The sequence below is a fragment of the Trichosurus vulpecula genome, chromosome 1 (genome assembly GCF_011100635.1).
Source record: "Trichosurus vulpecula isolate mTriVul1 chromosome 1, mTriVul1.pri, whole genome shotgun sequence".
Lineage (NCBI taxonomy): Eukaryota > Metazoa > Chordata > Mammalia > Diprotodontia > Phalangeridae > Trichosurus > Trichosurus vulpecula.
Window position 1 is genome coordinate 307,163,270 of NC_050573.1, and position 64,998 is coordinate 307,228,267.

The 64,998-nt window shown below is 39.7% G+C and overlaps 1 protein-coding gene across 3 annotated transcripts; it reads right to left on the minus strand.

Moving 5' to 3' along the window:
- Positions 1-13,712: 13,712 nt before the first annotated feature.
- On the minus strand, positions 13,713-49,551 carry LOC118847565 (serpin B6-like). Of its 3 annotated transcripts, XM_036756115.1 has the most exons (8): positions 46,104-46,258; positions 45,182-45,414; positions 24,622-24,799; positions 23,889-24,026; positions 23,056-23,173; positions 18,361-18,503; positions 15,905-16,060; positions 13,713-14,269 (listed from the first exon to the last, which is right to left on the minus strand). In XM_036756115.1, the coding sequence occupies exons 3-8, from the start codon at positions 24,790-24,792 to the stop codon at positions 13,865-13,867; spliced, it is 1,131 nt and encodes a 376-aa protein (XP_036612010.1). In that variant the 5' UTR covers positions 24,793-24,799; positions 45,182-45,414; positions 46,104-46,258; the 3' UTR covers positions 13,713-13,864. The 3 variants fall into 3 exon arrangements, with proteins under 3 accessions (XP_036612010.1, XP_036611995.1, XP_036612002.1); XM_036756100.1 differs by lacking the exons at positions 45,182-45,414; positions 46,104-46,258 and adding an exon at positions 49,534-49,551; XM_036756107.1 differs by lacking the exon at positions 45,182-45,414 and having other exon boundaries at positions 46,104-46,268.
- Between the last annotated feature and the right edge of the window lie 15,447 nt (positions 49,552-64,998).

Genomic DNA, 64,998 nt, shown 5'->3' on the forward strand with positions numbered 1-64,998 from the left:
AAGCATCCTACACCATTTCATCCACCCCAATATATACAGTATTCTATGTGAATCACTGAGACACAAGGAACTATTATCATACATTTGATGTGAGTGAAAATGAAGGAAACCACTCAACACACTAGTCAGTACTTATTTAGTTGGTGTCCTTTGAGGTCAAAAGTATCACTCTTACTAATGATCAGTGTGAAAATAGCCATGCATTTTATCAAACAAAATCACTCACCATATCTTTATGGACAAGATGGACAAATATGGATTGGGTGAGAGTGCAGATATGTAGATTTATAACCAGTTTGGTTAATGCCACCCTGAAGAGATGGATAGCGACTTCCTACAAGGTTCTATACTAGACTTTGTTGTGTTAAACATTTCTAGCAGTGACCTACATGAAGGTTTAGGATGGTAGTCAGATTATCATATTTATAGAGGATATTGACCTGGTAGTGATCTGGCTGAAAAATTAGAATACAAAAACTTCCAATTGGTTGGAACAATGGGCCAAATCTAGCAAGCTGTAAAGAAACAAGAGTATATGTGTGATTACACATATATAAGCCAGGGCACGCCTGCTCAACCTGCAGCCCGTGGGCTGCTTACAGCTCATCAAAGGATTTCCTCTACATACAAAGGATGTTTTCCTCTACATTTTTCTAGGGCTGCCTGAAATCCTTTGGTGGGCCACAGGTTGTAATGGCCTGAGCTAGTGACTAACCTATTTCATTGATACAGAGAACTTCCAGATAAGGAAACCCCTTCCTTTAATGCTGATTGTTACCTTCTCTACAGCTTCAAGTTTGAGAGAACTGCCTGGAGTAGTCAGAGGTTGAATGACATTAGTTTCATTGCCAGTATGTGTCAGAGGCAGGACTTGAATTCAGGTCCTCCTGATTGCAAGGATAGCTTCTAGTCCTTATCCTACACTTCTCTAGGGTAGAGATAAATCTGGGAATCATCACCTTAAAAATAATAATTGAATCGATGGGAGTTGATGAAGCCACTGTGAGAAGTGTGGAAAGAGAAGAGCTTTAGAGAAATTCTTTTGCTTAGTGGGTATGGATGATACTCCAGCAAAGAAGACTGAGGAGCAATTGGAGAAGGGGAGAACAAGAACATTGTCATGGAAGCCAAGTAAAGACAGAATGACTAGGAGAAAGGGGATAGTTAAAGGTTGAAAACCATGGAGAGGTTATTAGGTTGAGGACTGAGAGAAAGCCATTGGACTATGAAGTTAAAAGACCATTGGCAACTTTTGAGAGAAGAATTTTTATTTTTTTTTGTTTTTGTAACATTCATTTAAAAATTTTTTGAGTTCCAAATTCTCTCCCTCCCAATTGCCCCTTCCTTATCCATTGAGAGAGCATACATCCACTGAGAAGCTATATGATATCAATTATATGTATGAAATCATGCAAAATATATTTTCATATTAATGTTGGAAAAAAGGCAAGAAAGTGGAAAAAGTGTGCTTTAATCTGTACTCTCTTCCTCTAGAAGTGGAGAGCATTTTTCAATCATGGATCCTTTGGAGTAGTCTTGGATTGTTGCCTTGATCACAATAGTTAAGTCTTTCACAGTTGATCATTGTTACAAAATTTATGCTACTGTGTACAATGTTCTTCTGGTCTGTTCACTTCACTTTGCATCAGTTCATGTAAATCTTCTTAGGGCTTTCTGAAATCAGCCTGCTCATCATTTCGTCTAACACAACAGTATTCCATTATAATCATATACCACAACTTGTTCAGCTATTCCCCAATTGATGTGCATCTTATCAATTTCCAATTCTTTTTCACTATAAAAAATGTTGCTATAAATATTTTTTTACAAATGAGTCCTTCCTCCACCCCCCCCCTTTAAAAAAATCTCTTTGGGTTAGAGAACTAGTAGCAGTATTGCTAGATCAAAGGGTATGTACAGTTTGATTGCCCTTTGGGCATAGTTTTAAATTGCTCTCCAGAACGGTTGGATCAGTTCAGTAAGTATCCCAACTTTCCCACATCCCCTTCAACATTCCTCATTTTCCTTTTCTGTTATATTAACAAATATGATAAGTGTGAGATGGTATCATAAAGTTGTTTTAATTTGCATTTCTTTAATCAATAGTGATTTAGAGCATTTCGTAGAACTATAGGTAAGTTTGATTTCTTCATCTGAAAAGTGCCTGTTTGACCATTTATCAGTTGGAGAATGACTCATATTCTTATAAATTTTAAAAAGTTCTCTATATATTTGAGATATAAAGTCATTATCTGAAAAAAATGCAAATTTCCCCCCCCTGACAATTTTCTGCTTTCCTTTTAATCTTGGCTACATTGGTTTTATTTGTACAAAACCTTTTTAATTTAACGTAATAAAATTAGCCGTTTTATGTCTCCCAATGCCCTCTATCTCTTGTTTATTCATAAAGTCTTCTCCTATCTACAATTCTAATAAGTAATATGTTCCATGTTTTTCTAATTGAATGATACCTTCCTTTGTATTCATGTCAAGTATCCATTTTGACCTTATCTTGGTAAATGGTGTAAGATATTGGTCTATACCCAATTTCTGCCAGTCTGCTTTCTAGTTTTTCCAACAATTTCTTTTATCAAATAGTGAATTCTTAGCCCAAAAGCTTAAATCTTTACATTTGTCAAACACAAGGTTACAATAATCATTTACTACTGTGTATTATATGTCTACTTTCTTTGACCAACACACCTTTCTATTTCTTAGCCAGTACCAGATAATTTTGATAGTTATTGTCTAATAGTATTCAAACTCTACTGTAGAGAGTACAACTCTAATGGGCTGATTTCATTGCTTGAATACCAAATATATGCTTACCAAAAAGACAATTTTATGAAGAACTCACATAGGTCAAGCACTCACACGGTGGTCAGAAGAAGTGAAATAAGGATACTCTTAAGGTCTCTATTAAAAACTTTGGAATTGATAGACTGACAGGGGAGACAAGAGCACAAAACCACCCAGCATGGTGTGCCCTTATCAGAGAAGGTGCTGTGCTCTCCGAGCAAAGCAGAATTGAAGGAGCTCCAAAAAAAATAAAATGCAAGAGGAGTCCACATGTTCGTAGGGACTATTTGTGCCTGATCTGCGGTAGAGCATTCTGAGCTCATATTGGTCTCATTAGCCACAGTCAGACAGACTGTAACTTGACTTTAGCATAGCGAAGTAATTTTGGTCCTCTTCAAAAACAAAGGACTACAACGACAGCCACAACAATATACTTTAAGATCTCCTTCCTTTACATTTTTTTATTAATTCCCTTGATATTCTTGACCTTTAGCTCTTCCAAATGAATTTTGTTATACTTGTCATTTCTTTTAGCACGATAGTATTCCATCACAATTACATACCACAACTTGTTGAGTCAAGAATTGTTATAAATATTTTTGTACACATAAGTCCTTTTCCTTTTCCTTCGTCCCCTTTGGGATACAGATCTAGTAGTGGTATTGGTGGACCAAAGGTTATGCAATTTTATAGCCCTTTGGACATAGTTCCAAATTGCTCTCTAGAATACTTGGATCAGTTCATAATTCCATCAACAGTATATTTGTGTCCCGGTTTGTCCACATTCTCTTCAATGGGTTGTCATTTTTCTTTTCTATCATATTAATTTAATAGGTGTGAGGTGGTGCCTCAGAATTATTTTAGTCTGCATTTCTCCAATCAGCTGTGATTTAGAGCATTTTTTCACATAACTGTAGGTAGCTTTGATTTCTTCTTCTGAAAACAGCCTATTCATATCCTTTGATCATTTATCAACTGGTGAATGTCTCTTCTTTTTATAAATTTGGCTCAGGTCCTTATACTTTGGAGAAATGAGGCCTTTACCAGAGAAACGCTGTAAATTTTTTTTCTCTCCAGTTTCCTCCTTTTCTTCTAATTTTGAATGCATTGGTTTTGTTTGTGCAAAACCTTTTTTATTTCATATCATCAAGATTATTCATTTTGGTTCCTGTGATCCTCTCTATCGCTTATTTGGTCATAAACTCTTCCCTCATGCATAGACCTGACAGGTACTTTATCCTATGCTCTCCCAATTTACTTCTGATGTCACCTTTTATGTCTAAATCATTTATTGATTTTGACCTTATTTTGGCATATGGTATGAGATGTTTGTCCATGTCTGATTTCTGCTTAACTCTTTTAAAATTTCCCATCAATTTTTGGCAGATGGTAAGTTCTTGCCCCCACAGCTTGGCTTTTGGAATCTATTAAGCAATAGATTACCATGGTCATTTACTATTATGAATTGTGTACCTGATCTATTCCACTGATCCACTCTATTTTTCAGTTAGTACCAGGCTGTTTTCCTGATTATTGCTTTGTAATATAGTTTGAAACCCAGTGCTGCTAGGCCCCTTTGTTAATATTTTTTATCAATGATTTCCTTGATATTCTTGACCTTTTGTTCTCATTATTTTTTCTAGTTCAATAAAATAATTCTTTAGTAGTTTGCTCAGAATGACACTGAATAAGTAAATTAATTTGGATAGAATTGGTCCTTAGGTTTGTCTTGGCTGATAGATTCATAAGTATTTTATATTATCTCCAGTTATTTTAAATGGAATTTCCTTTTTGTAAAATCTCTTCTGCTGGGTTTTGTTGGTAATATATAGAAATGTTGATGATTTATATGGAGGGTTTTTTTTGTTATTGTCCCCATTTTAGTTTTAATTTTTTAAATTTATTTTTAGTTTTCAACATTTTTTTCCACAAGATTTTTGAGTTAAAAATTTTCTCCCCATCTCTCCCCTCCCCCCACCAGATGGCATGTATTCTGATTGCCTCTTTTGCCAGTCTGCCCTCCCATCACTCCATTCCCCCCTGCCATTATCTGCTTTCCACTTACCTTCTTGTAGGGCAAGATAGATTTCTATACCCCATTGGCTATATATATTTTTTTCCCAGTTGCATGTAAAAATAGTTTTTAACATTTGTTTTTAGAACTTTGAGGTCCAAATTCTCTTCCTTCTTCCCTCCCTACCCCACCTCCTCAAGAAGGCAAGCAATTCAATATAGCTTATACATGGATCATTATGAAAAACACTTCCATAATAGTCATGTTGTGAAAGACTAACTAAATTTCCTTCCCATACTATCCCATCCCTCATTTATTCAATTTTCTCCTTTGACTCTATCCCTTTTCAAAAAGTGTTTGCTTCTGACTACCCCCTCCCCAAAGAGGTTTTTTTTTTTATCCTGCAACTTTGCTAAAGATTGTAATTGCTACAATCAATTTTTTAGCTGATTTGGTAGGGTTCCCTAAATGTACCATCATTTATTTGCAAAGAATTATAGTTTTGTCTCCTCATTGCCTATTTTTTTTAAATTTCTTTTTCTTGTCTTATTGAGATAGCCACCATTTCTAATGCAATACTGAATAATAGTAGTGATAATGTATATACTTGTTCACCCCTGATCTTATTGAAAAGGCTTCTAGTTTATCATCATTACATACGATGCTTTCTTTTTTTCTTTCGTTTTGTTTGAGGTCGAGACTACTTATCATTTTGAGAAAAGCTCCATTGATTCCTATGATTTCTAGTGTTTTTAATAAGAATAGATGTTTTATTTTGTCAAAATATGTTTCTACATCTATCGAGATAATCATTTGATTTTTTTGTTTGTTTTTGTCATTGATAAATTGACAGCTTTCCTAATATTGAACCAGCTCTTCGTTCCTGGTGTAAATCCTGGTATAAATATATTGCTCTAATTTTTATGTCAATATTCATTAGAGATATTGGCCTATAGTTTTCTTTTCTGTTTTTGCTCTCCCTGGATTAGGTATCAAAACCATATTTATGTCATAAAAGGAATTTGGTAAGGCTCCTTCTGTACCTATTCTTTCAAAGACTTTAAAAAATATTGGGATTAATTGTTCCATAAGTATTTGGGTGAATTCACTTGCAAATCCAACAAGTTCTAGGGATGGCTTATTCAGTTCTTTTTGTAATATAGAGTTATTTAAATATTCTATTTCTCTTCTGTTAATATATTAATGTATATATGTGTCTGTATATACATATATGTTTATATATGTATGTGTGTATATATATGTGTGTGTGTATAAAGTCACCTATTTCCCTAAGATTGTTGGCTTTACTGGCATATAATTGGTCAAAGTAACTCCTAATAATTGGTTTAATTTCATCTTTATTTATAACACATTCACCCTTTTAATTTTTGATACTGGTTATCTGGTCTTACTTCTTTTAAATCAAATTTACCAATTTCTTCTCTATTTTTTTTTTTATTATAAAACTAGCTCTAGTTTTATTTGTTTAATGCGTTGTTTTTTTTTTTTAGTTTCAATTCTATTAATCTCTCTTTTCATTTTAAGGATTGCCATTTTGGTGTTTAATTGGGGATTTTAAATTTGTTCATTTTCTAGGGTTTTTTTATCACATGCCCAATGTGGGAAACGGGACAATAAAGAGTTAAGAGTCTGAACCCCAAATCAGAAAAGGCATTTATTATTCTTTCCCATGAGAAAGGACACCACCGAAGCAAGAGAAGACAGGGGTGCACCAAGGGAAGGAAAAAGCCTATACTTATAATTCTAATGCAAGTCCCTCCCCCTCCCCAATTCTTCTGCTTCCTCCCATTGGCTGGGATACAGGGGGCACAATTTAAGCGCAGGGGAAACTTTGCCTAGAGACAAGAGAGCAAACACTCCCCTTGCTGCCTAGAGATAAAGGGTCAGAAAGAACTTTTTACAGATGTTTGTGCAAATTCTTAATATTTAATTTATTTAATATATTTAGTTTTCAGCAATGAATTTTACAAGTTTGAATTACAAATTTTCTCCCCATTTCTACCCTCCTGCCCACTCCAAGATGGCGTATATACTGATTGCCCCATTCCCCAGTCAGCCCTCCCATCTGTCACCCCACTCCCCTCCCATCCCCCTTTCCCTTCTTCTCTTGTAGGGCAAGATAAATTTCTACACCCCATTGCCTGTGTATCTTATTTCCTAGTTGCATGCAAAAACTTTTTTTTGCTGTTGTTTTTGAACGTCTGTTTTTAAAACTTTGAGTTCCAAATTCTCTCCCCTCTTCCCTCCCCACCCACCCTCCCTAAGAAGGCAAGCAATTGAACATAGGCCACATGCGTATCATTATGTAAAACCCTTCCATAATACTGATGTTGTGAAAGATTAACTATGTTTTGCTCCTTCCTAACCTATCCCCCTTTATTGAATTTTCTCCCTTAACCCTGTCCCTTTTTGAAAGTGTTTGTTTTTGATTATCTCCTCCCCCTCTCTGCCCTCCCTTCTGTTGTCCCCTCTTTTTTATCTTCTTCCTCCTTCTTTCCTGTGGGGTAAGATATTGAATTGAGTGTGTATGGTATTCCCTCCTCAGGTCAAATCCAATGAGAGCAAGATTTACTCATTCCTCCTCACCTGCTCCCTCTTCCCTTCCTAGAGAACCACTTTTTCTTGCCACTTTTATGCGAGATAATTTAGCCCATTCTACCTTTCCCTTTCTCCCTCTCTCAATATATTCCTCTCTTATCCCTTAATTTGATTTTATTTTTTTAGATATCATCCCTTCATATTCAACTCACCCTTTGCCCTCTGTCTATATACATACACATATATATACATATATATACCCACATATATACTTATATATATATATCTACACATATATACACATAGACACACACATATGTGTATACATGCATATACATACATATATGCATATTCCTTTCAGCTACTATAATACTGAGGTCTCATGAATCATATACATCATCTTTCCATGTAAGAATGTAAACAAAACAGTTCAACTTTAGTAAGTCCCTTATGATTTCTCTTTCTTGTTTACCTTTCCATGCTTCTCTTGATTCTTGTGTTTGAAAGTCAAATTTTCTATTCAGCTCTGGTCTTTTCACTGAGAAAGCTTGAAAGTCCTCTATTTTATTTAAAATCCATATTTTGTCTTGGAACATGGTACTCAATTTTGCTGGGTAGGTGATTCTCGGTTTTAATCCTAGCTCCATTGACCTCCTGAATATCATATTCCAAGCCCTTCGGTCCCTTAATATGGAAGCTGCTAGATCCTGTATTATCCTGATTATTTTTCCACAATACTCAAATTGTTTCTTTCTGGCTGCTTGCAGTATTTTCTCCTTGACCTGGGAGCTCTGGAATTTGGCGATAATGTTCCTAGGAGTTTCTTTTTGGGATATTTTTGAGGAAGTGATCTGTGGATTATTTCAATTTCTATTTTACCTTCTGGCTCTAGAATATCAGGGCAGTTCTCCTTGATAATTTCTTGAAAGATGATATCTAGGCTCTTTTTTTGATCATGGCTTTCAGGTAGTCCAATAATTTTTAAATTATCTCTCCTGGATCTATTTTCCAGGTCAGTGGTTTGTCCAATGAGATATTTCATATTGTCTTCCACTTTTTCATTCCTTTGGTTCTGTTTTATAATACCTTGTTTTCTCATGAAGTCACTAGCTTCCACTTGCTTCAATCTAATTTTTAAGGTAGTATTTTCTTCAGTGATCTTTTGGACCTCCTTTTCCATTTGGTTAATTCTGCCTTTCAAGGCATTCTTCTCCTCATTGGCTTTTTGGAGCTCTTTTGCTATTTGAGATAGTCTATTTTTTAAGGTGTTGTTTTCTTCAATATTTTTTTCAGTATTTTTTTGGGTCTCCTTTAGCAAGTCATTGACTTGTTTTTCATGGTTTTCTCGCATCCTTCTCATTTCTCATCCCAATTTTTCCTCTACTTCTCTAACTTGCTTTTCCAAATCCTTTTTTAGCTCTTCCATGGCCTGAGACCAGTTCATGTTTTTGTTGAAGGCTCTTTGACTTTGTTGACTTCTTCTGGTTGTATGTTTTGGTCTTCTTTGTCACCAAAGAAAGATTCCAAAGTCTGAGACTGAATCTGAGTGCGTTTTCGCTGCCTGGCCATGTTCCCAGCCAACTTACTTGACCTTTGAGTTTTTCGACAGGGTATGACAGGGTAGGGCAGAGAGTACTTTGTTCCAAGCTTGAGGGGATGCGCCATTGATATCAGAGCTATTTCTATACAGCCAGCTCTGCCACACCAGCACTCCTCCTTCCCCAAGAACCGCCAACCAGGACCTGACGCAAATCTTAAGCAGGCTCTGCACTCCTGCTCTGATCTGCCACTTAATTCCTCCCACCAGGTGGGCCTGGGGCAGGAAGTAACTGCAGCTGTAGTTCTGTAGCTGCACCACCCCCCGCTGCCCTGGGGTGGTGTCTGAACCGTGAACTCTTTTCCCTCTGTCCCAGCAGCTTTTCCCACTAACCTTCTCTGTTGTCTTTGGTGTTTGTAGGTTGAGAAGTCTGGTAACTGCCCCAGCTCACTGATTCAGAGTGCTAGGGCCTGTTCTGCCTGGCTCCTGGTCTGGTTGCCCCTGCCACCACCCACACTGGGCTCCCCTCTGGGCTCCACTCCCCTCAGCTCTGTGCACGATAGACCTCATCCAGTGACCATCCAGGCTGTCCTGGGCTGGATCCCTGCTTCCCTCTGATATTTTGTGGGTTCTGCAGTTCTAGAATTTGTTCAGAGCCATTTTTATAGGTTTTTGGAGGGACCTGGCGGGGAGCTCACGCAAGTCCCTGCTTTCCAGCCACCATCTTGGCTCTGCCCCCCTGTTTGTGCAAATTCATTAAAGGACAAAGGTCTTCCTCAAAAACAGGATATCTGTGGTCAAACTGGTCAGGTGTACCTGAAGGTCATGTAGCAATGTTTCCACCCTAGTGCTGGTCTCCTAATCTAACTGTTAGAAACTGATGAGGTAGCTATTAGCCCTTGAGGAGACTTCACTCACTATCCATCTTATACACCCAATTCATTAATCTGCTCTTTCTTCTTTTTACTGATATATGTGTTCAGAGATAGAAATTTTCTCTTAAATATTGCCTTGGCAGTACCCCACAAATTTTGGTATGTTTTCTCATTGTTGTCATTCTCTTTAATGAAATTGTTGATTGTTTCTATGATTTGTTCTTCGATCCACCACCCTTTAGGATTAGATTATTTAGTTTCCAATTAGTTTTTAATCTATTCTTCCACGGTACTTTATTATCTATAATTTTATTGTATTGTTGTCTAAAAAGGATTAATTTAATATTTCTGCTCTTCTGCATTTGGTGTGAGGTTTTTAATACATGGTCACTTTTTGCAAAGGTGCCATGTACAGCTGAGAAAAAGGTATATTTCTTTCAATTGCCATTTAATTTTATACATTGGTAAATCATATCTAATTTTTCTGAAATTCTATTCATCTCCTGAACTTTTCTCATTTATTTTATGGTTAATCTATCTCTGTGAAGGGGAAGTTGAGGTTCCCCCACTAGAAATGTTTTACTGTCTCTTTCCTTCTGTATCTCATTTAGCTTTTCCTTTAAGAATTTGGCTGCTCTGCCACTTGGCACATGTATGTTTAGTGTTGATATTACTTCATTGTCTATGGTGCCTTTTAGAAAGATGTAGTTTACCTCCTTATCACTTTTCATCAAATCTGTTGGTCAACCATTGGGTCAACATTGTGGATGGAGGAAAGTGATGTCAGAACACAAGTGACAGATGTGATAGTGAAGGAAGAAAGATCAATCAACCAACAAGCATTTATCAAGTACCTACTATATGCAAGACATTGAATTAAGCACTAGGGATTCAAATACAAAGAATGAAACAATTTCTACTCTAATTGGGGTAATAAGAACGTATAAAAACATGTACAGAATAAATGTAAACTTAATATATATATAAATATCAACAAAATAGATGTTAGAGGGTAGTTTAGAAGGGAGAGCATTCTTAACGGGAGGGGAAGAGGAATCAGGAAATGATTCATACAGAAGTTAGTGCTTGAGCTGTACCTTAACAGAAGAGAGGAAACCTAGGAGGCAGAAGTAAGGAGAGATTGCGATTGAGGCACACACTACAGCTAATGCAACGGTATGGAGATTGGAGAGGGAGTGTTGTATGTGAGGAACAGAATCTGAGTCAGAGTACCATGGAGAATAATGTCAAAACAGACTAGAAAGAAAGTTTGGGGACAGGTTTTGAAGAGTTTTAAAAGCTAAATAGAGGAGTTTGTATTTAACCCCAGAGGCAACAGGAAGCCACTGGAGTTAATTACGAGAGAAATAATCATGTATTAATAACTAATTATTGAATTAGGACCAAGGTTTCTCCCCTTTTCTGTTGTTTCAGAAATCAGACCCTGTAGGTTATTTAGGCAGCTTTTGATGTTCAGGGCTAATACTGAGATACTTCAGATCTATTAAAAAGGTAAAGAAATTTTAGTTTAGGTGAATTTATGGATTCTGACCCATTGTGTTTTATTCAGATAGGTCTGGGAAAAAAAGGATTCTATCTTCTGTCAGATGAAAAATAGGGATACAGATAATTCTCTTTGGCCAAAACTGAGCCATCAGTCATGTCCCCAAGCCCCCCATGAGAAAAAAGCCCACCTTTCCTTGTAATATTCATTCTTCTGACTACTTTTTAACCAGAGTTGATTTCTACCCTTTTCCAAAGGCTTTATAAACATTGAAGGTTTCACAGTTTAGGTCTTTTTGCTCATTGAGAGGACAAATGAGCCCTTTTTGTTAACCTACTTGCTAGCAGTGTTTGATAAAACTGATTATAATTTACCCAGAAACTCTTATCTCTTAAAAATTTTTACTCAGGACAAGTACAAGAGTCACTTGGTCAGACCTACTTTTAAGGAAAATTATTTTGGCAACACTATGTAGGATGGACTGGAATGGGGAGATACTTGATGCAGAGAAGAGGCTGTTACAATAATCTTGGCAAGAGGTGATGAGGGCATGGACTAAGGTGGTAACTGGGAGAAAAGAGGAAGGGGCCAAATATAAGATGTTGTTAAGATAGAAAAAGCAAGATTTTGCAACTGATTGTACATGTGGGGTGATGGAGCATGAAGATAATGCCAAGTTTATGAACCTGGGGGACTAGAAGGGCAGTGGTGCCTTTGACAGAAATAGGGAGGCTGAGAAGTGAGAGAGGGAATTTGTAATGAACACAAAGGACTGATTCAGAAGAACTTAGGCCGAATTAGATGGAAAGGTAGGAATTTTTAGCGTTCAATATTATATGAGGTGCATCTTTGAGTGATGGTGAAATCTCCAATGTAATCATCCTGGAGGGTAGCTGAAGTGAAGTTACAATGCTGATCATAGGAGTTAAGGAAGTCAATGAACTGAGATGACAAGGAACTCGGTACAAAAGGACATCAGCACAGGGGTTTAATTTTCCAACTATCAGTCCAGAAACAGGGATGTGGAGGAAGATCCTTCTAGGCATTTGAAGTTCCTGAGATAGAAGGATCTATGCCACAGAGACTGGTTTATAACAGAAAATAGGGTGGATTGGTGGAGGGGAAGGGAATGTAGATGGATAGTGTGAACCTCAGAGGAGGAGAGGTTTCATAGAGAATGAGAAGAGGAGAGGAGAAGAGGAGAGCAGTGGAAAGGAGAGGAGAGAGGCTTGCCCAGTGGGACAGCCCTTATCACTCAGGTTTTTGCTTGTACTTCTTTCTCACAAAGGACCATGGCATTGGGAAGGTGAAGCCATAACATGCAAGTGAATTGGATTTAAGTGAGGGAGGGCTGTGCAAATTCACCATCCTCACTTTCTCCTCTGCAGCCCCTCTCCCAATAGAAGACACTAAAACCTTGTTTAGAATTGCTTCCTGGAATGTAGGATATTTGTGCACTTGGATTAATCTGCAGATTATTTAAAGTTTTGTATGTTTTGCAGATATGTGATACAATAGATTAAAAAGCCAGACCTGGTGTCAGGAACAACTAAGTTCAAATCCAGCCTCAGATGCTTACTAGCTCTGTGGGAACCTGGGCAAGTCACTCAACCCTATTCTGCTTGAGTTTCCTTATCTGTAAAGTAGAGGTAATAATAGCAAATGCCTCTCAGGGTTGTTGTAAGGATGAAATTAGTTATCTGTAAAGCACTTTGCAAACCTAAAGCTCTATAGAACTGCCAAGTAGTAGTGATTATATGTTCTATGTCATGACCAGATTACTACATGGGCCATAGCAACAAGTAGAGACTAATCCATAGGAGAAAAAAAGATTCATTTCTCCTTTCAAATGAGTTACTCTATGAGCTTAAATTCAACTGGAACTTTCAGCATTTGGGCTTTGTTTTGTGAAGCTCCAAAAGGTATTGTTCCCAAAGACCTCCTTCATGAATTAATACCTGTTCCCCAGACTCCTACCATTCCATCTGAATTTCCACCTCTTCCTCTGAAAGAAACAAAAATGGGACCTGGTGACTTCCCTATTGACAAAGGAATATGAAATAGTAATATTGAGTTTTCTTTGTGTATCCGGAAGAAGAAAGAGGCTGGGGACACGGTGTCACAGGGAAGATGAGGTGATATATTGGTATCAGGAGCTAAGCACTAAGCTTGGCAACAGACGAATTAATAGATAATACCTTTTGGAATGGGGGTGTGTGCAGAAGAGTGAGGCATAATTATGGGGAAAGGCGGGCTCCATTAGTAGCCAATGCTTTCATTAACAAAAACTGATCACGATGCACTAGGGAACATTGGCTTCTAACCCTAACTTTGCTCTTCATGCCCTCAAATGAGGGTCCCAGGCACAAACTTTGAAAATTACATTAAAAGGACTAAGAAGCACAAAAGCATACACAGGCAATCCCAGGTAGAGAATTTCCCAACCAAGAATTTTATTTTTGGATTATTATCACCATGTTGATAAGGACCCTTTGGATTATAGGTACATCTGAGTCTGGGTAAAACAGATGTAAACAGCATGAAGATATGGACTCCATCACAAATAAACGATCTCTTTATGGAGAGATCACTTTGCCCAAAAACAAAATGTTTTTTGAGCTGTTATCTCGAATGAGAAAAAGGAAAGGACGGTCAACTATGAATTGTGGAGTAAATCTTGCACATCGCAACATCATGATTGCTGCAGTGGCAGAAGCTGCTTCTGTGCCTTCTTCACTAACTTCCACAAAAGCTTTGTGTATAACCTTGGATAGACAGAGGTTATTCCTGGCTGACATCCCAGAAAAGTCAGCCACAGATTGATTAAAGGCATCTGACATCCCCAATTTTCGAAGAATGAATTCCATGTCTAAGTCCTCCTCCAATTTAAATCTGGGAAGGAAAACTTCCACCTCCATTTCATCCATCATCTCTGGATTTAACCAATCTGCTAATTTCTCAGAAGTAAGTCCTTTTCCCAACTAGAAATAAAAAGAGTTGTATATTGTAAGAACCACAGGATTTAATTAAATAGAAAATACTCTTTCACTATGAACTATATTCAAGGTTACTGTGCTAGGTTCTCTCTCTTTCTCTCCCTCTCTCTCTCTCTGTCTCTGTCTCTGTCCCTGTCTCTCCCTTACTCACACACACACACACACACACACACACACACCATTCAACTAGAATCTAATACCTCTCTTTTCTGTACTTGCCTTCAGAGGACCTTAGATTCAGAGCTGAAAGGGACCTTACAGACCAACCAGTATAACCCTCCATTTTACAGATAAGAAAACTGAGGTTGCTTCAGGTCCCACAGGTGGTAAGAGGCTGAGCCAGAATTCCAACCAAGGTCTTGGACCCCGCCTCCAAAAACAACCTTCCTTTCCCCTGCCTTCCCCATCCCACAACCTTCTCGCTTAAAAGAATACACAGTATCTTCGTTTAGTTCAGAAAACAGGTTTCATTCTCTTACTGCCCCCTTTCATGATTCAAGATTAGAAAATCTTAAACTTCTCTAGCATTTTGTAGCATTCAAAGTACTTTCACACGTTATCCCATTCACTCTTCACTCCTTAAAACAACCCTTGAATTATTTCAGGCAGAGATTATCCTCATTCTACCAAGGGGAAACCGGCTCAATGAAGTTCCCTGATTTCCTGGGCAGGCAAAATACTGACTTTTCAATTAGTAAAGCTGTACTCAACATGACTTAATGCTGGGCTAGCCTCAGGTGGGTGCTGCTGCTATAACTTTCCATTGTCAGTCCCTATTTCTAGTGAATTGATTCCTTGAATACCAAGGGTTCTACCCCCCTCCCACCACCCCTACCATACTCTACCTCCTATATCAGTAAGGCAGAATTCATGACTTCAAAGATAACCATGAATATGCCTGAATGGTCCAGAATCGCAGGATATAAGGAATTCTCTAAGTAGAAGGCAGAGGAGTTAAAGCATTTATTGAAACTCAAAAGTTGCAGACCCACAGACCAGTGTCCCCAATTCTAAATCCTGGCAAAAACCTTCCAAAACCAGTATGCCCATCTCACAATAGTGACCAGGAGGCCACATAAAAACATTATGGCAGCAAGCCAAGCCATACTGGTGATTCCCCCCCAATGCCAGGGCCCTCCAGCAAGAAGACCACTCACTGGCCTCAAGCCCCTGCTCAGCCCTCTCCCATCTCCACGAGGGTCAGTCCTGTTTTTTTGTAGTGCCTGCCCATCGTGGCTGCCTCCACCGCAATCTCCAAGCTGTGTTCCAGCTAGCTGACTGCTTCCTCTCTCCTTCAGCTCTCAACTGCTCCAGTCCTAGCCACTCCCCCACCCAGGACTCTAAGAGCCCCGCCCCCAAAGCCCAGTGAATGGGCAGGAAAGATCTTCCCTTTACTGATTGCCTTTACACCTCCTTAAGAAACTCCTTAATAATGCATACTAAGATATCAGTGTAACCTCTAGTCATTGATCTAGACATCTAGGACAAAGTGATTCATTTTAAAGGACTTGGTACTCTTAAAACCTTGGTAGCCAAAATTCTGAACTAGTGCCTACAGCTTTGAATCAATTTTTAAAAAAATTTTCTGAAAGTAGGTATCAACAAAAATACTTCTCTCACCGTTTTTAGATCTGTTTTCTCATCTGGAAGCAAAATGACCATGTCCATTTGTCCTCCAACATAAGGAAGAACTAGGATCTTGGTAAACATTTCTCCTATGTAGGTCATGCTAAATGTGGATTTCTGAAACATCATTTGTACTGGTTTCTTCTTCTCCTAAAAGGAGATAAATAAACATGAAACTGAATCCAGAGCAATTAAAGGGGGCAGATAAAATCAATGCAACTTACTAAAAAAAAAAAAGGAAGACCATAAGCCCTCTGAGAGTATAAATCAAGTGTTTACAGAGTGATGCCTTAATCCCCTGGGGCTTGTTTCTTCATGAGGAAATGTGCTACATTTATCTATAGAAAAATACACCTTTTATCCCTTCATGTGAAATAGAGCTTCCATTGGCAGACACATATGAACAAAAATATCTCTCATACCAAAGCAGTGTTTCCAAGGGTCTCTAAGCTTCTTTTATCTTTCTTTGGGACTTCTCTTAAATAAGACACTTAGTGCTCTCCTGTCTTCTTCATTTCTTTCCTCCTAGAGAACCAGGAAGGCTCAAAATTCAGCTAATTCCACGACCAAATATTCAGCTAACCTTCAGCGCAAATGAGTTTCACTCAAATTGCATTAAGAGTTTATGTCTTATCTGACAGTGTAATGAAAAACCTTACCCCCAGTCAAAGGAATTTCACGTGTGACAAAACCCTGTGAGCCATCATTTAAGAAAACAAAAACCCTTAGGAACCTTTTATCCCATTCAAAATACACTATTTCTGCTCACAAGACTTACTTACCTAGTACATTTTTTAAAAGGCATAACTATTAGAGGAAGTAGAAAGAAGAGATTAGAGCTCATCTTTCTCTGTTCCCAAACCCTCATATTTTCTGGAACATTTCACAGTATTCAAATAAGTGGGTAGGGGTTTTTTGGATTGTAGAATATTTTTTCTTTTAAATAGTATTTTTCCCCAATTATATTTAAAGACCATTTTAAACATTTTTTTAAAATAAAATTTTGAGCTGCAAATTTTCTCCTTCTCTCCTTTCCCTCCCTTCTCCCTAAGAGAGTAAGCAATTTGATATAGTTTCTGTGGAAGTACCCCGGAGATTAATAATGTCTGTCTGCTGTGAGTTAATCTGGGTCCAATGCATTTGCCTATTAAGGTAATTCGTAGAAAACAGACATCTTAATCTCAGGGGCATTTCCACATTTCTAATTAGTGTTTAGTGATACTCTGTATCATATCTCATCTTCAACTGATGTTCTAAAATTCACCAACTCATATATGACTTTATACTATTAACAACGAAGTTTTTGACATAAGAGTACATTGATAGAAAAGATTTTCTTTGTTCATAGAACTTTATTCCCCACAACATGAGCTATTTAACAGTGTGCAATAGTTAAAAGCAAAGCATTCAGATGGATAATGCCTTCTCTGTGTTTCTGTGTATGTCTGTATACATACCTATACTTATACACAAACACACACATACATATATAGCAACCTCCTACAAAGTCTACCCTTTATTACATCTTTTATTACTCGATGATATTAACTCACATCGATCTCTCTCCTCGTATTCTTTTTGTACTTATGGTCTGTCCTATAAAATGGGAAGATTAAATGCCTTTCTAGTCTCTGAGCTGAATGAGGTAAATTCTTTATTGTATCAGAACATATATAGACAAGATTGATGGACAGCCCTAGTAGGGGATAAAGAGGATGGAGAGAAGAAGAATAGTTAAGTAAAGGAAAAGAGTTAAGTTGAGAGTCCAATAGAAAAGAAAGCAGATTTATTAAGTCACTGATACATTATGCCAAGCTTAGACCAAAAGATTGAAGGGGAGTATGTTATCTTTTTAAGGAAGCCAGAAAAAGGTTCCTACAGAAAGAATAGTCTGGACAACAGATCAGATAGAGATACCCAAACTGAGGAAAACAACAACTCTCTCCAAAGAGGGTCTTTTCACTTCTCTTGGGTTCCCCTTGCTTATAAATACTTTCCCACAAGTCCTCAGTGCCCAGGGCAAAAGTTATTGCCAAACTGAAAAACACAAGTTTAAGAGCATGCTCTCTTCTTCCATGATTTACCATGACAAAGTTCACAAGAAAACAACCATATAGAAAAAGAGAGGAAGCTGTCTTCCAGAGACTATTGTAATAAGAGAGTTTCTAAGGTCTTGAGGTGAGGAAACTGACTGGGCTAACAGGTGAAATGAAGAAACACTGAGCTTTAGGATTGAATACTTTATTATATCAGAATATAGAGAGAAAAGATGGAAGGAGAGTTCTCCTAGGGGAAGACAAGGATGGAGGGAAGAAGAGTAGTTAAGTAAAGAAAAGGAAGCTGTTGTTAGCCCTTCATCTATGTCTTAAGAAACAAAGAGAATATACTGATTATTTCCCATTGTCCCAAATGCCCATGAGCTCCCAGGACATTGCAAAATTGCCACTTACTTTGCTGATTTTGAACATCTTTTCTGTTGTCTTGCCTTCATCAAATTGTTTCTCCCATTTTCCTTTGAAATAGATGGCATTCACGAGTACCAGAGAGGTCAGTGAATCGATGGAATCATTAGCTAGCAGTTCTGTAATCTTACCTGTCAAAGAACATTAGAGATTAAACCTAGCATAGATGTAGAAATAATCACATCTAAAACAAATGAGATAACATCTATAAAGCATTTCACAAACCCTAAAGAGTTCTAGTTAGCCTTCTCATCATCATCATCATTATCATAGCAGTGATTATATAATCTGTCAGGAAATACACCAGGCAGGATTTCAATCCTTACAAATTAGTCAAAAACAATCACTCACCTTCACGTAGCACTGTCTAGCAATGATATAATCTGTCCATTCAATGTTGCCCCAAAAATATATAAGCTAAATTTTTTTCTGTGTTTTGGTGTAGTAGCAAAAATGCCTCTGAACACCATGATCAGCTTGCAAGAAAGAACCACTTCTACCTACACAGCATCCCTTCTTTCACTGAGTATCTTAAGGAAAAATTCTCTTTACAATTCCAAAATGTGTTAACATCTAGGATCTCATGTAAACTCACAAAAACTCTATGAGGTTTTTTGATATGTTATGATAATGCTCCATGCATAAATAGAGAAACTGAGGCTTAGAAAAGTGAGAAGACTTGTTCAAGGTCACAGAGCTAGTAAGTGGCAGATCTTGGATTTGGGTTTTCTGACTTCAAGACTTTCCATTTTTTTGTTGTTGTACTTCTTTTCCTTTGTATATCTTTATTTATTTCAGTAAATACTTCACAATTACAATTATATTCATTTTTAAAAATTTTGAATTCCAAATTCTCTCTCTCCCTCCTCTTCTACCTGCCCCCTCCTTGAAAAGATAAGCAATTTGATGTTCATTATACATGTGAAGCTGTGCAAAATATATTTCCTTATTGCCATGTTACAAAAGAAAACATAAAACAAGGAAAATAAATCAAATTTTTAAAAAGATCCTCCAATCTGAATCCAAGTTCCTAATTTCTTCCTTGAGAGATGGATAGCATTTTTCATCATGGGTCCTTTGGAATTGTCTTGGATCACTGTCTTGAACAGGGTACCTAATTTCACAATTGATCATTGTTATAATATTGTTGTCACTCTGTAAAATATTCTCGTGCTTCTGGTTCCTTGGCTTTGTAAGAGTTTACATCAGTTTTTTCAGGCTTTTCTGAAATCATCCCACTAATCATTAATTATAGCACAAGAGTGCTCCATCACAATCATATACCACAACATGTCCAACCCTTGCTGAATTAATGGGCAATCCCTCAGTTTCCAATTCTCTGCTACTAGAAAAAGAACTGGTATAAATATTTTTGTACATACATATAATTTAGCCCTTTCTTTGATTCCTTTGTGATTCAGACCTAGAAGTGGTATTGCTGGGTCCAGGATATGCACATTTTTATAGCTCTTTGGGCATAGTTCCAAAGTGCTCTCCAGAATGGATGGGTCAGTTCATAATTCTCCAAACAGTGCACTAGTGTCCCTATTTTCCCACATTTCCTCCAACATTTGCTATTTTCCTTTTCTATCACATTAGCCAGTCTGACACATTTAATGTCATATCTCAAAGTTGTTTTGATGTTTATTTCTCTAATAAATAGCAATTTAGAGCATTTTTAAAAACGTGACTATGGATAGCTTTGATTTCTTCTGAAAACTGCCACTTCATATCCATTGACTATTTATCAACTGACTCTAATTTTTATAAATTGAGCTCAGTCCCCTATACATTTGAAAAATGAGGCTTTTATCAGAGAAACCATTGTAAAAAAATGTCCCCAGTTTTCCACTTTCCTTCTAAGTTTATATACATTAGGGTGTGTGTGTGTGTGTGTGTGTGTGTGTGTGTCTGTGTCTGTGTGTCTGTGTCTGTGTGGGTGTGGGTGTGTGGGTTGGTGTGTCTGTGAGTGTGTGTGTGTGTCTGTGTCTGTGTGGGTGTGGGTGTGGGTGTGTGGGTGTGGGTGTGGGAGTGGGTGTGTTCGCACCAAAGCTTTTTAACTACATGGAATCAAAATCATCCATTTTGCTTGCCATAATCCTTTTAATCTCTTGTTTGCTCACGACCTTTTCTCTTAAGCATAGATCTGACAGGTACATTTTTCCATGTTACTCTAATTTGCTCATGATATCACCCTTGAGGTCCAAACCATTTATCCATTTTCACCTTATCTTGATATACATTATGAGGTATTGTTCTATGCCTAGTTTCTTCCAAACTGTTTTCCAGTTTCCCCAGCAATTTTTGTCAAATGGTTAGTTTTTACCCCAAAAGCTTGCATCTTTGGGTTTATCAAACAAGATTACTATGGTCTTTTACTACTGTCTATTGGGTATCTTATCTTCTCCACTGATCCATCATTCTATTTCCTATCCAGTACCAGACTGTTTTCATGATCATTGCTTTATAATACAGTTTGAAATCACATACTGGTAGGCCTCCTTCCTTCACATTTTTTTTCATTGATTCCTTTAATATTTGTGACCTTTTGCTCATCCACATGAATTTTGTTATTGTTTTTTCTAACTCTATAAAATAATTCTTTGATAGTTCATTTGGGATGATATTGAATAACTAAATTAACTTAGGTAGAATTGTCATTTTTACTATATTCACTCAGCCTACCCATGAGCAATTTGTAATTCTCCAGTTATTTAGAATTGCCTTTGAGTTGAGTGTTTTATAACTGCATTCATATGCTGCCTGAGTTTGTCTTGGCAGATACTCCCAAATATTTGATGTTGTCGGTATTTGTTTTCTTTTTTTTTTTTTTTTGAGGGGGGAAGGCAAGGCAGTTGGGGTTAAGTGACTTGCCCAAGGTCACACAGCTAGTAATTGTGTCAAGTGTCTGAGGTCAAATTTGAACTGAGGTCCTCCTGACTCCAGGGGTGGTGCTCTACTCACTGTGCCACCTACCTGCCCTGCCTGTAGTTATTTTCAACAGAATTTCTCTTTGAATCTCTTTGAGCTGGATTTTGTTGGGAGGATACAGAAATGCTTGCTCTTCGTTTTAGACAGATAGTATTTGTCATTCGAAGAAAGGCTCCATTGATTTCCCATGTTTTCTAGTGTTTTGGACAGGAATGGGTGCTGAATTTTGTCAAAAGCCTTTTCTGTATCCATTGAGGTAATTACATGATTTTTGCTGGTTTCGTTATTGATATGATGAATTATATAGTTTTCCTAATATCAAACCAGACCTGCATTCCTGATATAAATCTTATCTGGTCACAGTACAGGAACTTTGCAATGTAAATTGCTAAAATCTCCTTGATAGTATTTTATTTAAAGTTTTTGCATCAATATCCATTAGGAAAATCAGTTGGAGGGGCAGCTAGGTGGCGCAGTGAGTAGAGCACCAGCCCTTGAGTCAGGAGGACCTGGGCTCAAATCCGGCCTCAGACACTTGACACACATACTAGCTGTGTGATCTTGGGCAAGTCACTTAACCCCAATTGCCCTGCCAAAAAGAAAAAAAGCAACAAGGAAAATCAGTCAGTATTTTTTGGTGCATCATTTACCAACCTGTCATCTTTTCATGATTATATTCCTTTGCTTTCATTTCTTTACCTAATTTTTCCTCTATCACCCTTATTTGATTTTCCAAATCATTCATTAGCTTTTCCAGGGATTATTATTGGGATTGTATCCTATTCCTTTTTTTTTTTAATCTTTGCTCCTAGCTGTTTGGACTTCACTTTCTTCTGAATTTGTCTTGATTTTCCTTATTACCATAGTAGCCTTATATAATCACGTTCTTTTTTGGTTTTTTCTTACTTTCCACTCTACTTCTTGATTTTAAATTGTATGTTAAAGTTCAACTCTGTTGCCAGCATGATAGGAAGGGGCATTGTCTCAAGGTTCAGGCTTTTTTGTACTGCTGTTTTCAGAGCAAGCTCTGCGGGTTTGAAAGTTTTCATGCTTCCAGGGTGGTATGGTCTGGGGAGAAGTGTGGTTACTTCTCCTCTGATTTGCACTCTGGTCTGTACCAGCAAGGGCTCCTGATTTCTTGGGACTGCAATCAATACTGCCCTTCAGGACCCCTGATCTCTTGGGACCAGAAACAATAGTGTTCCTCAGGGTCCCTGATCCCTTGGAACCAGAAGTGATACTGCTTCTCAGGACTCCTGCTCCCTCTTGACTGAAAGTGCTCCCCTTCACCCTTGAGCTATGACCCAGAAGTGGGTACAGGCAATGCAGTTGTTCAAACAGCAACAGGCCCTGCATCTAGTGCTATCACGGGGTCCCCTGTAATCTCTTTCTGACCAGTTGCCAAGTCCCCTTACCATCTCAGGCTTGAGAGCTCCTGAAGCTGCTGATGCTTCAGTCACCATCACCTAGTCCACCACTAAGTTGTGGGCTCTGAGCCAGCCTCCATCCCCATGTCACAATCTCTCTTCTTGAGTTATTCTGGGCTGGAAGAATGGCTCACCCTTACCATTTTTTGGCTCTGCCACTCCAGAGTTTGATTTGAGGCATTATTTTAAAGTTGTTATAAGGAAATTCTGGGAGGGCCAAGCTGAAGGCTTTCTCTATTCCGCTATCTTGGCTCCACCCCCAGATTAGCCAAATCATTAGCCACCATCTCTCAAATAGCAAAAAAGAAATTCCATGATTTCTTACCTTCTGTCTTTTCTTCTACCCACTTATTTATATGCTTTCTTGCTTCCTCAGGAGCATTTGCAAAGTCAAGTTCTTCCATATCTGAATGGTAGAATCTCTGACAGGATTCCTTAAAAGACTAAACAATAGGATAAACAATATAAGTAAGTGTCACAAGTCCAAAACTAAATGTCACCAATGCACAGCCAGGAAATTTTGGACCCCTTCTTCATAACAGTCATAAACATGTTACAGATCACCACATATTGACCCCAAATCTTTGTGTTAGACTTAGATGAACTTAAGTCTTTAACCTAACCGAAGCTAATGACTTAAAAATTAGACATCAGGACTTGTTGGATCCCTTTAAGTTTTATTAGCACAAAAAGATCACTTAATTAGTAATGATTATGGTTAGGAAACAGAAGGGAAAACTACTGATCTGCCAACTTCCTCCAATAAGTCAATAAATTTTTATTTTAAGGTCTATAGTCAGAATAAGACGATTAATCCAGGCACTCATTTTCTATAGCATCACAGATTTAGAACTAGAAGACTTTAGTAGGCATCTGGTCTGACCCTTCCAATTTTATGGAAGGGAAAACTAAGGCCCAGTGAGGTGACTTCTCCTGATAGAAAATGGCAGAGGTAAGATTTCAACTCTGTTTGTGCTGTGCCCACTGAGCTAAGAGGTTAATCCTTAAAAATTATGGAAATAATGTGTTCTCGGGGTGACCAACTTTTTCAAATAACATAAATTGAATTTTCATTAACATGGCAACAGATGGGATTCTCTTCCCACAGAAGGTCTTCATCTCTCTTTGACACAGGGAGAAATAATAGACAAGACTTACTGAGACAAAATCATGAGTCTTTTCTCCAAAGAGCCGGTTGGCAATTCTCAGCAGGCATTGACTACCAGATTTATTAGCTTCTGCAAGAAAAGACTGGAAACTTTGGTGGACATCTGTACCTTTGTTTAAAGAAAGAACCTGTTTAGAAAAAAAAAAAAAAGGACAGTTTCACTATTGACTTAATACTGACTGACAACTTCTTGAAGAACAAAAACAAAAACAAAATCCTCAAAGGAAAATCAATTGAAAGTTCTACAGAGACTGAGGGCATTTGAAAATAAGATTCGTGGATGTCACTCACCTATTCTATAAGTTTCAGCAACCCCCTATTGCCTTGAGGAACAAATACAAGTCTTCTCACAATCCTTCTTTAAAGCCCTTCACAACCTGGTTCCAACCTACCTTTCCAGACTCCCTATACATTATTGCATTTGTCAACTCCCCCTGCTCCCCTGCCACCTAAACTATTATTCCTCCTAGCGAGGTAAGAAGGTAAGATTATTCTGCTTTAGGAACCTCAGACATTTCTACCCAGAATGCCTACCGTGCATAGCACATAGTGATTAGACCATCAACATGTTCTACTTCACTTTCCTCTCACTCTCTATGGCTGCTCTATTGACAAAGCTCTCTTTTTGTGATCAGCTCTTCTCGGGTGCTTCATGTGTTTTTGGTTTGTCTTTTTTGTTTTTCATTTTGGTTTGTTTGTTTGTTTTCTCTTAGTCCCAAGTACCTGTTGTATCTGTGCAGCAGTATTTCCTTTGGCCCCATCTAAAACCATAGCCAGGGCACAGTAGAGACTCAGGGGAGAATAAAACACATTCCGTGAGGTATCTTCTTCACTGATTTTTTTAAAAACATCCAAGGTAAAGGTGTTGGTTGCTTCAGAGAGAGTAGCCATCATGGCACACCTAGAATAAGAAGACAAAGAAATATACCACACGAATATGAGATACTTCTGTGTGCATTCATCACTCCATTTTGAATCTAGATTGTCTCCAATGGTGCTTCTTCAGTAACAATAGTAGAGTGCATTTACATAGTGCTTTCATGTCTGCAAGGTAGGTGCTATTGTTATCTTCATTTTACAGATTAGGAAACTGAGGCAAACAGAGGAGAACTAACTTTCCCAGGGTCACACAGCTAGTAAGGATCTAAGGCTAGATTTGAACTCAAGTCTTCCTGACTCCAACTCCAGTACTCTATCCACTGCACCACCTAGCTGCCTCCCTAAATCAACAAAATGATAAACAATGGCACTGGAGAAAAGCAGATAAACTCAGCTTTGCTGATTATTATTATCATTATAATGCATATCTAGAAAGGGCTTTGATATTTACAAGAGACTTTTCTATCAATTTCTTGTTCCCCAAATGGAAATATGACTAATTAATAAGATTTCTTTCTGGCCTCCTAAATAAGGTATATGCTTCCTTGTGTCCATGCATGTGCTCCTAATGTTTGGACCTGCTTCCTAGAATGCCCTTCATGCTACCTACATATATCCTACCTTTCTGTCAAAGCTCATTTCAAAAGCTATCTCCACCACAAAGCTTCCCTAATCACCTTAGTCAATGATGGCCTGGGCATGAATTCCTACAACTATTACCTGGACTACTACCTATAATAATTGCCTTCATCAGTCTCTTGGCTCTTATCCCAGAATCCCTTGGTCTAGTCTTTACTAGGGTAAGTAAGGCTTATCTAAGATCTCTTCTGAAAGACAAGGGCTGTTTCTTATCTGGCAAGGGAAGCAATGGGATTATTTGTGGAACAGGGCTAAGGACCAAGTACCATGCGAATTGGGTAGATATTTTAGATTGGGTCAGCATATGGGAGAGTAGCAAAAGGAAAGACAGAATGGAAAGAATTTAGAATGTTCTGTTGATTTGGCAGAAAGAAGGCAAGCTCAGAAAGTCATATACTATAAGGGCGAACAAGCAAGAACCACAGATCTAGGCAGGTATATGGCGGAGACCAGGCAAATCTAAAGCAGGGAAACAGGATTAAGGGCAGTAGGCAAGGTTGAAGACCAGAGTATCAGACAGTCTGTAGGAGTCTCACTAGTCAACAGGATTAGTGAATTCTGAAGCTACTTGCTTCCAATACTATTATACACTGAAAGCTAGGCATGTGTGGCCCTGGGCTATATTAGGTGTAGATAAGGAAGCCAAAGCCAGTGGGGGAACCCTGTCCCTTTTCAGAATCAGTGTAATTTCTGGGATAAGTCACACCTTCTACAGCATCTAAGTCAGCACTAAACCAAGGTTTCCAGTCAAAGAATCACAGAAGATACAAGCTAGAAGAGACTTTTAAAGCCATCCGGTCAAACCCATATCTAAAAAGTAGTAATTTCACGGGAGCAAATGCATTACCTCTCAGGGCAAACCATTCTAATTTTAGATAGTTGTTAGGAACTTTTTTTCTACATCAAGCCCAAGTCTGCTTCTCTATAACCTCTACCCTTTGCTCTGAGTTCTGCCCTCTGAGGCCAAGCAAAATCTAATCATTCCTCCACATCCTAGTCTTTCAAATACTTGAAGAGAGCTATCCTCTGCCTAACTTCTCTCTACCAAGGTTAACATCCCTAGTTTCTTCAAGTTTATTATTATACTTTGTGTAATATACCTTGTAATTACACTTTGTGCATTGTATGTATTTCTTTTGCCATCCAGTTCACCCTCCTCTGGATATGTACATGTGGTACTCGGAACCAGTGACAGTTCTCTAGACATAGCCTGACCAGAGCAGGAATGCAGCAGCATACTAGTGGGACAGAATCAGTCACAAGAAATGGCTTCAAATCCCAACTCTGCATTTACTATCAGTGTGGCCTTGCATAAATTGCTTAATCTCTCTGGGCCTCAACTTCCTTACCTGTAAAATGAGGGAGTTGAACAAGATGATCTCCAAGGTGTAGCTGCAAGTCTATGAATTGTTACTGCCCTCACGTTCACACCATGCCTCTCTACAAATGCAGACTGAGCTTCTATTAGGTTTTCTGGTTTTTTGTCACATTGGCGACTCATAATGAACTTTCTACTTAAAAACCCCTCAGATTTTTTTCATGGAACCATTGACTACTTCCATAACCTTTGTATTGGTGAATTTGATTTCTAGGATTAATGGTAAATGACAGAACAAAAATCACCAAAAGGAAGTTGATGATCCAAATTACTATAGCAACAGTAAGAGGGCATCCAGCTGCCCTTGATGAGCTTCTATTCCTCAGTCCAGGTGAACTACATCTTTGGGTGCTGAAAGAACTGGCAGATGGGATTGTAAAGCCACTGTCTGTGATATTTTTTAAATAATGGTAAAAAGCAGAAGTGACCTCAGAGTGGAGATAGGCAAATGTACTAATTTTCTCAAAATGGGCTACATGTGTTGGCATAGGCCTTTAATCCCTACTGGTAGGCTCAGGCTGGTAGGTTTCTTGAGATAGAGAGTTTCAACATAGTGGGCCAAGATGATCAAAGCAGCAGCATGAAGTTGAACATCAATATGGTGAATACTTGGAAGCAGCTCCATGGAGTGAGATCTGGCCCATGAGTAGCCCCTGCACTTCCAACCTGAGTGAGATGGGGAGACTCACTCTTTAAAAACAGAGAAAAAAATGAAGAAGGACGGAAAGGAAGGAAGGAAGGGAGGAAGGAAGGAAAGAAAGAAGGAAGAAGGAAGGAAGGAAGGAAAGGAAAGAAAGGAAGGAAGGATGGATGGACAACAACAACAAAAACAGTCTGCAAACTATAAGTCAGTGAGCTTGAATTTGATTACTGGAGAAATTATAAAACAAATCATTAAAGAGATTAGACAGGGAATATTAAACATCTACATAGAGAAGCTGTGATTACAAAAAAGCCTGCATGGTTTCATCAAGAATAGGTCACACTAGACTAACCTCATTTTCTTTTTTGAAAGGGTTAGTAATAAAGAGATGAGGGGAACATTATTGATATGGATGACCTAGATTTTTAGCAAAGCTTCTGATAAAGTAACTCATACTGTCCTTGTAGAGAAGATGGAGAGGTGTGGACTAGACAATAAAGCAACGACATGAATTCAGCTGTGATTGGATGGCCCAATTCCAAGAATAATGTTTGATGCTGGTTCAATGCTAACATGGCAAAAGTAGAGTACATACACCAGAGCCCTGGGCATGGCCCTGTAATACTTCACATTTTTGTCAATGATTTGGATGAATGTAGAGATGGCATACTCATCAAATCTGTGGCGACACAAAGCTGGGAGGGATAACTAACAGTGGATGACGATCCAAAAGGAGCTTGACAGGTACTAGAGCATTAGGCTGAATCCACTATGATGAAATTGAATAAGGATAAACTTAATGTTGTGCACTTAGGTATAAAAAATCAATTTCACAAATGTAAAATGGGATAGGCATGGTTAGACAGCAATTGTTAAAAAGACCTAAAGGTCTGAATGGACTGCAAGCTAAATATGAGTCAGCAGTATGATGATTCAAGAAACAAAAGAGCTAATGTGATCTTGCATGTAATTAAGTAGGAGGCACAGCTTCAGGAATAGGGAGATGATATAGTTACCCCATATCTGAGACTGCCTATAGGTCAGTCTTTGTTAGACCTCATCTGGAGTATTTTGTTTAGTTCTGGGCATCATGGCTTTAAAATAACATTGATAAGCTGGAGAATATCCAAAGTGGGGCAATCAAGATGATGAAGGGCCTTGTGTCATGTTATATGAGGAGAGGTTGTAGGAACAGGGGATGTTTAACCTGTAGAAGAGAAGACTCACAGTCTCAGGAGAACTTTCTTCAAGTATTTGAAGGGGCTGTTGCATAGAAGAGGGATTAGATTTGTTCTATTTGGCCCCAGAAGGCTGAACCAGGATTAACATTAGAAGTTACAAAGAGGTCAATTTAGGCTGTTGTCCAGAGATGGAATGGTCTGCCTCAAGAGGTGATAGGTTCTCCTTTCTCATCAATATTCATGTACAGGCTGGATGAACACTGGTTGGGTATATTATAGTGGAGATTCTTTTTGTATATAGGTTGAACTAGATGACCACTTAGATGCAGCTCCCAAATCTTGGGATTCCCTAACCCTTCTATCTAATCTCAAATACAGGGCTTGAAACTACCTGGGAGTATCATCAGCCAGTTTGTCTTTCTAGTATTCTTCCCAGCCACCCACTACTAAGAGCAGCACCACCACCAGGGGCCCCCAAAACCATATCCATCCTTCCTCTTCCTCGCTAGAGCCTCCACAGTCACATCAGACAGCCAGAAGTCACCTATGAACCAGGATCCCTTGAAGACAGCTAACTCCCATGCCAACAGTCTGCCCCGCAAACAATCCAATTAGAATTTTGGGTCCAGTTAATTCTTCTTGCTCCCCCACAAGCTATGATAGATCTGGTAAGCAATTTAATCACTTTCCCCTGCTACTGATAACACAACCCTCCAACCTAATTCCTCCCTCCACCCCGTACACACGACCTTTTCACACAGTGTTACCCTATAGACAGAAACTACATGCCTCTACTATTTTTTCCTCTACCCTTATACCTTTTGCACCAGTTCTACTCCTCCCTATGCCCATTCTCCTCCTGTCCATTATTTTCTTGATCTACTCATCATACTTTTCAGAATTCTGTTTCTACTCTATATGTATTACCCTACATCTCTGTTCAGCAGGAAAGGCATTGGCTTTGGAGTCATAGGGCCTAAGTTCAAAATATCAGCTTTCTCACTTCCTACCTGTGTGACCTTGGGCAAGTGATGTAACCTTTCTGGGCATCTTTTCCTCATTTGCAAAATAAGAGGGCTAAACTTGGTGACTACTGATCTATCTAGATCTAAATTGGTGATTCTATGATTCTAGAACACCCTTTTCACACCTCCTTGCATTAACTAAAACTTGACTTTCCTAGAAGGATTAGAAATCAGTCTGTGTGGCTGCTTTTGAGCCATTCCAAAATAGCAATCATTGTTAGCCTTTCTTCTTAGAAGTCTGTGTAATCACCTTGGCCCTCTCTTTTCCCCTTCTAGCCATGGGGGACAGCCAGTACAAAGGAAATGAGAGGAGAGATGGAGTGCTCAGTGTGAAAACCATGGAAGGCAGATTAACTGTACCATAAGAGTGGATGAAGAGAAATAATGTACAATGAGGCTGGAAAGGTAGTTTGGAGCCAATTTGTGAAGTCCTGGGTTATAACAATTTGTGCAAATATGTGGAGGATCAGAGATAGGATCATTTTAAGAAGGAGAGATAAAGGAGGAATACATTAAAGGCATGGGGAACAGCCTGGTCAAATGTGTGGAGGTGGGAGACTTCAGTCCAGTTCAATTTAAAAATAGCTTTATTAAAAATGAAAATGAGTAAAGAATTCTTCTTGTCTGTGAATTGTAGTCAGAAGAACTACCTCCTCCAGCACATGTAAGCTTCCTGAGGGCAGGGATTATTTAGTTTGGGCAGGGAGGGTGGTTAGTTTAGGAGACCTTTTTTCTTTTGGTCTCCATATCCCCAGGGCCTAGCATAGTGCCTGGTACCAGTAGGCACTTAATAAATGCTTATTTATTGACTGATTGATTCACTCAAGCATTTAGGCTCTTTCACCTTAGACTCCACCCTCTGTGGCAGGGGGCATCTCCAGTTGCCCTTATCTATATCTTGCCATTGGACCCAGGTGGCTCCGGAGGAGAAAGTGAGAATTTTTGACTTTGCAGAGCCCTCCATCATTTAAATTCAATCCACTTGCAAGTCATGGCATCACCTTCCTGATGCCACGGTCTTCTTCCAGAACAAAGGACAAAACAACAATAACCCTTTCCCTCCCACTGTCATCTATGGACCACCAGGTTATTCTTCCAAGACCTGCTAGGTAACTTTAGCACTTGGCTCAGTTTTCCTGCCATGATTTTCAAAGACTTTCACACATATTCACACTGGCCCTGGTGAAAATGATATTAGAGTTCCTCAACCTTTTGTACTCTCAAGACCTCCATCCCTACCCCATTTCTCAGCCATAGAACATGACCTCAACTAAGACCTGGAAATGTGAACTTCTGCTCTCTGGTTATAAGTTCCTATCCTTCATCTCTCTCTGCCCTCCAACCTCCTTCATTTACATTAAGCCTCCTCTTTGACCTCACTCTTTGCCTTACAATTTTTTAACCCTTCCCTGTTATCCCAATCTATCTCCCTCAAACTGATTTCATTTGCCTCTCTTTATAATCCCCTACTCTGACCATGGCAATGATTCCTTAAGGAATTAAACCACTTGTTCCTGGAATATTTTTCATTGTCAGCTTCTCGATCCCTCATCTTAGATAACTTTAACCACCCAGTTACTGAATTTCTGCTGAGAAAGTTCTGGATAAAGTCACAAAATTGTGCTAATTTCATCCTGTAAAAGAAAGGTCTGTGATTTCCTCAGGAAGGTGAGCTCCTTCCCCTTAGTTAATAAATTCTATGCTGTTGCCTGAGCTATATAGAGATTAAGTGATTTGGTCAGTCAGTCAATAAATATTCATGAAGTGCCTACAAGAAGCCAGGAATTATACTAATTACTGAGGATACAAAAAGAGGCATAAGATAGTCCCTGACCTCAAGGAGCATAGAATTCAAGGGGGGAGAAAAGAAATATATAGGATAACTAGGAAGTGAATCAGAGAGGGCAGGCACTTCCACCTTTGGATACTCTCCAGCTATCAATGTTCTTTTTGAGCTATGGTGCCCAGAACTGAACCCAACATTCTAGATGAAGTCTTACAAAGGTCTGAAGGCACTAGAATTACAAAGGGTTGAGAAAGGCTTCCTGAAGAAGATGGGATTTTATTTACGACTTAAAGGAAGTCAAGGAAGCCAACAGATGAGGTTGAGATGGGAGAGCATTCCAAGCATTGGGTATAGATAGAAGTATCTCTACTCCTTACTAAGGCTAACCCTTCCAACTATGCCCTTAATCCATCCTCTCCTGCCCTTTCTAAGGCTTTGCTCTATCAGTCATTCGTTTCTTGCATGCATTTCCAAAATCTATTTCTCCCCTGGATGCTTGCTTTCTACCTGCTAATACACTTGGTTCTCCCCAATCTGAAAAACACAAAACAACATCCCAGAAATTTTTCTTCAGCCTTCTACCTCTCCAAGTACTCTCATCTCTGTCCTCTCTTTCTTTTTTTTTTTAATTTATTTATTTAACATATTTGGTTTTCAGCATTGATTTTCACAACAGTTTGAATTACAAATTTTCTCCCCATTTCTACCCTCCCCCCCACTCCAAGATGGCATATATTCTGGTTGCCCTGTTCCCCAGTCAGCCCTCCCCTCTATCACCCCCCTCCCCTCTCATCCCCTTTTCCCTTCCTTTCTTGTAGGGCAAGATAAATTTCTACGCCCCATTGCCTGTGTATCTTATTTTTTAGTTGCATGCAAAAACTTTTTTTTTTTGTTTTTGAACATCTGTTTTTAAAACTTTGAGTTCCAAATTCTCTCCCCTCTTCCCTTCCCACCCACCCTCCCTAAGAAGTCGAGCACTTCAACCTAGGCCTCGCATGTATCGTTATGTATAACCCTTCCACAATACTCATGTTGTGAAAGGCTAACTACATTTTGCTCCTTCCCAACCCATCCCGCTTTATTGAATTTTCTCCCTTGACCCTGTCCCCTTTCCAAAGTGTTTGTTTTGATTACCTCCACCCCCATCTGCCCTCCCCTCCATCATCCCCCCCCTTTTATTTTTTTTTATCTTCCTCCCTCTTCTTTCCTGTGGGGTAAGATACACAACTGAGTATGTATGGTATTCCCTCCTCAGGCCGAATCTGATGAGAGCAAGGTTCACTCATTCCCCCCTCACCTGCCCTCTCCCCTCCTCCCACAGAACTGCTTCCTCTTGCCACCTTTAGGCGAGATAATCCACCCCATTCTATCTCTCCCTATCTCACTCTCTCAGTATGTTGCTCTCTCATCCCTTAATTTCATTTTATTTCTTTTACATATCTTCCCTTCATCTTCAACTCACCCTGTGTCTGTTCTCTCTCTTTTACATATATATATATATACATATATATATATATACATGTATATACATATATAAAAGCACACACATATATATACCTACATACACATGCATACATATACACATAGATACATACATACATACACATTCACTTATATATATATACATAAACATATATATATGCATATTCCCTTCAACTACCCTAATACTGAGGTCTCATGAATCATACACATCATCTTTCCATGTAGGAATGTAAACAAAACAGTTCAACTTTAGTAAGTCCCTTGCAATTTCCATTTCTTGATTACCTTTTCATGCTTCTCTTGATTCTTGTGTTTGAAAGTCAAATTTTCTATTCAGTTCTGGTCTTTTCACTGAGAAAGCTTGAAAGTCCTCTATTTTACTGAAAATCCATATTTTGCCTTGGAACATGATACTCAGTTTTGCTGGGTAGGTGATTCTAGGTTTTAATCCTAGCTCCATTGACCTCCGGAATATCGCATTCCAAGCCCTTCGATCTCTTAATGTAGAAGCTGCCAGATCTTGGATTATTCTGATTGGGTTTCCACAATACTCAAATTGTTTCTTTCTGGCTGCTTGCAGTATTTTCTCCTTGATCTGGGAGCTCTGGAATTTGGCAACAATATTCCTAGGAGATTTCTTTTTGGGATCTATTTGAGGAGGTGATCGATGGATTCTTTCAATTTCTATTTTGCCCTGTGGCTCTAGAATATCAGGGCAGTTCTCCTTGATAATTTCTTGAAAGATGGTATCTAGGCTCTTTTTTTGATCATGGCTTTCAGGTAGTCCAATAATTTTTAAATTATCTCTCCTGGATCTATTTTCCAGGTCAGTGGTTTTTCCAAGGAGATATTTCACATTGTTTTCCATTTTTTCATTCCTTTGGTTCTGTTTTATAATATCCTGATTTCTCATAAAGTCACTAGCTTCCACTTGCTCCAATCTAATTTTTAAAGTAGTATTTTCTTCAGTGGTCTTTCGGACCTCCTTTTCCATTTGGCTAATTCTGCCTTTCAAGGCATTCTTCTCCTCATTGGCTTTTTGGAGCTCTTTTGCCATTTGAGTTAGTCTGTTTTTTAAGGTGTTGTTTTCTTCAGTGTATTTTTCAGTATTTTTTTTGGGTCTCCTTTAGCAAGTCATTGACTTGTTTTTCATGGTTTTCTCACATCCTTCTTATTTCTCTTCCCAATTTTTCCTCTACTTCTCTAACTTGCTTTTCCAACTCCTTTTTGAGCTCTTCCATGGCCTGGGACCAGTTCCTGTTTTTCTTGGAGGTTTCTGTTGTAGGCTCTTTGACTTTATTAATTTCTTCTGTCTGTATATTTTGGTCTTCTTTGTCAGCAAAGAAAGAATGCAAAGTCTGAGACTGAATCTCAGTGCGTTTTCGCTGCCTGGCCATATTCCCAGCCAACTAACTTGACCCTTGAGTTTTTCAGTGGGGTACAACTGCTTGTAGATTACAGAGTTCTATGTTCCACGTTTGGGGGGGAGGTGCCAGCTCTGCCACACCAGCACTGCTCCTTACCCAACCCCCAACCCGAACTGGGCTTAGATCTTTGGCAGGCTGTGCACCCCTGCTCTGATCCGCCACTTAATTCCTCCCACCAGGTGGGCCTGGAGCCGGAAGTAACAACAGCTGTAGCTGCCCCACCTCCGCTGCCCCCGGGGCTGGAAGCCGAACCACGAACTCCTTCCACTCCCGCAGCTTTTCCCACTAACCTTCTCCGCAATCTTTGGTGTTTATGGGTTGAGAAGTCTCATAACTGCCGCAGCTCACTTAATCAGGGCGCTAGGGCCCCCTCCGCCCGGCTTCTGGTCTGGATGGTCCACGCCGCTCAGGCTGGGCTCTGCTCCACTCCGTTCCCAGCTCCCAGCTCCCAGCTCCCAGCTCCCAGCTCCGTGTGGGATAGACCTCACCCAGAGACCATCCAGGCTGTCCTGGGCTGGAGCCCTACTTCCCTCTGCTGTTTTGTGGGTTCAGCCGTTCTATAATTGGTTCAGAGCCATTTTTTATAAGTTTTTGGAGGGTCTCCGTACGGAGCTCACATTATTCCCTGCTTACCAGCCGCCATCTTGGCCTCTGTCCTCTCTTTCAATGTTGAACTTCTTGAACAAGGGTGCATACTGAATATCACTACTTTCTCATTACCAACTCACTTCTCAACTGTTTAAAAAGTGAACTAAATATCCTCTGGTTATCTGAAACTGCTTCGCAATTCTCAACTTCCATCCTCCTTGACTTCCTTGCAGTATGATACTTAACTATTCCCTTCTTCTAGATACTCTCTCTTTGCTTGGATTTCATGACATCTCCTACTTTTCTGTTTATTCTCTATCTTCTTCCTTACCCCATACCATAGGTATTCCCCAAGATCCTTTCCTATTATATTCTTTTCAGTCTCTCCATTCTCTTTCTCTCTCTCTCTCTCTCTCTCTCTCTCTCTCTCTCTCTCTCTCTCTCTCCTCTTTCTCAGCAAATTCAACCACCTGCAGAATTTCAACCCTCACCTCTGTAAAGATGACTCAAAGCCTTTGTGAGTCTGCTTTTCACAAGGCCCAGCAGAAGGAATCAAAGGTCTATCAGAACAGCTGATAGGCTGAGAGACTATAGACCAAAAAGGTAAGTCACGTAGTCCAGTTCTCCCTTAGCACCAACCAACAAAGGAGGGCTAAAATGGAGCAAAGTTCCAAACAGGCAGGTGAGATAAAATCTGGCTGGGCCATAAGCCAGGATTCATGAAATCAAAGTGGAAGTCCATATACCAGTTTCTAGAACCAAAATGGGAAAAATAGGATTATTAACTAGAAAGAGAGGGTAGAGTCAAAACCAGGATGGAATCAGGTTAACACGAAGTCAGATAGTCAATAAATATTTAAGTGCCTACTATATGCCAGAGATGGAGGGAAGGGAGGGTACTTGGTGCAGGGACATGAAGAACTCCTGAAGTCAGGTGGGAAATTCTGAGTTGTTTCCTCTGGGCCCTTCTTAAATATAGGATCTGGGAGAAGCCCTCCTATGTCCACCTAAAATTATCCAGAAATGTCAACCCTTTCCAACAGGAAATAAGGGAAAAGTAAAGAATAAGCATTTATGTAGCATCTACTATGTGCCAGGCACTGTGCCAAGTGCTTTACAAATATTATTTCATTTGATCCTCACAACTACCCTGACAGCTATGAGCTGCTATTATCCCCATTTGACAGTTGAGGAAATTGAGGTAATGTGATTTTTCTCATTGTCTCCCAGTTAGTGTCTGAGTTCAAGTCTGAACTCAAGTCTTTCTGATTCCAGACCCAGCACTCTTATCTACTGTACCACTGAACTGCCTCAAACCTCAACCAGAGGCAAGGAGGGGACCAAAATGCAGAGGGTCCTGAAGAAGTATGAGTTTCAGAGTTGATTTGATCTTGTAGAAGGATGAGTTTCCGAAGATAATGATAAGTGTAGGTGAGCAGCCAGTGTAAATCTGGTAGCATGGATGCCAAGGCTAACAGCCCTCAGGTGAGGGAAGGGGAGCTCAGGGGGCTGAACTATCTTCAGACTAGTCAGCATGAGAGTTGAGGTGCTGCCATGTTCCTTTTAAAGGGCCAACGCCTAACTCACCCCAGGTCCCAGAGAGCTACAGTACTGAGATGAATGGTGAACACAGTTTCCCAGAATGTGTGGGAGTGGGAGTGTCCTCACTTAATTACTGGCTCTTTGAGAGTCACTGTCAGAGTGCCTGTGGCTGTTTAAACAGTATTGTCCCCCGCTGACAACTAGGTGGCGCAGTGGAGAGAGCAGTGGACCTGGAATCTGGAAGACCTGATCTCTAATCCTGCCTCAGACACTTATTACCTACGTGACCCTGGGAAGGTCATTTAACCTCTGTCGGCATCGCTTTCTTCATCTGTAAAATGGGGATAATTACAGCAGTTACTACATGGGGTTGCTGTGAGGATTACAGGAGAAGGTATTTTTGTAAAGTGCTTTGTAAACCTTAGAGTGCTATGTATGGACGAGATATAGTTCTTGTTGCTGTTGTCGCCCCTGCGGCCATCACCAACCCTTTTTCCAATCCTTATCACTTCTTTTGTCTGCTTCTCTTCTTTCTGAATTTTTACTTCTTAATTTTATTTTCTCTCTCTTCTAACTCCTGTAGGTCTTCCCATATTCCTTGGCACTAGGCAAAAGAGAGAGGAAGAAGAGAGATAGAGGCAGGCCTCTTATTCCTATCAGATGATCCAAGGAGCACTTTCTTTCCAGCATAGTAATCCAACCAATTATACTTAATAATAACACCAAATCTTATGTTGAGATAGTGCCCTATGACTTGCAAATCATTTTATATTACCTTATTTATCCTCACAACAAACTAATGATGTTTGTTAGTATTATCGACCTCACTTTACAGAGGACGATACTGAGGCTTGGGGAGTGCAATTCCTTTGCTAAATATGACACAACGATTGAGTGTCTGAAGCAGGATTGAGCCTAGACTCCCCACCCAGCACTGTAATAGCAGAGTGAGACAAAATATAGCTGGGCCACAAGCCAGCATTCACAAAACTCCAGGTCTCTGGGCTCTTGACCAAGGGCAGTCTGGATCACCACATGTCAATGATATTCTATGATAGATCCTTTTTTGTTTTCTGGCATCTCTTCCAAGCCTGGAATTCTCTAATTCTTCCTGACAATGCATTCTCCATACCATAGACAAAAATCTAAAAATCTTTGGACAAAATTGATTCAGTTTCTCCCTGATGAGTCAAAGGCAATTATCATCAATACCATTTATCATTATACAGAAATGAGGAAAAGATGTAGATATAGGGTTAGATTGGTGGGATTCAGGGTAAGTGGGTTTACCTACTAGTTACAAGCTAACCTGTAGTCTGGAATGCCATCTTCACTCATACCAACAATAAATGAATAAAAAATGAATAAACTTAGGAAGTCTCATTTGATTTTTAAAAAGCTCAAGGGTAACTCATTTGCTAATTATTTCCACCACTTTGCAGAATATAGGAAAACAACCCTAGTGAACACCACCTTGACTGTCTAAGGGATAGTCCAAGGGACCCTTTAATCAACTGGCACAAAATTCAGTTCTCTCAACAAAACAGGTGATTTAGTTCAAGCCCCAGTGAGAGGAACAAAATGCCTAGAGAAAAACAGATATTTTTTGGCTCTTACTCTAGTTGGCAAAGGCCAGCACCTGAAATCACTGAAGTTCTAAGAGCTATGAGAAAGATGATAATGAGCAGTGCAGTATGACTTCTGTTTCCCACTGAGCAGACCTAGGAATGTTTTAGCCATGGGATCCCCCCAATCCTATACATCCTCTCCTCAGATAACCCTAAACATTCTAGGATGAATTGTAACTGAATCATAAGCATCCTTGAAATATGCAACATCTTGTAAGGCATTGGGGTCACACCAGTGGCCCATCCCATGGAGCCTAGTATTCAACCTCTGACAGCAGAGGCATAAAAGGACTTTTTTTTTAAAGCAGTTGTCCCCTGTAACAATAACCTCCAAAGGACAAAGATGGATACATAAGAATTCAGTGTAACAGTGTTGCCATGTCAAGAAAAACAGAGTAGCTGGGTTCCAATGTAGGTTAGCAGCAACTAGGAAGAGCCCTGAGGACCTTCTCTGCTGGTTTAGTGCTCCTGGGTGATGCCTGTACCTAAATGGCTGCATGGCATCACCACCCTGATGTCAAGGACCTCTTGAAGAAGACAAGGGCTCCTGTGTATTTTTCCTTGTGGTGTCTATATCTGTCCTGGTGTAACAACAATTTGGCTAGCAGCTGCTGTTGAGGTATAAGACCCAATAAGACCAGGAACAAGACCTGCCAGCAGAGGTTCTTTGATCTGCTTTACTAAGGAAAGTAACTTTAAGAGGTTAACTATCTCACTTTAATTAAACATACAAATATCACTCACTTAGTTCAGGAGGAAAAGCTAGCACCCTGAACTTCAGAGCAAATACAAATAAATTACAGAGACAATATAAACAGACCAAATCACAATTCAGTTACCAGAGAAGAAGTAATGGGTCTGAGTTAGCAAAGTGGGGGGGTGGGGTGGGGGAAGGCGGGGGGAGTTACAATGGTTTGCCCTGAGTCACACGCCACTCTTCCAGGGAGTGAGAGACCCGAGGGAAAACGACAACCTGAGTTTATATACCCTGTTCAGTGTCAAGGGGTGAAGGGGTGAGATGGGACTCAAACCCATGTAAACTAGGCTTTCCCTTGAGGCAAGCAGGACATCAAAGACTCCCGATTTAATCAAAGAAACAGAAGGCCAGACTCATCAAGGGCATTTGATTAAATAAGTGCTCCAAAAGAGAAAACAGTTAAAAAAAAAATCCCACCTTAATTATTGATACACCAGGGCTAGCAACCAGGCTAAAAGGCTAATGGAATTTGGAAACATTATGCAAGGAAACAGATTTTGGATTGTCATTCTTTTATTCATGTGACATATATTTATTCATTGGTTTTTTCTTCATCTTTATATCTTGGAATTTAAGATATAGCCTAGTATGCAGTAAGTGCTTAACAAATTACCTATTTCTCTATTTACAACCATTTATTAATCACCAGACACTATGCTAAGCACTAGGAACACAAAGATCAAATGATAAGCAATCCACTTCCTCAAGCAGCTTACTTTGTATGGCAACTGGGGAGGGTACCATATAACGTAATGATAATAAAATAATTACACACCAGAAAACAGAAGATAAGGCAGGCTGGCACCAGCTGCTCCCTAGACAACATCTTGAGTTAAAACATTCTTTGTTCTCTCTGGACTCTCAGAACACACAGGATCCTGACATGCTTATTTCTGTAAAGCAGCTTTCAACGCAAGGGACTCTCAGAACCTATACAAAAGGGTATAGTAACTAAAAGTGTCAAAAATACCTCCATATAAAGAGACTATCCTAGAGCTGTATCCACAAACTAGTGATGTATTAGTGATTTTCAAAGTTACTCAAAAATAAAGTAAGTTTAAGGGGAATAAGGTGAGATGGGTGGGATGGGGGGAGAAACACTGAAGTCCAAAAATGTGGAACTGGGATCCAGCCCCATTTCTTTTTTTTTTTTTTTTTGGAGGGGAGAGGAGAGGCAATCAGCATTAAGTGACTCACCCAAAGTCACACTGCTAGTAAGTATCGAGTGTCTGAGGCCACAGTTGAACTCAGGTCCTCTATACTCTAGGACTGGAGCTCTATTCACCTAGCTGCCCCTCCAGCTCCATTTCTGCCAATAACTTGCTATTTCTTTAACCTTGGCAAGCCACAACTTCTTTGGTCTTCGTTTGCCTCCACAATGAATGTCTAATGTACCTTCCAACTCTTGCATGCTACAATTCTAAGCAATTATAAACAAGGTGAACTTAGACTCAACTCCTCCAGTTGCAAATAATCACTAAAGGCCCTCCTAGATCAAATTTCAAAAGAAATACCAATTGCCTAGCCAAATGTAGCAATGATTTATACCTAATTATATAATACAGTCTTTCGCTGAGGAAGATGCTGGAGCGTTTGGGGCATTATTTACTAAAACACTATTCACTGGTCCTGAAATGCAAATCAGAAAATTATTCAACTTAAAAATAAGATAACAAAGTAACTGATCACTATTGCAAAATAATACCATTTAGATTTTTAAGAGTCATGTATAAGCTAAAGAAGTTCTAAAAATAAGGAGAACAATACAAAATAAAACTCCTCATTTCAAACAGCTAATTACTGCAAAATCGAAGATAGTGGGATCACTAATCCCTTAAGATTTTAATACTAATGCTCAGAGTTTTTTTTTTTTAATTGAATGTACAGGTAAGGTCTTGTCCTCTACCGGATTGATTCATTTACAAAGCCTGGATGTTAGCCCATCAAAGACTTCAAATATTTAATCAATTCACATTGGCAGGTAAAATACCCAAATAACCCTTCAGCTTTCTGATGTAGTTACAACATTAATCTTAAAAAAAAATTAAATAGCTTAAAAATATATAACACACATCTCTAAAACCTCATTGTCAAGAAGATTATAAACTAATGAACAAGAATGTACTTTTACAGGGAAAATAATTGTCAGAGTAGGAATTTAAATATATTAGTTAGATCAATTCTGGTTCTTTCTGTTTTCTCCTTGCCCCTAAAATAAAGCAGTATAACACCATTTATTCCTATGTAGTCATGAACACAAAAAAGTATTTCAGGACTCTTAATTAAGAGTGTGATTGGCACAGTTTTACTAAGTGGATTAAGTTGCTGGTAATAATATAATGTATATAACACTTTGAAGGAATATTTGGCCTTAGCAGGATTAAAAGTGGCTTCACCTTACAAGTTTTCATAATAATGGTCTCCTTTGTTTCATTCCAAACCTAACACTAGTTACAACAATCTCAGGAAATACAAAAACATTCCTACACCTTGGTATTTAAGGAGCAGAGTGTAAGTTATACCAGGCAAGCAGTAAAAGAAGGTTTCTTTCATTCATATTCATTATGACTGTACTCTTATGGTAAGGATGGGCTAGAAATTAATGTGAAAATGGACACTTTGATTTGCTTCACAAACATACCCTCACCACACAAACACACACACACACACACATACCCTCATCCCCGTAATCAGAAGAACTGTATGAGGACTGGCTGCCTTGACATACCAACAATCCTTTGTGGGGACTGAGAGTAAATCTAGCAAGACCTACAGAAAATCAGCAACTCTAATGCTGATTGAGCACATACCAGCTGTGAAGCAGACCCTGAGCCACTTGGTGGTTTAGGGACCCACAGGAGACCCCCTTATCTACAGAGACACCCCTAACTTTGGTTATGGGGCTCTCCAAATGATCTTGTTTTTAGGCTGCTCATCTGATTTGTGCATCTAAGGGCCACAGCCTCATTTCCCCTCACTTTGGGGATGGGTATCATTGACTCATTCTTTTCTGGGCCCACCTTTCCCCTCAAATTCCTTTTCTTCCCTTGTTCAAAAAACATATAAACTCTCCCCATCCATTATTTTGTTGGCAGTCTCCATATGCATAGGCATATTTCACAGGCATAGTCTTCCTCTGGTTTTCTTCCCTTTGGGAAAAGGGAGATTTAAATCTTGGGAACTAGCCTTTGTCATCTCCCAGTGTTTTCCCCTTTGGAGGAAAGAGGGATCTGAATTCCCTCAAGAGAGCTTTTGCCTCAGTTTACATTAATCCTAAAGTTTGTCAAACTACTCAAAGTTTGCTTTGAAATAAAAATGAACTAGATAAGAGTTCACCAATGTACTACTTCAAGTTATCATACAGTATTACCATATCTTAAGACAGGGCTGTCCAAAATATGGCCAGGCCCACCTTTGGCTTTTAATTTTCACAAGCAAAAACATAAAATAATAATTTGCATGGAATGCATATCAGATTTTTAAATTCCACCACTAATAAATAATCTCATTGATGTTAATTTTCTTTGGTGTTTTTGAGCAGTATTACGGACAGAACATACCGCACAGAATTTTCAACCCATCTGTGGAATGTGTTTCGTCTGTGTCTGTACAATACAGACTAGTCAATATGAACCTACCTTTATACTATTGTGGTGTTGCTTTGTTGTTTTGTGTTTGCTTTCGTGCTTCATACCTTCCCCTGTCTTATTGGTGACGTGTACTGTACTGTTCAATGGGGCCCATAAGAAAGTTAGAATATGGGGCTGGGGGCAGCTTTATTAGGCCTCCATCAAACCCTGACAAGACTAAAGGTTGTTCCAGCAAAATTTTGGGTGCTTTCAGGTTGATAAATGGGTTATACATGACATTGTAGTGTACTGGATTTTTTATTCTGGGTGTGGCCCTCAAATAATTATTTTATTTGAATGCGGCCCTGTCTTAAGAAAACACTGCTATTTATCTGGTAGTAAAACATCAATCTATATGAACTATATTTGTCTGTTTTCAAGAATTATTAACTAGTGACTACTAATAGTATAAATTGGCTGATGATGATTCATGCATATGACAGGAACACTACTCTTTCATTCCAAAGACCAAAGACAAGTAAAATCCAGATTGATTCCTTCCTACCTTCCTTCCTTCCTTCCTACTTTACTTCCTTCCTCCCCTTTCTTTCTTTCCTTTTTCTGACCCTTTTCACTCAAAAGCTCACAGATTGGACCACAATAGGTCCCTGCCCAAGCTACACTTAATGGCTATAATTTGGGCCCTTCAGGCTCAGAGTGAATGTTATGGGTAACTGGTCATCTTTTGACTAGCAACCCTGAGGGTCTTCCCCTCCCAATTTGATTTTTTTTTCTCTTTTTTCTAATTAAAAGGGCCACCCCTTGACTCACTTCTTAAAGAGGCCTATTCACTGAACAGGCATTACCTCACTCAAAGTAAGAACGTGAAAATGCCTTAGCTGGAAAGGGCCAGGGCCTCCCATTGCTTCCTTGACCATCTCTAGTCCTCCGGATGAATATCAGGTCCCTGGACCCAGATGGCTCTGGAGGAGAAAGTGAGGCTGGTGACCTTGCACAGACTTCCCTCACTCAAATCAAAGTCAACTGCAAGTCATGTCATCATTTGCCTGATGTCATGGTCCTCTTTGAAAATGAAGGATGAACACAACAACAACAACTTTACAATATCATGCATAACCCATTTATCAACCTGATACCACCCAAAACCATGCTGGAACAACCTTTAGTCTTCTCAGGGTTTGATGGAGTCCTAATAAAGCTGCCCCCAGCCCCATATTCTAACTTTCTTATGGGCCCCAGTGAACAGCAGGCATGTCCTGATTTAACCACACCACAGGCATCCAGACTCAATACAGTCACTGCCCCTAGCTAGCCACTGCCCCCAGATCCAATTCACATTTTTGAACAGGCATGTCCTTGCACTCAACCACAATCACATCATTCATTTTAGCCCAAGACAGGGCCACAACACCTAACTATCCATCTTGACCAGACAGGAGCACAATAGCTAGGCAATCCCATAGAAGGGACCCCTCCCCATTACCTAATCCCTTAAGAAAACCTTCCTGCCTCTTAATAGTCATGATTTCTGTCGTGTAATCAGCATCATTACACTATAAATTTGCCTGGGTTATCTTCCTGGGTTGCTGGCTCCTCTTGGAACCTAGCCCACTTCAACAAATGCCTATACTTGGATTAGAAGTGGTCTGACTCTGAATTCTTTGAGACAACCCCCATAACACACCATGAAACCTCAACAGGCTCATACATAACAATGGGGTTCATTACTAGACTGGACAATAAAATGTAGTAAAACATTTATGCCAGTTTCTTCATGTAACTCCATATCTTGATTTGAGCACTAAAATTTCACCACTTCCTGTCCTTGATCTTGAAGTAACAAGCTTCACAAAAATGAGTTTCCCCAATGAAATCTAAGTCTAAAGTACCCAACAAAACGAATGTAATGATGGTGATGATAGACACAGTCCATAGTACCTCTAAGTCTTGAAGAAACTAGATTTTTGCCATTTTTTTCTGAAGTGGTTTTAATAAAACCGTACTGCTTTTCACAGATTTAAAAGTGTCCTGGGATTTTTCACGGATCTCAAATTTTTAACTCCAGGAACTTCAAACTAGTTTTGAAACAGAGCCTGGCTACTGTTGATTAGTTGTGTCTCTATGTTATTGACCTAGGAAGCCCTGTCATAGCCCAGGTACCAAAAAGGCTTAGGGTTGGCCAAAGGCTCTGCTCCCTAACCAACTTCAGAAGGGGCCCAACCTCTGCCACTGAAAGGATGCACAATGATAATGTCCTGTCTATCTAGAATTCACTTTGCTTTTAAAAGTTTTGATGCTGTATGTTTTTACATCACTGTCTTTCCCAAATGTACCCCCTTCCCTCTCCCCATCTGTTAAGCCTCTCCCTTATAACAACAATAACCAGTTAAGCAAACCCAACACATAAGTCTGACCCCACAACATTCCGCATCCATGAACTCTCACCTTTCTAATGAAAGGAGGGGAGTATATTTCCTCATTTCTCCCAGGGGCCAAGACTGATCACAAAAATCACAAAGCATTCTGTTTCGTTTTTCTTTTCCCTTCCCTCCCCCTCCCCCATTCACGTTCAGAATTTATAGCTTCTACTTAGTGTTTGAACACTTTTGTGGAATCCACGCAGCTGCTATCATAAAAAGCCCTGGGTCCATGCTTTGCCACTAACTAGCTGTGTAACCATGTCCAGACTACTTAGCCTCTTTGGGATCCTCATCTTGAAGTCCTCCGTGGTTACTTACAACTTTAAAACTGTAGCAAAATCCCCTAAATGAAACCGACTCTTCTCTCCTAATGCAGAAATGCTCTAAGGCAGAAGAGTTGTGGTATACACAGCCAGTCCACCTGCTCTCTCCGCACAGGTAAATATCCTATTTCTAGGTCAAGTATCACCGGGAACCCAGTAGCTGGGAGTGACTCAGTTCTGCCCCCGTGTCTTCCTTCTGAAGTCGTCTTCGTCTTCCTCCCCCAGGAACTGGCAATGAGAAGGAAACAGGGTTACAGGATATCTCTGCTCCTTTTTCCTTAATTTCGGGAACCTCGCAAGTCAGATCATTGGATCCCGAGAGCTCAATGGAGCCCCAGGTTCAGGGAGTATCAAGGGCCATTGGCAGGCCGCTCCCCAACTGCCCTATGCATAAATCATAAGCAGCATATCTGGCTGCCCAGAGGTGCACCAATATGCTGGGGGAAGGTGGGAAGTGGAGAAAATTACCATGCTCATTCTCAACATAGGGCAACCTAAGCAGGCGCTCAGAACCCACTCGCCTCTGCCAGGTTTCCATGCCAGGCTCGGGCTACTAAAACCTCTCAATCAGAAGCTACAAGCTGCCGCTCGCGCTCTAGTAAAGGCCCAAGAGGGGTCGTATTTACAGCTGCTGTTGCTGCTCCTGGGACCCAGGCGTGGTGAGGCCCACGGCCTTCCTCTCTAGTTTCAAAACACAAGCTACGTGATCCAAGCCGCAGGTCGCTTGGCCCCACAAATCCCGATCCGGGCCGCCCCGTCCTCAGCGCCAAGTGTGTGCAAAACTCCTTTGCCCTTTCGCCATTTCAGGCCACGGCAAAGCAGTGGAATCCAGCCCTGATACCCGCCCCTCCCAGTGCTTTGCTTTTGGAGGAAGGCGCAGAGCAGATCGCAGAGAAGCCCAGCCAACCTCCGCCTACCGGTATTTGCTGTAGTGGCGGCGGTAAGCGCTGCTGTTGCGGCTTTCTTCTACACCTCTGCTTGCAAACTGTGGGAGAAGTACTGCTGTTAAACCCAGGGTGGGTCTGTTTTAAAGCTCTAGCGGCTGTGTCAGAGCTACCCCCAGGGCCTGGGAACAGCCTCCGCTGGGCCGTGGGAGGAGTCAGAGAGAAAGCTACTTCCTCCTACTCCTTAAACTATTTTCTAACTTGGGGCATACTGGAAACCTGGTGCCCAGGGAAACCAGGGGCCTTCGGAGCCACGCTCACCTAGTCTCTGAAGACCTGGGTCCAAGTGCTGCCTATGACACTGTCTGTGTGACCCTAGGAAAGTCACTTAACGTCTCATGTGTCTTAAGCAATTCTCTTAGACTATAAGTTTCAGACAAGGCGCCAACCTTTATTGGAATAGGAAATTTCCTCACTGGAAACTTTCTACCCGATGAAATAACAGGTTCGTTCCCAGTCCCTCTCCCTAGCCAGCCCATTGCACTTCTAAACCTTATCCTGATACTCTGTGATTTGGAAAGAATTATTCTCCAGGGAGGAAGGAAGGAAGAAAAGGATAAATGGAGGGAGGGAGGGGAAAGGGGACTGAAAAACATCCTAAACGACTTGCCTAAACCTCTGAAACAAATTTGACTCCTTCCCTCTATAGGGAACCTCAAACTGTTATAGAGCAAAATTATGCTTCTAGACCTGTCTGTATTTCTTTGCCCTATTCAGATGACAGAATATCTTCCCTCCCCCCCCCCCCCACCGTGGTCGGATGGCCCAAGGAAAAAAGTGAAAAGAGCAAGAGCTTAAAGCTTTTAAAGATGATATAGTCATCCTTGAATTCTAATTCTGGTCAACTAAGAATGCAGAGAGGGGGATGGAGTGAAAGAAGGTGGGAAGGAGAAAGGGAGGGAGGAGAGAGAGAGAGAGAGAGAGAGAGAGACAGACAGACAGACAGACAGAGAGACTGAGATTTCTCCATATCTTGTCCAGGCTGGAAGCAGAATGATTTTTCAGGGGTCCAATCCTAATGCTCAGGGTGTGGAAGCTTTAACCTACTCCATTTTACTGACCTCTACTGCTTTGCCCCTCCTTAGGCAACCTCTTGGCCTTTCACTCTTAAAGTTTTGCCATGTTGGCACTGGACTTAGTGTAGACACAGAATCAACTTCAGCCCTACTGTACCTTAGGACTCCCAAACCTAAGGGATCCACCAGCCTCAGCCTCCCCAGTATCAGGGATTATGGGTGTTTACCACTATACCTTGTTATAATAGGATTTTTATGTGTGTATGTGTGTGGGTATGTGTGTATGTGTACATAGAGAGGGTGTGTATATGTGTATATATGTGTGTATATATATACATCCATATATTAATATAATACAAAGAATATGGTAAGAGCATAAGGAAGATATGGATAAATTGCTATAGTTGACAGTAATGAGAGACAATTGTCACCTGAGAAAAATAAAGTACGACATCATGGAGGAGATGGCATTTGGTTTTGAAAAAAGTTTAAGATTTGGACAGGCTGACTTACTTGCTGTAAGGCCATAGGAAGAACATGCTAGAAAGGGAGAATGGAGAAATTAAAAGTATAGAGATGGGACAGCAATGGCTATTTCAAGGAATAGTAAAAAAAAAAAAAAGACTTAGAATCATTGAATTTTGTAGCTGAAATTGATCTGAAAGATGATCAGATTCCATCATTTCTTTGTATAGAGGAGGAAAGTGAGAGCCAGAGATAGTAATCAGCATTCATTCACTTTTCTCAGTAGCACATGGGGTCAGCAGCCTCAAAGAAATAGTGGATGAAAATGCTGTCTTATTTGGCCACATTCTGAATTTGACTGCTTAGAATGAAATTGGCAATTGTGAAAAGAAATGATAGCCACCAAGGTCCTAAAACTTTCTGATGAAATCTGTAGAGTAAAAAGCAAAATGTTTTTCTTTCCCCTAGCCTGATGTACCAAAGTGATGCTTGCCAATCAATGCATAAGGAAACACTTTTAGTGGAATACAATAAAAACCAAGAGCATGACAGATTTCAGAAGAAGTGAGGCCAATTCTGGGAAATGGCAGTGACAGAACTAGGGTCCCTCACATGGGTGGGGAACCTGCAGCCACATGTGGCCCTCTAGGTCCTGAATTTCAGCCCTTTAACTGAATCCAAACTTCACAAAACAAATCCCCTTAATAAAAGAATTTGTATTTGTTCTATAAAACTTGGGTTCAGTCAAAAGCCCCACCCAAGGACCTAAAAGGCTACATGGTTTTGGTTGTTTTTTAAATTTTTTTTTGTTTTTTCCATAATTATATTCAGAATGTCAGCTCATTCTCTGTAGACTCACTCAAATCATCATCAGCACAACTCTAGTAGCTGATAGGATGACACATGACTTGTCTTATTCCCATATGATTTTGTTTTCTTTTGCTAAATCCCTATATTTTGAGAGATTTTTGTTTCATCTAGCATGGAGGTTAGGACTATTTGGTATAGTAATATCAATGAAAATATTCTTATGTTTTTATAAGTCAATATTATGTCTTGATGATTGTGGGCAACAATTTGGCCTATGATAATGGTCCAACTGCAATATAGTACATCAGCTGAATTCTACAGGTCTGGATTTCTGGTGTAGGATTCTATTTTTTGTCAATTCAGGAAGGTACCAAACTTCTAATTGAGTCTCTTCTTGAATCTTAGCCTTTTCATGGATTCCATGTAGAGGTAAAGGCAAACCATTTTGTTTTCATTCAACAAATCCAATGACATATACCTGTTGTTAATAATATTAATATCACTACTTATTCATTCATTCATGCATTAATTCACTTATTTATTGAGGAAGTAGAAATGCCACTGAAAAAAAGAATTCTAAAGAAAAAAGCTTCTTGGTAAGATCATAGATAAACACAGAAAGTCCAAGCTGAAGCCAACCAAATTTTGAAAGGATTAGAAGATAAATGCTCAAGTTTTTTAAAGAATAGGAAGATTTCAAAGGCTTAGAGTAAACCTTAAGCTTCACTATCATAGTTATCATCATCATTATGACTCATAATAATACACTAAAAGACAAGTGAGAGAATCTCAATACCTACCTAAATGTACTATTAATGTGAAGCTTTGCGAAAGTAAGCTACATTAGCATTGAGAGACAGCTTGCTGAGGCTATTATAAGGAAATAAATAGGTTTTCACAAGTAGAATTCCACAATAGACCACATTTTGACCATCACACAAATGACTGAAAGATAGAGAATACACAATCTCATCAAGCCAGTTATTTGTTGACTATAAGAAGTATTTGATTCAATATAGCAAGATACCATCTTAAAGACTTCCCACCAATAATGTGCCTCCCCAAGACTGTAACCAGAATGGCCTTTGTTTTCTTTGAATGACTCAGCTTACCTCATTGAGCCTCTGGACACTGTGGCTTGCTCTTCCGGGGCAGGAAGCCCAGAGAGCATGCCAGGAAGCAGACAACTTCCTGTGTGATGAGTCATGGGGCTGGCTGAGGGGAGGTGTTAACGTCTACCCTAGGGGGAGGGGCCAACTCAAGAACCAATCGGCCCTGGTCATTCAGGCGGCACTTGATGATGTCAAAAACCCTATAAGAGGGGAGAGGACAGCTTGAAGAGGTCTCTTTCCTTTTCCGGTTGGTATGGGGGTAGTGGCAGGGGAGCGTGACTCTGGGCCAGCCCTTGCTCTCAGGCTGAGCCCAGATGTTGGTAACTATGAATTGTATTGGGTCTGTCTGTTGATATTTGTAATTTGCTTGTATTTTGGTTTTGAGGTTCAGGATACTGGTTTGTTTTCCCCCAAACTAAATGAATGTTTTGAACCTCAGGGTGCTGGTTTTTTCCCCTGAAGTAAGTCAATGAATCTGTATTTGGTCTGTTGATACTTGTCTGTATGCTCCCCTGAACTAACTGAATGCTAACTGAATGCTGGCGTTTTCCCCTGAACTAAATGAATGTTGTCTGTATGGTAACTGAATGCTGGATTAAAGTAAGCTGGTCAACCCCTTCACCGTGCTTTCCTTGTTTAAGCAGATAAAAAGAACCTGTGCTTTCCCCGCAGCCCCCTGGGTCCCGGCAGCGGGGGGAGGGATCTTACGCCCCCATCGAAGCTGCTAGCTGGGTTGTTAAAACAAAGACTTATCAGAGTCATACAATATTCCTGGAAAGATACAGCAACAGAGATAAGCTTGTTGGACAACTTCCAACTATTAAAATCAAGTGAGGTATAAAACAAGGACTTATATGCTCACAAATATATTCATCACTATCTTGGAGGATGTCCTACCTCAAAAAATGGTAAGGTTCTCTAAAGACTCTTGGTTATGAATAACATTGTACTGAGTTCTTTTTGCTCTGTAGTGTTTTTGTTGTTGTTGAGTCATTTTTCAGTTGTACCTGATTCTCTGTGCCCCCATTTGAGGTTTTCTTGGCAGAGACACTGGCTTACCATTTCCTTCTGCAGCTTGTGAGGCAAACAGGATTAAGTGACTTGCCCAGGATCACACAGCTAGTAAGTGTCTGAGGACAGATTTGAACTCAGGACAAGAACTGTTTCTGACTCGAGGCCTGGCACTCTATTTACTATGACACCTAGCTGCCTCCCTAGAATGTTTTAGAACTTCCCAAATGAAAGCTTCCCAAAATCTTCCCAAAAAGCTTTAACATAGCTATCCAAATAAGTGAAACCAAGTGGATCATTTAACTTAATTTCTCTCTACTGACCTCTAGACATTTCCTGATCTGGCCAAACTAGGTTATTCAATTCTTCCTCAAAACATTCCATGCATTTCTCCCCTCATCTTTGTGATATCCATTACATCATTCTCTTACATTTCAAAGCCTCCTCCCCCCACCAACTTAATCTCTGCCTTCAAAAATATTTTCAGTCTTTAAAGCCCACATATAACATCACTTCCATGATGTCTTCAGTGATTACTCCATCCATAAATAATCCCTCCTTGCCCTATGTTCTCATCAATTTTGTTTTCTTTGCATTTTCTCCAGCACGAGTTAAAAGAAAGTTGCTTTTTTTTGGGGGGGGGGGAAGGTGGGTGGGCAATGACAGCCCACTTATCTGCTTTTTGCCTCAGTTTTCCAATTGTAAAATGGGAACAGGTAAGTGGTTCAGTGGATAGAGCACCAGGCCTGGAGTCAAGGAGACTCATTTTCCTGAGTTCAAATCTGGCTTCAGACACTTACTAGCTATGTGACTCTGGGCAAATCACTTAACAATGTTTGCCTCAGGTCTTCATTTGTAAAATGAGCTGGAGAAGGAAATGGCAAATCATTCCATTATCTTTGCCAAGAAATCTGCAAAATGGGGTCATGAAGAGCTGGACATAACTGAAAATGGCTGAACAAAATGGGGATAATAGCAATATGGACCTCCCAGAATTATTGTGCAAATTGAATTAGATAATACTTGTAAAGTGCTTAGCACAATGCCTGGCACATAGTAGGTACTTAATAAATGCTTATTTCTTATTTATCTATCAATCTGAAAATAAAGTTCATGGCAAAGAGCTCTCAGGTAAAGAAACTCTACTATTGTGCTTTGCTGTTTAGCAGCTAGGTGGTCTTGGAAACCTAAGTCTAAATCCTTCCCCAGACTTACTATTGTGTGATCCTGGACAAGTCATTTAACTTTTCTCAGCCTCAGTTTCCTCATCTGCAAAATGGGAATAACATCAAACATAACTCACAGGGCTGTTTTGAGGATCAAATGAGATCAAATGAGAATTTACACATGTAAAGTGCTTTACAAACCTTAAAATACTGTAGAAATGTCAGTTAGTAGCCTCTTTTTCCTTTGTATCTCATGTCAATCATAGCATGAAGTAGGCACTCCATACACGCTCTTTATTGATTGATTCCTTATTATAGACAGAAGAAATCATAGTTGAATATTTCTATGAGGAGTAAGACAAAGTGGCTGATTCCAGGATCAACGTTTTGATTATTTTTTTTTCAAAGAATTCCCATAAAACCCAGTAAATTCTCTGTTGGAGTTCAAGCCTGACTTCTAGAGTACCTAAGTTCTCATCCCCAAACCCAACAGGCCAACTACATTTTGTGTTCTCTTTTCCAGCAGCAATTCTGTTTCTTGACTGTACTTTGGTGACTTGGTTGATTCTGACAGCCATAGAATTATAGATTTAGAACTAGGAGAGGATTTATATATTATCTAACCCATCCCATTCATACCACAAGTGAGGAAGTGGAAGCCTAGAGAAGTCAGCTGACCAGGTTCACACTAGTAAGGGGCAGAGCCAGAATTTAAACACAGATCCTCTGAATCCAGGTGAGGAAACTGAGGTTTAAAGACATTAAATGTCTTCTTTGAGAAAAGTAGTGCCACAGTTAGAATCTAGGATTTCTAATAGCTACTCAGGCAGCACTCCATCTACTATACAATTGCCAGATAGACCAGATGAGCCTCAAGGAGCAATATAACATAACAACATTAAGGGTTATGTCATTTGATCTTGGGATCATTAACCTACTTTTTTTAAATCAATGTTTTCATCAGAAAGCGTAATGATCATGCTTAGCTCCTCACCCACATAGGGGAGCTCCAGGATTTTAGTGGACACTTTCTTTAGGTAGGTCATTTTAAATGCTGCCTCCTTAAACTTCATCTGCACTGGCTTTTTCTCATTCTGGTGGAGAAAATGTGAATGTGAGATTAGCATCAGATTATTCAAGTTGCTAACAAAACTTACTTAAAAGATATACTTGACTTAAGGAAGTCTTTATGATGCATACGAATGAATCATCATTTCTGTGGCTGTGCCAGTGAATGCAAAAATGTCATCAACTAAAACCTGCTTAAAAGAGTCTTCCGTTGAAAAAAAAAAGACAACCATGACCTCAACTTCCAGAAAACTAGGCTATTGCCACATGTTAGAGATTTCTTAATTCAGTAAAATTCCGTGGAACCCTCTTTGCTTTCCATAACAGGAAGTCAGGGTTTTTCCCTTTGACAAAATAAAAGAGGTACAACATTATCCCCCGTTTGCCATGACACCTATTTGAGTAAATATGAGACACTTCAAAAGAAATCCTAGCATTGTATCTCCATTTTCCTTGTCATGCCATAAAGCTAGACTTGATACAGGGTGGAACTGTGTAAAGCATTTAACAAACAACCCATTCCTATCTCCAATTTGACCACTTATGCAAGACTATAGTTAAGTGTACAGGTAGAGGGAGCAGGATCTGGATGGAGAGGAGAACAGACCCACTGAAGACGTGAGAGACTTCTGAGCCTATACAAGTGGGGCTCAGCAGGTTTCTCTGAGGTGGCAATATCTGGCTCATTATAGCGTTGGTTTCTTCCATGGTACCTCTGTTTCAGTGGTCTGGCAGTGATAATCGATATGCCCTGGAGAAGGCAGAAGATCATTGAGACTAGACCAATATGGGCAAGTGAAGACCTCAGACTCTCAGGGTATGGCCATATTTAACCTACCAGGGCCATTATTATGGGTCCCTAGGTCCAATGGGGCAGGCCCCATTACGCATACTTCAATTTGAGATCAGAGAAATGGCCCCTCACAGAGCAGGCTCAGAGGTATGAGTGTGCAACACACACCACTGTGTCCGAATCCTTTTCTTCACCTTCTCTTTGAGAAGACATTCAGTACAGGAAGCTCTGAATAGATGAGTCTACAAAATCATCAAATACAGAGTTCTAGAGGGACAGGAGCCAGTTACATAGAATCTGAAGGTCCAAAAGAAGTATAGGATATTATGGTAGTGACCTCTAGAAGAATGCATGTCTTCAGAAGAAATGTGGAGAGCAAAATATGCAAAACAAAAGGAATAGAGATAGAAAGAAAAGCAATGAGATGAGACCTTCTAGCCTCTCTTATACAGAATAACTGACCAATAAAAAGGCAGACCATCCCCAGCCCAGCCTAACAAGCAGAGATGGATTTGTTTGCAGGAAATCGTTCAAGCAATAACTCTGAAGGACAGACAGAGATGTATACATTCTTGAATAAAGAATGACAGATCCTAGAAGGAAGAATATTATTATCACAGTAAGAGAGTCAGGGAGGTTGAAACATGGGGATGGTAAGGAACCAACTGTGGGCAATACCCCTGAGGTTGTACCAACCCTTATCCCAACCTCAGAATTGATACAGATAGCAGACGCAGCAAAGGAAAAGTAAAACTGCTGAGCTGGTGGATGTAGGCTATACCATTATGACCAGTAAAGAACGGACTCCCTTGGAAGGAGGTAGAGATAGTAAGGCATAGGATACCTTGTTGTGGTACAAGCCTCTATTCTTCTCTTCCTGGGTGCTTTTCCAGTGCTTCTTTGTGTGTTTGCCTACATTGTATATGTCCTTGGGGAAACTGTGCGGGCTAAGCTGTGCTGCACAAGCTGCTTTCCCAAGGTTTTGGACACACAGATTAAAGAAGGTCATGATGAGCCATGTTGCTGATACACTGATCCCATGATTAAACACTTTATGGACTATTTATTCTCTCAGGCATTTTCATGTCAGAGATCACAAGATGTTGGAAGTCAGAAAGACACAGAACCCTAAAAAGGTCGACACTATATTTTTTCCATATTATTCATTCTTGCCAGTTATCAGGATGTCTAAAAGTTTTTCCCTACCTTTCTGGTTTTAAAAAAAAACATCTCCTTTGTATAGTTTTCCTTAAACTGTTCATTCTACTTCCCTTTGAAGTAGATGCCATCCACAAGGACCAGTCTAGCCAGTGGACCAACTGAAGAGCTAGGTAGCATCTCTGCAATCTTACCTTTAAAGAAAACAGAGAAATAATCGAATCAATGTTTTAAAAAATACTTTTACAAAAAGGACATGATCTTCAATTCAGGGTCAGCAATCCAAGTTCAACAATGTTGGAGTCAAAGTCTTGTAAAATCATTTATCAAATATCCATTGAAAGCAAAGATAATTTCCCGTTTCTTATTGTAGCTTTTGTGCCTAGTAGAGGGCTTAGCACATAGTAGAGGATTAATAAATACCTATGGATTGATTGACTGAGAATTCATGAGTTCCTCTGAGGCAGAGTTTCCCAAACTCGGTGTCTCCCTGGAAACTTTAACACTTTAATGATATTTTTTTTGACTGTGAAACATCACTAAGTCACCCAGCAGTCACCACTAGCTGATGATACTCGGCTCGGTTCTATCAAGTGTCTTGTTAGTCAAGATTAATGTAAGGGAATATACATTTGACTATGTCTAGGATATACGTTAGACTCAGCGTGTAGTCAATTATCAGCATCCAGAAATCAATCTATAATTAGGCATAGGTGCTTACTGAGGAAGAAGCAGAGATAACTTGGGGCACATTGCCCTTTAGCTAGAGAGAGACTTCCTGGGAGAGAATATGTTTTGAGAACTAGATGTGTTTTGGAATTGGAGTTCTGTCACAGGCACCCAAGCAGAGGCTGTTAGAAGCACAAGAACCCCATCATCTTTAAGGTCACTAGGAGGGAAACTGCACTAAATAATGGCTGTCAGGTCAGTCAGAAATGAAGAAAGAAATCCAGCTATCTCACATCTTCTCTTGGGATCAACAAACATACCTTTACAATCTGGGCTGCTATGTTTCCTTTGGCCCCTAGGAAAAGCATGCCAAGGGCAGAGGAGATGCTCAGGGAAGAAAAAAACCACATTTTGTGAATTATCTTTTTCACTTAATTTTTTTCAGAAGGTAAATGGCAAAGGGACCTTTTACTTCAGAGAGGGAATCCATAATGGAACCTGGAAAAGATCACAGAACATCCATGCTACACGTTGTTGGTCTTGTTCAGTTGTGTCCAACTCTTTATGACCTCATTTGGGGAAGATAATGGAGTGGTTTACCATTTCCTTCTCCAGCTTACTTTATAGATGAGGAACTGAGACAAATAGGGTTACGTGACTTGCCCAGGGTCCCACAGTTAGTAAGTGTCTGAAGCCAGGTTTGAACTCTAGAAGATGGATCTTCCTGACTCCAGGCCTGGCGCTCTGTACACTGTACCACCTCACTGTCTTTAGGCTACATTGATGTACAACTTATTCCGTCTTCATTCTTAGCAGTAAATACTGGGATTTACTCAATGAACAAACATTTATTTAATTAGAAAGAAAAGAGATGAGCTCAAACTTACTGCTCTTTTGTTAGCAATATATTCTTAGGAGCTAGAGGTAGATGGTCTTTAAAAATTATCTGGTCTTCCAAATTCATAAGTGAGGAAACTGAGGTGAGGCAGAATGCCCTCTCCAAAGTCACACAGGTGGCAGAACCAGATTCCAACCCAGGTCTTTGGCTCTAACCTCAACATACTTTCTAATATTAAAATCTTTGTGCTATTTCTATGATGGTAGCTGTATATATTTCTTTATGTGAGGATAGCCTGCAATTCACAAAGGAAGGACCTAGACCCTCTGTATGTCTACTTTTCTATGAAAGGAGAGGCCCTGACTTTCCTTCCCTACCTTTCTCATTCTTCAGTTTCTTTATTCAATATTTATCCATCCCCCCAAAAACATCTTCAGACTGGAAGTTCACATCTAGCCCTGGAACTCTGACTCTCTGTCTCTTGGGGCACTTTCCTCAGATTGAATGACTCCTTCCAAATCCTCCATTACAGAAAGGTGCCCAAGTCAATCAATGAATTAAAAAAACATTTATTAAGTATATATCTTGCTAAGTGCTGAGGATTCAAAAAGAGGTGGAAGACAGTTCCTGCTCTCCAGGAGATTATAATTGAATGAGGGAGACAACATGCAAACAGAGACAAAACAAGCTATATACAGGATAGGTGGGAAATAACAGAAGGAAGGCAGTAGAATTAAGAGAAGTTGGGAAAGACTTCCTGTAAAAGATGAGATTTTAGTTGGGACTTAAAGGAAGCTAGAGAGGTCTGTAATAGGTATAGATGAGAGGAAGAGTGCTCCAGGCACAGGGGGCAGCAAGTGATGGAGTGTGTTGTTTGTGTAATGGTCAGGAGGTTAGTGTGTGGAGAGTTTGGAGGGGACTAGGTTATGAAGGGTTTGGCGTGTTAAACAGAGCATTTTGTATTTGATCCTGGAGGCAATAGGGAACCAATGAAGTTTACTGACTGGGGAGAGGGAGGACATTGACATGCTCAGACCTGTGCTTTAGGCAAATGACTTTAGTGACTGAATAGTGGCTGGATTGGAGAAGGGAGAGACTTGAGGCAGGCAGACTCACCATCAGGCTATTGCAACACACCGAGCACGAGTTCACTAGGGCCTGCACTAAAGTGGTTACAGTGTCAGAAGAGAGAAAGAACATATTCTAAGATGTTACAAAGGTAAAATCATCAGGCCTTGGCAACAGCTTGGATATGGAGGTTGGTGGAGGAGAGCTAGTGAGGAATCCCAGATGACTCCTAGATTGAGAGATGCTGCCGCTCTTGACAGTAATAGGGAAAGTAGGCAGGAGGAAGGGTTTAGGGGGACAAATAATGAGTCCCATTTTGGACACATTGAGTCTACTGGACAGCTCTTTCTTCATTTTCCACCAGACAGCATTACTCTGCCTTTCTTCATCATTTCCCTGCCCCCCACCCCCATAACTTCAGCCTCATCCCTGCTTTTCTGCTTTTTCTGATATGTCATCTTGTCTCACCCATTAGAAGGTAAGCTCCTGGAGGGCAGGGACTGTCTTTCATTGTGGTTGTATTTTCCATGTTCAGCACAGTGCCTAGCACAGTATTTAATAAATGCTTGTCAAAGGACTGACCATTTAACTCCAGCCTCTTCTTCATCCTTGCTTTCTGCCCTGTTTCACATATGTTGCTCTTCCACATTCCCTGCTGACGCTTCCAGTGGAATCAGACCCCTACAGGGAGCACTTTTTAATAGGTAGCAGAAAACTGCCCTAAAGAGAACTCTGTCTTTTAGACCAGTAAATTCACATTAGTACCTGGACAGAGATTGGCTCCATGTCCTGACAGATTTTCAGCCTGGGATGGCATAGGAAGCAGGTGCCATGTCCTTTGACCAGCAAGAAACTGCTCAACTACTTCAATAAACAAATATTTATTAATCACCTATTATGTGCCAGAGATTGTGCTGGAAACTAGGCATACAAAAGTGAAAGTTAAATTATCCAAGAGAAAGGGGGGGGGGGGGACGGAGGACAGAATGAGAGAGAGAGAGAAACAGAGAGAGAGACAGAGACAAAGAGAGAGACAGAGACAGAGAGGGAGACAGAGAGACAGAGAGAGAGGTAAAAAAAGACCTCCTAAAAAGTCATGCTTGACCTAAGATTCAAAGGAAATTAGGGATGCTTAGAGGCCAAGATGAGGAGGAAGTATATTCTATACATGAGAGACAAACCAGACAAAGGCAGAAAGGCTATAAACATAGTGTGATATATACAGCATTGCAAGATTCCCAGTTTGACTAGGTCATTAAGTCCGTGAAAGGAAATTTTATAAATATACTTATATATGTATAATATATATATATACATATGTACATACATATATATATACATATGTACATACATACATATATATATATATATATATGCAAAGGTAGGTTAGAGTCAGGTGAAGAAGAGTTTTAGATACCAGGGGAGTTTGAATTTGATCCCAAAGGTGATATGAGCTAAATATATAATAAATATGTGTGTGCATATGTGTGTATATTTATGTGTATATACACACACACACACACACACCAATATCTAGAATATTGGTGTGTGTGTGTGTGTGTGTGTTGTGCGTGTGTGTGTCTTTGTATGTGTGTGTTTAGAGTATAGCAGTTAGATGAGGTAGTGGATAGAGTGCCAGGCCTAGAGTCAGAAAGACTCCTCTTTGTGAGTTCAAATCTAGCCTCAGACACTTCTTAGCTGTGTGACCCTGGGCAAGTCACTTAACCTTGTTTGCCTCAGTTCTTCATCCTGTAAAATGAGCTGGAGAAAGAAATGGCAAACCACTCTAGTATCTTTGCCAAGAAAACTCCAAGTGGATCATGAAGAGTTGGAAATGACTGAAAGGACTAAACAACAAGAGAAAAAAGGAAAATATAAATCTATCTATCTATCTATCTATCTATCTATCTATCTATCTATCTATCCATCTATTCCCCATCTCCCTAATAGAATGTAAGCTTATCGAGGTCAAGGATTGTCTCATTTCTATCTTCGCATCCCTCATGTCTAGGACATATTAGGTGATGCTTGTTGATTGATTAGTTGAAGAGCTGTTTGCTGGTGAAAAGACAAGGAATTCTATATCATCCCTGCTTCTCTCTTCAGTCCCACAGCTGAAGCTCTAACAGTCCATGGACCCAATCTTTGTCCATAGTAAGTCTGGGGTAGGGACAGTGAGCTAGTCAAACCTCTACTATGTCACTTTGGCAGCTGTGGGGTAGATGGACTGGAGTGGAGAGAAATATGAGACAGTGAGACCAATTAGGAGACTATTGTAAGAGTACAGGTGAGAGATGATAAAGACCTAAACTAGGTTGGTGGCTATCTAAGTGGAGAGAAAGCGATGGATGCAATACATATTGGAGAGGTAAAATGGACTAGATTTGTCAACAGATTGGATATGTGGCATGAGGAAGAGTGAGGTGACTCTAAGGTTGAGAACCTAGTTTACTGGAGGGATGTTAGTACTCTGAACAGTTGGATTTGAGAGGGAAAGGAAGATAATGAGTTCTGTTATGAAGCCCTTCAGTAAACAGTACAATGTGAAAGTCCCTCATTGCACAAGTGTTAGTCATGCAAATGATTTTGGCAACTATTGTTTGCATTTATGTTTTTAATTCATGGCTTAAGATTTGTACAATAAACATATGACTCATGTAGCTACAACAAAGAATGTTTGACTCAGTTACCTCTTTTTAAATGAAAAAAAAAAGGTTAAGAAGAGAAGACATTGAAAAAATAATCCCAGATGGCTATTTGGCAAAGCAAGAGAGGCTATGGAAATGAAAAGGGGAAAACAGACACATTTCTTTTAGGACGAAGAAAAGGCAACAACAGCAAGAAAACATGTTAGGATTAGTGGATGGGGTACAGTCTTGTGGGTGAGATCACGGTCAGAAAATGTTATCCTTCACAATAGACCAGCTCCCACACTTTACAGATGAGGAAAAGAGATTAGAGTGGGGAAGAAGCCAGTTGTACAATGTCACATAGCTATCACACAAACTTCACCAAAGGCTACAGCTTGTGATTTACGGTCTGTGTAAGTAAGTGGTCCATTCCTGGGCAGAATAAGTGCTTCTGGAGAACTTTAGGAGAAAAGTTAACATTGAATTTTGTTCATTCACTGCCCTGATAAGGAGCTTTACTGTAGCATAAAGGAAATATTAAACTTCTGAATGCTATTTTCCAATTGGTTATGCCAAAAAAGTTTGTATGCATTTCGAGACATATCAACTGAATTATGTAGCTCTGACATATAATTAATCAGAAACCTTCCTGTTGGGGAACAAGCCTTCATTTCTCAATATAGACATTACCTGTTCTTTTTGCTGAATGTTTAAAGTATTTTGGTTTCATGAGACTATAATGATGAGTTTCTGGAAGATCTTTCTCCAGAGGCTTTCTGGGTAATTAGCCATTGATAAGAATCTAGACGAGTGTGCAGAGCTGAGGAAGTGAGCATCAGATACTGTGCTCAGAGAATGTCAGCTATCTATGCAATGCTAATGAGCTGAGAACTGGCAGTATCTTGTGGGTAAAACATAAAAACTTAGTGTGCATCCGAAGAAGAAATGCTTTGAAAGACAAAGAGAAAGAGTTATGCTTCTACCTGTCAGGTTCAATTTACTGAGATCAAATCTATAAAGTATCTGCTATAATGAAATATATGTATACGTGTATGTGTGTATATTTGTGTATATACATATATATGTGTGTGTGTGTGTATATATATATATATATATATATATGTATACATACACATCACGCAGCCTGCTTTAGTCAATAGGAATAGGGAAATGGTGGTGGAATCAGAACGACCTGAGTTCAAATTCTGTCTCAAACACTTATTATGTGAGCCTAGGCAAGTCTGTGAAATGCTTGGTGCCTCAGTTTCCTCATCTGCAAAATGAGGGGCTTGAACTTGATAGTTTCTATTATCCCTTCCATCTCTAAATTTATGATCTGGTGGCACAATGAATAGAGTGCTAGGCCTGGAGTCAGGAAGGCCTGAGTTTAAATCTGGCCTCAGACACTCACTAGCTGTGTGACTCTGGGCAGATTAACTGCTTTTCCCTCAGTCTTTTCAATGGCAAAATTGAGATAATAATAACAGTTACCTCAGGGTTGTTGTGAGGATCACATCAGGTCATATTTGTAGAGCTTATCACAGGGCCTGGCACATAGTAGGTACTATATACATTCTCTGGACTGGAAAGCAGGAATCTTCAGTTCTGCTTCCAACTATGTTACCAACAACCGTGTGAGCTTGGGCCAGTCATTTTCCTTCTCTAGCCTCAGTTTCCTTATCTGTCACAATAGGACCTTAGACTATATGATATCTAAGCTCATTTCAATGTTTGGCAATCAGTGATTTTCCTACCCGGCTTGTCATTCTTCCATTGGACGGTGTTTTGTTTAATTGTTTCTAGCTGCTTTGATACCAATGCAGAGTTACCAAGACCTAGGACCTCACACAACCTCACTCTCTTTTTACTCCTACCTTGTGAATACAACTGTCACTTCTTAACTTAAATATTACATATTATAGACAGAGTGAATATTTGATAAGATTATGGTCTTCAGTGTTCCCAGTACCTAGTAAAATGCCTAACATATAATAGGTACTTAATAAATACTTATTAATAGATCTGTAAAATGAAAGGTAGGACTTTGAGTGGACATCTAAGCTCTAATGCTCCTATGAATCTGGTGTGGTTTACTGTCCACACTACCTACATCTTCTTTCTTTTCCAGGTCAGGAACCCTCCTTCTGTTTCTCAGTAACCAAGAACGCAACAACCTTTCCTTCCCATCACCCAGCACACACAAGCACATAACCATGTACTACTACTGGGCTTGCTTCTACTCTACTATGACTGAAACCTTAACCTCCTCCTAAGCCTTTCTCTCTATAAAATGGACCAGCTCTGTATCCCATTCCTGATTAATTTGAGAAGATAAAAAGAGAAAATAGTTTTCTGTGAATTAAAAAAATAGATGTGAGAGGTGTGCTGCAGATCTGAAATGCTGGAGGAACTTTCAGATGAGGTTTTATTAGTTTTATTTAAGAGATCTGTAATGATGTGAGAATACTCTGCAAATATATGTAATGTAAAAACAAAATATCAATAAAACTTAAAAAGAGAGAAAACAGTCTTTACTACTGAGGTCATAAATGTTAATGGATTAAGATACCTCCAAAAGGAAAACATCCTACAGTTTTGAAATGATCATTTAAAGCCTGTGAATTTATGTTTCTGGAGAATAAGGAATTCTTTGGGTATAAAGCAGACACTTTTAGAAACAAAGTTCCAAAGTCAGAACAACAGATGATTAAACATTTCTGGTTTACACAAATGCACCGGCTGCCAGCTAGCAAATCTGCAGTCAAGAGCAAAGTCAAATCTTGGAATTAATATGGGCAGAAAGGCATAGGTCCTTCAGTCTGTGCTTACTTTTTTCAAGGACAAAGGGAAAGAAGTGGTGTCTAAGCACCCTTGAGCCAAGTAAATCTTTGTGGTCTTGGACAGCAAAAGTAGAACGAAACTTTTGAAAGGGCCTCTGTCTCTTTCTTGGTAAAAGAGTTAGCTGACACTGTTATGCTTCTAAAACCCCGTGGTCTCTAAGGAGGGGTTTTCTACTTCTCTCTGTGTACAGCACAAGTCCTCTGTGTAAGAGCAAAACTTTTTGTGAGCTGCTGTGATTCACACTCCCTTTTTGGCCTTTCCCCACACCCTTGGTTTTCTCAGTTCTTGGAAGCCTGGCCTAGGCTGGTTCTCTGCTCGGAAGCATATGCTATAACTTGTTTGTATACACAAACAGTTTAAAAGAATGTCAGATGACCAACCTCCTGAGGATGAACTTATCCAAGCTTAGTAGGCTGATTTCAAGATGACTGTGTTACATACACTGTGCATATGCTCTGCTGGCCTAGCCTTTGAACAGCTAATGCTTCCTTCATGCCCAATGAAGAACCAGAGTTGACCTGAGGAGAGGGTAGAAAATCTCTCCTTTGTGTTCCATCCAAGCCAGGCTTCTTGCTGCTCCTCACATTGAACACTCCATCTCTGGTGTGCAGACTTTGTACAATCTGTCACCATTCCCTGGCATGTTCCCTTTCCTTCCTTTTATATCTTGGAATTCTCAGCTTCCTTCAAAGCTCAGCTCAAGCACCATCTTCATGAGACTTTTTCTGATCCCCACACTTTACTGTGCACTCCAAAAAAAATGATGTTTTTGTGAATTTTGTATTTTTTCTGATGTGGACATGGTATTTCACCCCTAAAAGAATGTAAGCTCCAGACTTACTGTTTTTGTCTCCATATCCTAAGCCTTATAGCATATCTCCAGGCTTCACTGACTACTAGTCAGTTTGCTAGGGTACTTCCTTAGCACCTGTTCAAAGAACTCTTTTCCCAGGGTCCTTCTTTCACTGCATAATCATAAAACATCCCTAGAACTGAACCCCACTTTGAGGCACAATGGATCTTAAACATCATGGCTTCTGAACTTATTTAGTTCCTTGGGTCCAGAAATATAATCCAAAGATCTGCTAACACAGTTCCCAAATTGTCTATCTCCTTTCTGCTTCTTATTTCACCCTTACTACACATTTCCCTTTTCGTGATTCTACCATCTGTTTTCATACCTCTGACCACAAAAGAATTTTTCCCAAAGTTATCTCACAAGACAGAAGAGAACCTAATATCCAATGACACAATAGGGTGTGGAAAGTAGAAGTGTGAATAAAATAAAACAGTTCTAGACTAGGCAATTCTAGATTTTCTAAGCTGTTTGGTCTAACTGCTTCTGTTGGCCTACCTTGGCCATGATTAGCTCTCATTTTAATTCATCTAGGCTCACTTTTCCTCTAGAGCAGAGATCCATGGTTAGACTTTAGAGGTTCTTTGAAGTAGAATGGAGGAAAAATTCCATGTTTATTTTCACCAACCTCTAATTGAAATTTAGCAATTATGAGTTATTTTAAAAATATTCTAAGATGGGAAACTAAGTGGTACAGTGGATAGAGCACTGGCCTTGGAGTCAGGAGGATCTGAACTCAAATCCAGCCTCAGACACTTACTAGCTATGTGATCCTGGGCAAGTCACCTAGCCATGATTGCCTCAAAAAAAATTATTCTATGGAAGCCATTTTTAGGCTTCAACAGACTGCCAAAATGGTTCATAATGCCCCCCTTGCTATAGGCAAGACTAAGATATAAACTCAGAAGAAGACACCAATGTGAAAACAGCTACAAGCAAAGACTCAAAGAAAAAAGTTAATGGGACTCAAACCCAATAAAAATTCAAGGAAGAATTAAACAAAGAGATAAGAGTGGTAGAGGACAAATTGGGGAAAAGAATGCAAGTGATGCAAGAAAATTATGAAAAGAGAATTAACAGTTTGCTAAAAAATAAAAAAGGGCACAACAATACGGAAGAAAATACCTTTCAAAACGGAATTGGCCTGATGGTAAAGGAAACATAAAAATTGACTGAAGAAAAGATCTCCTTAAAAAGCATAGGTGATGAATTTAAAAAAAAAGATCCAAAGGTTTTTTGGGAAAAAAAAATTCCTTAAAAACTAGAATTGGGCAAATGGAAGCTAAAGACCCCATGAGACATCAAGAAACGATAGAGTCAAAAGAATGAAAAAATAGAAGAAAATGTGAAATGTTGCATTGGAAAAA

Excerpts from the sequence above, each read along its gene's own strand:
- LOC118847565 (XM_036756100.1), bottom strand. Across the intron at positions 18,504-23,055 it reads GGTAGAAGAAAAGACAGAAG|GTAAGATTACAGAACTGCTA; the intron begins GTAAGAAATCAT and ends GTTCTTTGACAG. Across the intron at positions 16,061-18,360 it reads AGATGTTCAAAATCAGCAAA|GAGAAGAAGAAACCAGTACA; the intron begins GTAAGTGGCAAT and ends ATCTCCTTTTAG.